General features: G+C 42.6%; 2 protein-coding genes and 1 pseudogene across 3 annotated transcripts in view; 2 read left to right on the forward strand and 1 right to left on the reverse strand.

Annotated features, from left to right (window-relative positions):
• The first annotated feature begins 5,144 nt into the window (after positions 1 to 5,144).
• On the forward strand, positions 5,145 to 45,425 carry pogzb (pogo transposable element derived with ZNF domain b). Of its 2 annotated transcripts, XM_060922367.1 has the most exons (20): positions 5,145 to 5,292; positions 8,883 to 8,989; positions 9,202 to 9,297; positions 9,394 to 9,563; positions 9,715 to 9,814; positions 10,032 to 10,286; positions 15,053 to 15,238; positions 19,270 to 19,355; positions 19,492 to 19,757; positions 22,171 to 22,316; positions 31,421 to 31,521; positions 31,632 to 31,778; positions 31,913 to 32,047; positions 32,225 to 32,430; positions 38,075 to 38,215; positions 38,422 to 38,475; positions 38,573 to 38,685; positions 40,095 to 41,528; positions 41,834 to 41,867; positions 43,159 to 45,425. In XM_060922367.1, exons 2-20 carry the CDS (start codon positions 8,887 to 8,889, stop codon positions 44,936 to 44,938), a joined length of 5,553 nt encoding a protein of 1,850 aa, XP_060778350.1. In that variant the 5' UTR covers positions 5,145 to 5,292; positions 8,883 to 8,886; the 3' UTR covers positions 44,939 to 45,425. The 2 variants fall into 2 exon arrangements, with proteins under 2 accessions (XP_060778350.1, XP_060778351.1); XM_060922368.1 differs by lacking the exon at positions 40,095 to 41,528.
• Positions 45,426 to 48,503: 3,078 nt separating this feature from the next.
• LOC132887264 (U2 spliceosomal RNA) lies at positions 48,504 to 48,675 on the reverse strand (annotated as a pseudogene).
• An 18,441-nt stretch (positions 48,676 to 67,116) lies between these two features.
• The window catches only part of selenbp1 (selenium binding protein 1), a 15,445-nt gene continuing 10,472 nt past the window's right edge, over positions 67,117 to 72,089 (forward strand). The window contains exon 1 of the mRNA XM_060922369.1: positions 67,117 to 67,451. Within this exon, the coding sequence (XP_060778352.1) occupies positions 67,448 to 67,451 (4 nt within the window). The 5' untranslated portion in view covers positions 67,117 to 67,447. The remainder of the gene's footprint in view (positions 67,452 to 72,089) is intronic.

Raw genomic sequence — 72,089 nt, forward strand, 5'->3', positions numbered from 1 at the left:
AGGCAAGGAACATGGAACATAGGGAACTAGCACTAACAGGCATAGAATAGGAAAAAGACTCCATGACAAGGGAACAAACAGAGGGGTATTTATACACACACTAATTAAGGAACAGGGCGGGGCAGGAAACAGGCAATGAAGACAAACACAAAAACACAGTGGCGGCCTCTAGAGGCCAAAACAAACATGACAAGATGGAAATAACAGCGGCCTCTAGAGGCCAAAACAGTCCCAGTCCTAACAAACATGACCTACACAGAACATTATTGCCAAATTTCATGTTCATATCATAATTTGCACTGTTTTTTTTTTTTAGCAAAACCACAAAACAGGGACACGTCTGGCGGCCATCTTGAAAAAATGGCCGCCATATTGAATTTTTTTCGTGGCTAGCACTTTTTTCTGAAAAAGTGACCTATCAGCAACAATCGTGCCAAGTTTCATGCTTATATCACAAAGTGCACAATTTGGAGCAAAATCTGCCTTAACCTGCTCCACTACTGTGCTTTTTCATTGGAATAACTACAGTATAATATCCCAACCCCACGACCTGGAATATGGGAAAGAACAGAGCGTCCACCCAACACCGACCCAACAGAGATGCAGACTGACCCTGATGATGATGACCCATGGCCGTTTCATGAACATGACTACTGGGCCAGTACTGAGCCTGCTGCGCTTGATCTCTCCCTCAATGAAAACGAAGAGCTACGCGAGGAGATATCAAGACTCCGAAAACAAATCGAGGAGTTAACCGTCAGCAGCAAGTTCGGTTTGGAGCGGTTTTCTGCCTCTGATGAGGACATACGATTCTATACCAGGTAAACAAAAATATCCACTGTGTATGAGTTAGAACCATAGAGCAGTAGGCCTATAACATTAAAAGCAGTAAAAATAACAATATTATCTGGGTGGTGTTTGTGTGTGGTCCAGGTACTAACCATAGTTCTTAAATGTCCCAGAGTTGTATTATAGAGATGACAATTAAGATTAATGGACTACATATTTGCAATTCGATGCTGAGTATTGCTGGCAATTATGTAAAGCTTGTTTTGGTTATCAGAGATGATCTGAGTAATGACTGGCAAGGGACAATCATTTCAACCAGGCAAGCTAGAAAAGGCTGAGGCAGCTCATGTCATTTGTCTGACATTGCAAGTGGTGTGCAGTACATACTCAGCCATAACACTGGCACTTCCGCATACCAACCAGAAATATCGTACCATCCTTACACCATACGAGGAAGTGATGCAGGCCATTCTCTCATGAATATTTGCTGTGGGGGCGTGGTCGCGAAAACAGCAAGCACGTATGGCTACCATGTCAATTAGCAAATGCGGTTGCAGTGCAGTGGCCGGCTGCTAGCTAGCAAGCTAGCAAACTGTCCTTGAGCAATTTAACGTTAGATTAGCTTGTAAAACGAATCAGTTAACAACAGTTCGTATTCAGTGTGTAAAAACAACAACATACAAATATGACTGTTTTCTAAGTTTGTGTGGCACGTAAATAACAATCGGACTTGATAGAACCATAGAGCAGTAGGCCTATAACATTAAAAGCAGTAAAAATAACAATATTATCTGGGTGGTATTTGTGTGTTGTCCAGGTACTAACCATAGTTCTTAAATGTCCCAGAGTTGTATTATAGAGATGACAATTAAGATCAATGGACTACATATTTGCAATTCAATGCTGAGTATTGTTGGCAATTATGTAAAGCTTGTTTTGGTTATCAGAGATGATCTGAGTGATGACTGGTAGCAACTGGTGTTCATTAAGGTCACAAAGACATTATTAAATCATATCAAATTGTGCTAATGTTGGCTAATATTGCTCCGAGTCTTGCTTGTGAAGTGCCTGCAAACTTTAGCAGCCCGCTAACCCTTAATCTGAAGCGCTTCAGTTAAGACCTGCAGAGCCCTGACCAAGTTCGTGTAACATGACACATGTAAACAACAACCCGATGGTGTTGAATGAGTTAATTGGTAGAATGAGTTAATCATCACATGCAAGATTTGCAGTTAATCAAATTAATTGCATATTATTATTATTATTATTATTATTAATGAATTACTACAGTTCTGGGCGGCACGGTGGTGTAGTGGTTAGTGCTGTCGCCTCACAGCAAGAAGGTCCGGGTTCGAGCCCCGTGGCCGGCGAGGGCCTTTCTGTGTGGAGTTTGCATGTTCTCCCTGTGTCTGTTTGGGTTTCCTCTGGGTGCTCCGGTTTCCCCCACAGTCCAAAGACATGCAGGTTAGGTTAACTGGTGACTCTAAATTGACCGTAGGTGTGAATGTGAGTGTGAATGGTTGTCTGTGTCTATGTGTCAGCCCTGTGATGACCTGGCGACTTGTCCAGGGTGTACCCCGCCTTTCGCCCGTAGTCAGCTGGGATAGGCTCCAGCTTGCCTGCAACCCTGTAGAACAGGATAAAACGGCTAGAGATAATGAGATGAGACGAGATTATTATTATTCATGAATTACTACAGTTCTGGAGTTTGGAGAGGTGATGGATCTCTTTTGGTGGAACACAATGGAGCAAAATATTGTGATCCTCTAATGCTGACCTGAAGTTGGCGCCACTGGGGGTTGGCATTGGGTTTATGTCCCCACCAATGTTAATACCAAACCTACACCCTTGGCCTGATCCCTTCTTGGCACCATCTTAAAACCACGACTCCTTTCAGTCCAACTCACGACAACCAATGGGCTCCAAGTTCGTGTAACATGACGCATATCAACAACAACCCAATGGTGTTGAATGAGTTAATCATCACACATAAGATTTGCAGTTAATCAAATTAATTGTGTATTATTATTATTATTATTATTATTATTATTATTCATGAATTACTATAGTTCTGGAGTTTGGAGAGGTGATGGATCTCTTTTGGTGGAACACAACGGAGCAAAATATTGTGACCCTCTAATGCTGACCTGAAGTTGGCGCCACTGGGGGTTGGCATTGGGTTTATGTCCCCACCAATGTTAATACCAAACCTACACCCTTGGCCTGATCCCTTCTTGGCGCCATCTTAAAACCACGACTCCTTTCAGTCCAACTCACGACAACCAATGGGCTCCAAGTTCGTGTAACATGACGCATATCAACAACAACCCAATGGTGTTGAATGAGTTAATCATCACACGTAAGATTTGCAGTTAATCAAATTAATTGCGTATTATTATTATTATTATTATTATTATTATTATTATTCATGAATTACTACAGTTCTGGAGTTTGGAGAGATGATGGATCTCTTTTGGTGGAACACAACGGAGCAAAATATTGTGACCCTCTAATGTTGACCTGAAGTTGGCGCCACTGGGGGTTGGCATTGGGTTTATGTCCCCACCAATGTTAATACCAAACCTACACCCTTGGCCTGATCCCTTCTTGGCGCCATCTTAAAACCACGACTCCTTTCAGTCCAACTCACGACAACCAATGGGCTCCAAGTTCGTGTAACATGACGCATATCAACAACAACCCAATGGTGTTGAATGAGTTAATCATCACACGTAAGATTTGCAGTTAATCAAATTAATTGCGTATTATTATTATTATTCATGAATTACTACAGTTCTGGAGTTTGGAGAGATGATGGATCTCTTTTCGTGGAACACAACGGAGCAAAATATTGTGACCCTCTAATGTTGACCTGAAGTTGGCGCCACTGGGGGTTGGCATTGGGTTTATGTCCCCACCAATGTTAATACCAAACCTACACCCTTGGCCTGATCCCTTCTTGGCGCCATCTTAAAACCACGACTCCTTTCAGTCCAACTCACGACAACCAATGGGCTCCAAGTTCGTGTAACATGACGCATATCAACAACAACCCAATGGTGTTGAATGAGTTAATCATCACACGTAAGATTTGCAGTTAATCAAATTAATTGCGTATTATTATTATTATTATTATTAATGAATTACTACAGTTCTGGAGTTTGGAGAGATGATGGATCTCTTTTGATGGAACACAACGGAGCAAAATATTGTGACCCTCTAATGTTGACCTGAAGTTGGCGCCACTGGGGGTTGGCATTGGGTTTATGTCCCCACCAATGTTAATACCAAACCTACGCCCTTGATCCCTTCTTGGCGCCATCTTAAAACCACGACTCCTTTCAGTCCAACTCACGACAACCAATGGGCTCCAAGTTCGTGTAACATGACGCATATCAACAACAACCCAATGGTGTTGAATGAGTTAATCATCACACGTAAGATTTGCAGTTAATCAAATTAATTGCGTATTATTATTATTATTATTCATGAATTACTACAGTTCTGGAGTTTGGAGAGATGATGGATCTCTTTTGATGGAACACAACGGAGCAAAATATTGTGACCCTCTAATGCTGACCTGAAGTTGGCGCCACTGGGGGTTGGCATTGGGTTTATGTCCCCACCAATGTTAATACCAAACCTACACCCTTGGCCTGATCCCTTCTTGGCGCCATCTTAAAACCACGACTCCTTTCAGTCCAACTCACGACAACCAATGGGCTCCAAGTTCGTGTAACATGACGCATATCAACAACAACCCAATGGTGTTGAATGAGTTAATCATCACATGTAAGATTTGCAGTTAATCAAATTAATTGAGTATTATTATTATTATTATTATTATTCATGAATTACTACAGTTCTGGAGTTTGGAGAGGTGATGGATCTCTTTTGGTGGAACACAACGGAGCAAAATATTGTGACCCTCTAATGCTGACCTGAAGTTGGCGCCACTGGGAGTTGGCATTGGGTTTATGTCCCCACCAATGTTAATACCAAACCTACGCCCTTGATCCCTTCTTGGCGCCATCTTAAAACCACGACGACCGATGGGCTCAGACTCCACATCCCACGGAAAGTCCTGCATTACTCAGTTGGGTCTTGAGCTCACTGGTTGGAGCATAAAATGGCACATTCTTTCATTCGGGAGGTGTGTTGGTCTAATTAGATCCGACTCAGTGCAGTCTACAGACCCCTGTGACCATAATGAGGAGAATTATACATACAACTCTGTCCTATCTGCATTACACGAAAACTAATGGGCGTCTATTTTTACACGTAAGCCTCCATTGTTCCAAAACTAATATATGCCTTTCTGAGAGCGCACAGCCAATCAGTGTGTAGCGTTGAAGCAGGATGTGACGTAGGCAGGCAGAGACGCCACCGTCGGTCGGTGCTCCTGAAAACGGAAAACCATCACGATGTCTCGTCTGTGACGTGCCGGCCATGCTTGTGTTTGTTCACGATAAAGAGGTCACTTGGTTAACTGCGCTTTTAAGGGTGAGTGTTGTTACTATTATTATTATTATTGTTATCTATGATGCACTGTTTGTAATGGAGGATGATGGCGCGCGCGTTCTGAACTCGCAGTTTAGCAGACTGCGCATTGAACAAAGTGCGGAAGGTTACAGCGGTGTGAGGCGGCCGCTGGCGCTGTTCCGCCGTGCGAATTAATTGAGACCAGGAAACAAAGCTGACAAAACTGTTCCGATACGCTTGCGGAAGCGGCTAAAGTCGCCATGTGTGTTCACATTGTGTTGTACACTTAAAAGTTACTCCGCTGCGTTCTTAAATCCTTTATAACTGCTTGCGATTTCCGTTTGTGATCCAGTACAGGGACTACTTTTTTCTCCGCCCCTTTTCAGTCTCTGTGCCGTTTCAGAATTTCCCGTGGATTTTAAATGGTGGCTGCGCAGAGAGCTGCACGAGCCTCTGTAGCTCATGAATGTCTTTGTTATTCAGTGCAGACTGCCAAGGTGTTCAAGAAAATAGTGAACTAAGTGTGCACATAGTCTGTGTTTTGCAGTTGTGAGTTAAACCCAGCTCACTGGAAGCCAGAAGTCTTACCTGTCAAAGTAGATTTGCATAAATGTTTCAGGTCTCCAGAGCTGAGTTTTTTTTTTTTTTTTTTTAATTCTAGTGAGATAATTAGGAACATGTTTTTAAGTGGCACAATGCACTAATAATTGTTGGTTTGGATATTCCCCGATAACATTTTTTAGGGCTGCTCGATTATGGAAAAAATAATAATCACGATTATTTCAGTCAATATTGAAATCACAATTATTCAAACGATTTTTTGAAACAATGCATTTATTCAGCATTTCTCTTTAAAACAAAAAAAAAACCCTCTTTGTTATTGATCATTTACGTTCACCTTTCTTTCAAACTGAAAATAAATATAGTCTAGAAAAACTTAAAGTGGCATTCCACCATTGGATGTGGTTTTTTTGGCGTAAAATACAATATATTTTATGACAACATGACTAGACAGAGAAATCTTTTAGCTTCAAAATGATATATCAAACATAATTTTTTGACAACGACAAGTATATTAATTAATTTTGCGACCAAAGTCACCTACCCTTTTAATTTCCGCGCGGTAGTGAAACGTGATGTCGCACAGATTATCAGCAATGGCGGATAGAACGCGATTGTCAGCTTCGGAAAAGAAGCGAAGGAAAATAGCAAGTGATGCCCAAAGGAGACGGTCGATGGTGAATATCAGCACAGCAATCGACAAGTGGAAATCGCGTTCTATCCACCATTACTGATAATCTGTGCCACGTCACACGTGACGTGGTACACAAGAAGGGGAACCTGCCGATGACATCACGTTTCACTACCGCGCGGAAATTAAAAGGGTAGGTGACTTTGGTCGCAAAATTAATATACTTGTCGTTGTCAAAAAATTATGTTTGATGTATCATTTTGAAGCTAAAAGATTTCTCTGTCTAGTCATGTTGTCATAAAATATATTGTATTTTATGCCAAAGAGTACATCCAATGGTGGAATGGCACTTTAAGTTTGTGATGTATAAAACAAAATAAAAATGTTCTTTTGACATAAGACAGAGAAAAACAAATGTACATTCTATCCAGTTGTCCACAATCTCTATATTTAAAAAAATAAATGTACTTATTAATATAAAGAATATCCAAAAATAAACTTTGGTACACTTTAGTGCAGACCTGGGCATTTTACGGCCCGCGGGCCGCATCCGGCCCTTTGGTTCATTCTGACCGGCCCGCGTAAGGTTAATTAGAAATTACAAAATAAACGTATTTTCTAATTTTACCTCATGCATGGACTGAATGTGCATTGCTTTTATTTTGAAGGTGTGTTCACCAAAAACGCAATGCTTCGATATGAAAATGACATGAAATCCCACGAAACCTAATCCCGCAATAACTACTTCCGTAATTTGTCCAGACCAACCACAAACTTGTACGTCATCCTTCAAACGGTCCAGCCAATCACATAGTGTGACGTCACCAGCAGGCGCCGGAGCCGATCTGTAGATCTGATACCTACACCGAATCGACTGATGATCATCTGTCAGCTGTGCTTCGCATCTCCACCTCAGACATTCAATCTGACTCTGATGCACTCGTTAAAAACCAACAGAGACTAGATTTCTCTCACTGAACAAATAAAAAACTGAAAAACACCAAATGAGGTGATTAGACTACAAATGTGGGCATCATTATTATAATATCTTGCTTGATATTTGGAGTAGAAAGACAATATTGTGATGTCTTTATTGTGTTTTGGGGTGAATGTGACTGAAAAAAAATGGTACAAACGTTCACATTTTGTTAACCATTGTTTTGGGAAATTTGATTGAATAAATGACATTGTTTGTAAGGCAACCTTGTTTTTTCCATACTCTTACCAGTCTTAGCAGCTTGTAAAAACAATGTTATTTATTGCTTTATATAAAGAAATACAATTAATATTATGCAGAATTTAGTTCAGCCTTTTGGTCCGGCCCTCCATAAAATTTTCTGTTTCTCATGTGGCCCCATGGAAAAAATAATTGCCCACTACAAAATTCCAAATCAAACATTTTTGTAAACAACACCCACTATTGCATGGGTGCAAAGCAACTGCCATCGGCTTTATCTTTTTTTTTGTTGTTTTTTATTGTTTCGTCGTGAATAACTTTATGGCTCAGTTTCAGGTGGTTGAAGAGGTTTGTAGTGTTGCCAAGAGGCGCAGATACTACCTTATTGCAAATCTTACACACAATGCGCTTCTGTTCCACGTCGGATTCTTCGAATCCAAAGTGATCCCATATTAGAGATGTTTTCCGTCCCTTTTTGTCGACCAACCGATTCTGCCCTCCTTCTGTCATCTTGCGAGCCTACCTTACGCCAAACAATTCACAATCTCTCCTCCTTTCAGCTGCGTGAGTGGAGAGCCATAGAGACACACACACTGCTTCCGCCACACGAGTGTTGTCGGCAAGTCTGCGCATGGGCCCGCGGGAAGGAAATGTATTGCGTGTGCGCGTCCCCGACAAATGGCAAAATAATCGTTTCAACTCGATTATATGAATTTTGAGATCGTTTGACACAAAAATCAAAATCGTGATCAAAATTTGATTAATTGCACAGCCCTAACATTTTTCATAATGCTGTACAGTACGTGTAGGGCGGCACGGTGGTGTAGTGGTTAGCGCTGTCGCCTCACAGCAAGAAGGTCCGGGTTCGAGCCCCGTGGCCGGCGAGGGCCTTTCTGTGCGGAGTTTGCATGTTCTACCCATGTCCGCGTGGGTTTCCTCCGGGTGCTCCGGTTTCCCCCACAGTCCAAAGACATGCAGGTTAGGTTAACTGGTGACTCTAAATTGACCGTAGGTGTGAGTGTGAATGGTTGTCTGTGTCTATGTGTCAGCCCTGTGATGACCTGGCGACTTGTCCAGGGTGAACCCCGCCTTTCACCCGTAGTCAGCTGGGATAGGCTCCAGCTTGCCTGCGACCCTGTAGAAGGATAAAGCGGCTAGAGATAATGAGATGAGATGAGTACGTGTCATAACCGATTGCAATCAATAATATTCATTACTGACCATTACTTTTATTCGTTGCAGTAAAATGGAGGAAGCAGATTTGTTCATGGAGTGTGAGGAGGAGGAGCTGGAGCCGTGGCAACAGATGAATCAGGATGAGTCGCGTGATTCACCTGACATTGCTGAAAGTAAGGCTTCTGTTTTCTTCTGCAGGGTTTTATGATTATTTATTCATTGTTGATTTGATTTTTAAATCACTTTTACTTCATTCTTTTGAAAGTCTTGTTTTTCTCGTACTCCATACAGAAAAGATCATGGACTCTAAAACATCTGAAAGTTTTTAATTGCGCGTGGATTTGCATTGAAGTGTTGTTTTGTTAACCTTTTTGTATGCCCTCAGGAGCTGTAACTCCATCAGTGTCCAAACCGCTTATGATTTCCAGTGTTGTACCAGCCAGCACTAATGTGAATACTGTCCCACTGCTCACGAAATCATGTAAGTCTCTCTTTTAGGCTCCTCTAGCCTGACTTACGATGTGACATAAGCTTGCAGTGTGCAAGATGGTTTCTAATTTTTTATTATTTTTTCCAGTGCCGACAGCTTTACCTCCAGGCATCTCTAAAAGTACACCAGGGCAGCAGTTGATCCTGACTCAAGGTGCAGGAGGATTGACACCTGTGGCTTTGTCCCAGGTGATTCTGCCTGGCAACTCCCATGGTGCTGGTGCTGGTGGCAGCCAACCCATCTACCTGACCACACAGGTGCAGACATGTGTATATACAGTAGAACTCACAATTAGGCACCCACTGATTTATCAGAAGAATATAGAAGCATTGACTTAAGTTAAATGGCCTGATAAACGTCTGATTTGTAATGTGGGATTTTTTTTTTTTTTTTTTTGTGGTTTGACAGAGTATCCCTGTGCAGAATATCCAGTCAGGCCAAAGCCCACTGAGCATTGTGTTAAACGTCCAGCAAGGCCAAACAGTCCGGCCCATTACTCTGGTCCAAGGTATGACAGTTCTGTAATAGTGCTTCTGTAACTATTTTTTTTACTCTCTACTGCTTTAGTGTGAACAGGGAACAATCTCATTATACTTGATTGAGTTTAATATTTTTTTAAACCATTGGTTGTGTTTATTATTATTATTATTATTATTATTATGAGTAGTATGTTGGGTTTGTTTTGTTTTTTAAATAATTTTTGGTTACTTTGTTCATTGTTGCAGCGCCTGGTACACCTGGAATTTTTAAGCCAGCAATGGGAGCAGCTCAGATAATTACCCCACAAGCTCAAATCAGGCCGACAGCTCCAGTAGTGAACCGGGTACAGGAACCAGGCTCCTTCGCTACCATGCAAATTCCTGCCACCCTCACCATCCGAAACACGACTCCGACCAGCCACCCCAGAGTAACATCTGTCCCAAGCACCCAGCATTCCACTCAACTAAAGCCACTACCCATTAACACAGAGACTAAAATTGGTGAGCAAACTTTAAGCTTGAGTACTTTTTAAGTATGGAATGTGCATGATCCTGGATTTTAGGTTATCAACGTTTGATAGTCAGTCGTGTTTTGAAGACACTAAGTATGTACATCTACACACACAGCTGTGCAATAAACCAAGGTTAGCTTTCGCTAAGATGCATCAATTTGAGAGAATGTAAATGGCTCATTCCATGTCGGTTAATCAAATTTAAAAAAAAAAAAAATCCCAACTGACCACCTCAGATTTGCCTAAAATATTCCAGGGGGAAGATAAAATTCCTAATAGGCAAAGTATAACATGTCAGGGTCTACTGTGATTTTTAGTGTTCTCCCAAAAAAAATTTTAAGGGACCGAGGTGGCAGTCTATCTTCTAGCATTGTGTATTGAGGGGCAGTTTTAATAATGCAATACGGAAAAAGCTACTCGAGCTAGACCCTTCACATTTGTTTTTAAGGTAAATATCTGGTACTGTGACTCGACTGTGACACTTTCAGGAGTGTAGCTTAGGCGACTCATTTTAGATTTTTCGAATCACGGATCCGCCGACGGCAGTTAAATACTACCGCTAGAAAAATAAAAATACGCACAGACTTTTTATTTTAACCGCCGAAACATACAAAAAGAAATGTAAAATTAAAAAAATAGTCACATATTTTTCTTGTAACAACACTGTATCCCTGGTACTAGGTCATATTTCTTTAAGTAAAAAGTATTAGAATCGCAAATACAAACGACAATGTGTGTTGTATATATCTACTTCAGCTGAGTCCAAAAACGAAACTATTTACGACATTGAGTATTCACTTGAATGTTTTTATTAGGGCCCGAGCCCTATGGGCGTTTCACGTAGGATAACCCGTTCAGAAGTTATACGTCAATCAATTTTCGATGCAAAATTTTACATGCTTAAAAATTCATAACACATCTTCTGATTGCTCAAAACTGCTCATTCTTCACACGCAAATCACTCATTGGGCTTCTGCCATGTTACCCAATTTCTGTGATATTTCGCCACTGGGGGCGCTATTTTTGGGCAAAAATTCCAATCTTTCCTCAAACTTGGTCAAACTTCACGGCCACCCTCTTCCTACCTCCCATGTCACGTATACCACGTTTTGGAAATTTTCGTCCATGGGGGGCGCTGTTTTTGGCCAACGCAATTGCTCCAAAACGGGTTTTTGGTAAATTACTCCATAATGCTTTTCCTTCACACCACTACCTTGTGATAGTACGTTGCTGTTGTAGACACTTGTTTTTCCAACTCATCATCGCTAATGTACAGCATAGCGCCACCTACTGACATGGGAAAAACCAAAAAATTTATTCTTCAAAAATCTATATCTCATCTTCTATTTACTCAATTGTCATCAAACTTCATACCCCAACTCTTCATAGCTCACCTGACATATACGCCAAATTTTGTGCACTTTCGCCACTGGGGGCGCTATTTTTGCGCAAGAAATCCAATCTTTCCTCAAATTTGGTCAACCTTCACGGCCACCCTCTTCCTACCTCCCATGTCATGTATACCACATTTTGGGAATTTTCGTCCATGGGGGGCGCTGTTTTTGGCCGACGCCATTGCTCCAAAACGGGTTTTTGGTAAATACTTCCATAATGCTTTTCCTTCACACCACTTCCTTGTGAAAGTACGTTGCTGTTGTAGACACTTATTTTTCCAACTCAAAATCGCTCATGTACAGCGTAGCGCCACCTACTGACATGGGAAAAACCAAAACATTTATTCTTCAAAAATCTATATCTCATCTTCTATTTACTCAATTGTCATCAAACTTCATACGCAAACTCTCCATAGCTCACCTGACATATACGCCAAATTTTGTGCACTTTCGCCCCTGGGGGTGCTGGTTATGGCAAAAATGATATTGCAGCTTCTGATTTGTCAAACTTGGCATGCAAACTCTTTACAAGACCCTTATTGGGGCGCTTGCCATGGTCGACTGCGCACGAAATTTGGCTCCTTTTTCTTAGACTGCCACCGCTACTGAGAACCAGAAGCCCAGATCCAGGCCGGCCTCAGGGCCTCTATAGCGCCCCCCGAGCACCGTTCAGTGCGAGACCCTATTGTTGCCATGTGTCCATTTCTGTGGTTTGTCGCCATTGTGGGAGTAATGTCTCTTGCCGAAGAAGCTGTGGAAGGTATTTCGCGGGGACGCATGCCCCCGCCCCCCTTGGCCGCTGGCGCGAGGGCCCGTCGAGGCCGCTTGCGGCTTTAATGGTATTTACGACCGCTTTACGACAGTGTCAAACTCGTGCTGACCATGGCTGACGTTGACAGCATGGATTCCAAGCTATCGCCTCAACTGTACGTAAGCATAAAGTGTGGTAAAGAAAAGTCTTTTCATTGTCTCACTAACCAAAACGTGGGCGATTTCATCTCTCAAGCGTTGAAAGTAAACAATAAAATGATCAAAACGATCTTTGGTTCTCAGAAAGAAGGTGGTGATGTAACGAGCGCAATGCCGAATATGCCTGCCATAACGTTAGTTCGCGATTTTGGCTGCAGGTGTCTGACTGTGGAATTAGAAGAGGATGGTGCTACAGAGAGTCCTATCGAATCAAGTAGCACGAACGTATCAGCCTTCAATGTGCATGCATATATATATATATATATAAATACACACACACATTAGGGTGCATCAGTTGCCCTCACTTTCATAAAATCTGATGCATTTTTGTTTGGGTGTTCCTTTTCACCAATAAAGACATCCTGTAAAATTTTTTGACCATATTCAAAAGTCTAATGGCGGCACCATGAGGTTCATTTTTTGCCCAAAAAACGCTTATTTTATATTTTTGCGTAAGGTTTGAATCACAATGTTGGACTCCATTTATTGATTTCTTGTGAGCCAGAGATCATGTTAAGAACCTTTGCAAGGGATTGAGAAGCATTAATGTGATTCATAATACATTTGTATTGTTTAAAAGTAGTTGAACAATGATTCAACGAACAGCTAAAACTCAAACTGTGCTTGATAATATATTTAGAATATGTACTAAAAATGTGTATCTAAGATATCTGGTATACTCTATAAGGTGCCATAATGTTTCATGAAAAGTGATTGAAATTTTGTCATAAAAGTCATAAAATAGCAGCTTTTTCCATAACTTTGAGCTCCTGGTGCCACCATTAAACTTTTGAATTTTGTCAAAATATTTCAGCCAGTGTGTTTTCTTACCAAAAGGAACATAAAAACAAAAATGCATCATGATCGGAGGAACTTTTCATTTTTAGGGGGCAACTGATGCACCCTTACATATATAGTGTGTGTATGTAAAGTGTGTCTCTTGAATTTAAATTATTTTATCATCTTAATCAGACATTGAAATTGTGCCATGCAAAAAAAAAAATTGGACGAGGACACTTTTTTTTTTTATTTTTATTTCGACCGACATAAAAAATATGTTGAAAAAAATCCGTGAACCTAAAGATAAAAAAATGGGTGGCCTTAGGTTTAATATATAATGCTAGGCACATGAATTTCATAGAAAAAGGCCCCCACCTCTGTACCCTAATTTGTTTATTTATTTATTTATTTATTTAAAGAAAATGGACGGGACACCCCCCCCCCCCCCCCCCCCCCCCACACACACACACACACACACACACACCATACACATGCCTCTGACCTGACCACTTCAGTTTTAGGTTTTTTTTTAGTGCTGTCAAGCGATTTAAAATATTTAATCGTGATTAATGTCGCGACTGTTATAGTTAACTCGCGATTAATCGCCATTTAATCGCACATTTTTGTCACATGAAAAACCATTGTAATTCTCTTATCAGCATAAAAAAGTGAATGGGCTTGCTTTGTACCAATGTGGGTTTTTTTTTTTTAATTGCAGAGCATAACACGTCTTGTCACAGCCACTGACATCCATAACTTCCATATTAGATGAGAAAACCAAGGGATGAAAAATAAAGTGGATATCACTGTGAAAATAAAAAAATGTTTTGTTTTTTACTCTTCATTAGTTTCTTTTGAAGAGAAGTATTTGCCATAAAAGAAGAAAAAAACAGATAAAAATAAAAACATTCATCATACGTTCAAAAACGTTCATCATAGTGTGGCACTGTATTATCTAATTCTCACTGCTTATAACTCTACACCTACCCGGTGGAGATGAGCTGGGAAACTGAAGACTGAAGGAACAGTAATGAAAAGTATTTTTCCAGTCTCACCTGTGAAAGGTAATCCCATGTGATCTCGTTTGGACGGTAAACCTGTTGGTACAGTTAAACGCAGCACATGAATGAGGCATCTTTATTCTCGGCTACTGTCTAGACGCTATACCAGAGACGGTTGAAGAATCTCCACTTTGCCACATCCAATATGGCGGCGAGGATGTTTATATGTCTATGCCTTTCTCCATCACTCACACGTACTCTTATTGAAGCAGCGCGCAACAAGCCTCAACAGGAACTGCGGGTGACTCGCAGGGCCAAATTAGAATTTGCGTTAACGGCACTATTTTTTTTTTTAATCGCGATAAATTGAGATTGCGTTATCGCGTTAACTTTGACAGCACTAGTTTGTTTGTTTGTTTTCTTTTAATTTGATTAATTGAAATGGAATGACCCAACCTGTAACCAACAATGGCAAAATGACTGTAAATACTCACAGTATTGAATCTGTATGAAATTTAATACTTGTTATATGCAGGCACATTGTGATGGCCGATATGTGAAATACTGGGTGTGGTGTTTTAAAAGATTCCTTTACCTCATGTCTTTGGCAGTGACTGTCAGTCAAAGAGGCAACGACTTGGATATGCAGAACCTGATGAACATCATGAACTCGGTCAGTATTCCTACTGGGAGTCAGCGTCAGACCATTGTTGTAATGAGGAATCAGAAGGCTAATGGCTCTGGCTCTGCTGCTGTCCAGAAACCTCTTCCTGTAGCTCAGAGCAACATTGTGCAAGGTATGCAGTGGATTACTTATGGATCTGTCATTTTATGTCTGCGCAACAGGACATGTCTGAGAAAACAAATGGTTTAAAATACTCAGTTACATTCATGGCATTTAGCGGACACTGTTATCCAGAGCGACATACAACATACCCGGAGCAGGTGAGGGTTAGGTGCTTTGCTCAAGGGCACTTCAGCCATTCCTGCTGGTCCAGGGAATCGACCTGGCAACCTCTTGGTCCCAAAGCTGCTTCTCTAACCATTAGGCCATGGCTTCCCCTTCTCAGTTGAATGTAGTTTTAGTTTTGGGTATTTGTTAATACGTCTGCAGCCACATCGACCTTCACGCATTTTGCAAAAGTGTTTCACATTTTAACATGCGAGTATGTTGATATGAATCATCATTCAAAAATATGCCATAAGTGCAATTTAGATATGCATCTGGAATGACCTGATAATGACAGTAACCCATAATTGTCATTGCTTGTTTACCACAATGCATTATGGGTGATACCCGGGGTCAGCTCTGTCATTTTTTTTTTTTTGCTTTTGTTAAAGGGGAACTGAAATCATTTTTAAACTTGCTTTATTTCTTAATTAACGTGTTATTCAATTACGTTTTCGGTTTTAGTAACCTTATATCGTGACTCGTATTGGCAACTAATTGCGATTAAATATTATACTTCTCGGCCTATTCGGTTTTTAGCCATGTTGAATTTAGTTCGTTTGGTCCACGGCAGGCGTCGCTTATCCACGTGATCTTCACAAGACTTGTGCAAGACTTCGAAACATGAAGTGTCAGCCAGGTGTCAGTGCTGCCATTTTGAAAACTTTTCCAAACGAAATATTGCACAAAAACAAGTTGAAATGACGATTACTGCCTACTTTTTTTTTTTCAAACTTTCCTGATTGTTATCAAAACAAACACAACTTCCGGCTTGATTACGTCAGCATTTGAAAGAAGGCATGCGCGTGTCTTTTGACAACATTGGCAGATGTCAGTCACTTTGATTTCCGCTGTACGTTTTACTTCCATCCTACGATGTCTCGCACAGGTCTCAACGAATCTCGTTTGCAGCCATTGCTTTGACATATGGACTGATATATTACAGAGCATATTTCAAACACTCATAACTTGCTATAGTAGTGACAAAATAGCGATCCAAAATACATATGTTGTTTACCAGCTGGGAGGTCCGTATGGTGAAATACCATGACCGAGGTCTTGAAAGTACTGAGCGAGGCCCTCTGGGCCGAGGTCATGGTATTTCACCATACGGACCGACCTTAAAGGAATACGCCACCCCCAAGTGAAATTGAGTCAGTCCCTGCAGTCCCTAGAGTTGGATGAGCGAGCCAAAGCGTTTTGTAGCCGACCCAGCCATTGTCCTGATCTGGAAACGTCCCGGTTAGCTTAGCTTAGCGTAGTCGCTGTAATCCGGCATGTCCAGATAGCATTGTCGTTGCAAAAGTGAATCAAATAACTCAAGATTTTTTATAATTATTTCTCATGACCTGTACATTCACATCGAGTACACATATCAGTGCAAATTAACACGAAGGGATTTACTAGACCAATTTATATCTGGAACTATTTTCGGCCACAGCACAGGCAAAGCACCGCTGCAGGCGCAAAGACACCACGCAGCACCACAACTTCCATCAATACACCAGTGTTACCAGGGAAACCAGGGTTTTCAGGTGCTGCGTGGTGTCTTTGCGCCTGCAGCGGTGCTTTGCCTGTGCTGTGGCCGAAAATAGTTCCAGATATAAATTGGTCTAGTAAATCCCTTCGTGTTAATTTGCATTGATGTGTACTCGATGTGAATGTACAGGTCATGAGAAATAATTATAGAAAATCTTGAGTTATTTGATTCACTTTTGCAACGACAATGCTATCTGGACATGCCGGATTACAGCGACTACGCTAAGCTAAGCTAACCGGGACATTTCCAGATCAGGACAATGGCTGGGTCGGCTACAAAACGCTTTGGCTCGCTCATCCAACTCTAGGGACTGCAGGGACTGACTCAATTTCACTTGGGGGTGGCGTATTCCTTTAAGCTAGTAAATATATATTTATTTTTTTTCTTTACCAAATTCTAACCGAAGACGAGAGCGCCCGAAAGGGAAAACCAAACCGAGGTAAGCCGCGCCACCATTTTGAATCTTCATTCACTGCTGTAATGCAAATTGCTTCCTCCTCGGTATACAAGTGCACTTCCATGGCAGGAAAAAAAACTACATTTTGCCGCCTGTCTAGTCCCCTATTTATACAAAATTGAGTCATTCAGGATTCAGCCATGTTTTTGCTCGGCGTTAGCAAGTTACAGGTTTTTAGCTTTCCCCCTCAATGTTTTCTTTTGTTTTGTCTTCCTCAAGGTAGTAAAACTCGCTTTCGCTGTGAACACTGTCGTTATCACTATCCATGCTGTAAAATTAATGCTATTCTCCTGAGAAATGTGAAAATAAATGTTGACAGAAATTGCTACTATGTTCGTTGTTGTGAACGAGCGAGTCGCCAGAGGTCCGTAACTGGGGTCTGTACCGTAGGATACGGACCCGCTCGCCAGCCAATTAGAGCGCAGGATTTGATGGAAACCGCACCGCGAAAAAATAAATTCCTATATTTAATAAAATGAGAGAAATAGAATTTTGATGATAAATTTGCTTTCAGTTCTCCTTTAAGCACTGCATTGTTCTGTCTAACCGGTTTTAACCATGTCTAAAGTGAATTGCTGTGTGCCTTACTGTGTCTCCACAACAAAGAGAACACCTAATTTGAGCTTTTATCAGCTGCCAGTCGAGAAAAAGAGAAGAAAGAAATGGATCAATTTAATCTGCAACGAAAAGCTTCGAACTGAATCGAAATGGACAAGTGTTTGTAGCTTACATTTCTCTAGTGGGAGAAAGACGTACCTAAACCGTGACCCAGCAATATTTCCATGGTCTGCAGAATGGCCTTCGGTTATAGAGGATTATAACAATCGACCCTGTTCACCGTCTGAAACTAGCGATGTTCCAAAGCCTGTAAAACAAAAGCATTCTTCAGCTTTTGCCTCTCAACGTACCGAAGCGATCAGCAGCCGAACGAGCCTGTCGGACCGATAAAACTCCCAAACCACGAAGGGTTCTCTTTCGGGTGTGTACACTGAACATTATACTTCACTAGCGGCATTTATTGAAGTAAATGCATTCATACTGAACATGACGTGACAGATCAGTGGGTTTTCAATTTTTTTTTTTTTTGGTAATGTTTCCTGATGTCAAGTTTTATTTAACTAATCACTCATTTATAAATGTTTTGATGCTGTTCATCTGGGCCCGGGATCACAAAGCAATCTTGGACTTAAGTCAAAAGGGTTTTTTTATTTATTTTTCTCCCCCCCCCTTCCCTCGATAATAGTTTCCCTTACTGCATCTGTAACTTTCATTGTGCTGGATCAAGATTAAGTACAAGGCTAAGATTTCATTAGAACAAAGCTTCTTAGAAAATGGTAAGGAATAACTGAAGATTAAAAGAAACAAATTTTAGACTTGAGTCTAAGATTGCTTCGTGATCCCGGGGCCTGTAGTCCAGGGGTGTGTCTTTAAAAAAAAAAAAAAAAACCTTCTCACCAAGCTTGATTTGAATTCTGATTTTCCTGCAGGAGACCCTCGACATGTTATCCACCTCTTTTAAATCACCAATTTTAATGTCTTCCACGACAGAGCACAGCACAATTACTCCTCTCACATAAAATTAATCTGACATTCATGATATCGCTCAACTACCGACCCTGGCTATCCCCCATAATGCATTGCAGTAAACAAGCGACGTAGTTTTGCTTGGGGGGCTATTGTGTAGGTGTTTTGAACTCTAGTAACTGATACCCCTGGAAGCTTCGCTCCTTTCCGTCATCATCTCCCGTCAGTAATGTTTTGGCCGGTGCTCGGTCTCACTGATGCACTGACGCATAGCCCTCATTTCTGTCGAGGTAAATGGAGAATTAAGTCCCTTATTGTGAACTAAACTATCTGAATGCATCACGATGACTTATTTTAGGTACTTCTATATCACCGTTATCCTACGCTTGTCCACGTTGTGGAGCCCGCTTCAAAATGGTGGAGGCACTCCGGGGACATATGTGTGTAAGTATCCAAATACATGACCACCCAACACAAACCCTGTCGAAAGCCAAAGAGGGAATGATTGACTGATAATGAGTGGTGTGTGTTTGTGTGGCGTTTTGGTTTTTGTCCCCCCCCCCCCCCCCCCCCCATATAGTTCTGCTGTCCTGACATGACTCATGCAAGTGTAAAGAGTGAGGTGTCTACTCAATTGGAACAAAATCAGAGCGGCCCCCCGATGAAAATAAAGACCGAACGCATCATGAGTCCAGGAGAAAATCAGTCCAGCATTGTCATGTTGGTGGACGACTTCTATTATGGAACCTACGAGGGGAATCGAGAATATGTGCCCACAGACAACTTAAAAGAGGCTTTATCATTCAGATGCTTCACCTGTGGGAAGAGGCAGAAGAACAATATCAGGTTTGAAATCTAATTTAATTTTAACATTAGCAGTGGGTTGATTTTCTGCATTTATTTATTTATTTGGCTGAAGATCATGAAACATAATGACGATGCTTTTTAGAACAGGAGGCTACAACCCCGATTCCAAAAAAGTTGGGACAAAGTACAAATTGTAAATAAAAACGGAATGCAATGATGTGGAAGTTTCAAAATTCCATATTTTTTTCAGAATAGAACATAGATGACATATCAAATGTTTTTAAACTGAGAAAATGCATCATTTAAAGAGAAAAATTAGGTGATTTTTTTTTTTTTTTTAATTTCATGACAACACATTTCAAAGTAGGGACAAGGGCATGTTTACCACTGTGAGACATCCCCTTTTCTCTTTACAACAGTCTGTAAACGTCTGGGGACTGAGGAGACAAGTTGCTCAAGTTTAGGGATAGGAATGTTAACCCATTCTTGTCTAATGTAGGATTCTAGCTGCTCAACTGTCTTAGGCAGCTGGGCCATAGAAGGTTCACGCTGCATGCTGCACGCTACACGTTCACGTGAAGAACCGGACCCTGGGCCATTAAACTTCATGCTTGGATGTTCACGTGTTGCGTCTGTTCTACTTTGACCGAGTAACCAACAATATGGACTCTTCGGATGACGACGATTGCCTCATTCTGCTTTTACTGAGACAGAGGAAGAGAAAAAGGAACAGAATTTGGAGCCGAGAACACTTCCTTCTGAGAGAAACCCGTGGTGAATTTCACCGAACATTCTATAATCTGCTTGACAATCCCGATGAAGAACTATTTTTCAATTATACCATTCAATTATATTTTTTCTGAAGTTTTCCCCTGAAAGCATAGAGTTATCTCCCTAGACCCGTTCTGATTGGCTGGCGCGGCGGTGACCGCATGCATTGACTGGAATTTCCATCTTCACGCCTAGAAAAAAGTGTGCATGTTCATTTCACGCTTCACGCGTGAAGTGTGCAGCGTGCAACGTGAACGCCGTTCTATGGCCCAGAGCAAGTCATGCTACGTTTGTCCACTTTTCTTTACACGCGTGTAGCGTGCAGCGTGAACCTTCTATGGCCCAGCTGCCTTAGGTCTTTTTTGTCGTATCTTCCGTTTTATGATGCGCCAAATGTTTTCTATGGGTGAAAGATCTGGACTGCAGGCTGGCCAGTTCAGTACCCGGACCCTTCTTCTACGCAGCCATGATGCTGTAATTGCTGCAGTATGTGGTTTGGCATTGTCATGTTGGAAAATGCAAGGTCTTCCCTGAAAGAGACGACGTCTGGATGGGAGCATATGTTGCTCTAGAACCTGGATATACCTTTCAGCATTGATGGTGTCTTTCCAGATGTGTAAGCTGCCCATGCCACACGTACTAATGCAACCCCATCCCATCAGAGATGCAGGCTTCTGAACTGAGCGCTGATAACAACTTGGGTCGTCCTTCTCCTCTTTAGTCCGAATGACACGGCGTCCCTGATTTCCATAAAGAACTTCAAATTTTGATTCGTCTGACCACAGAACAGTTTTCCACTTTGCCACAGTCCATTTTAAATGAGCCTTGGCCCAGAGAAGACGTCTGCGCTTCTGGATCATGTTTAGATACGGCTTCTTCTTTGAACTATAGAGTTTTAGCTGGCAACGGCGGATGGCACGGTGAATTGTGTTCACAGATAATGTTCTCTGGAAATATTCCTGAGCCCATTTTGTGATTTCCAATACAGAAGCATGCCTGTATGTGATGCAGTGCCGTCTAAGGGCCCGAAGATCACGGGCACCCAGTATGGTTTTCTGGCCTTGACCCTTACACACAGAGATTCTTCCAGATTCTCTGAATCTTTTGATGATATTATGCACTGTAGATGATGATATGTTCAAACTCTTTGCAATTTTACACTGTCGAACTCCTTTCTGATATTGCTCCACTATTTGTCAGTGCAGAATTAGGGGGATTGGTGATCCTCTTCCCATCTTTACTTCTGAGAGCCGCTGCAACTCCAAGATGCTCTTTTTATACCCAGTCATGTTAATGACCTATTGCCAATTGACCTAATGAGTTGCAATTTGGTCCTCCAGCTGTTCCTTTTTTGTACCTTTAACTTTTCCAGCCTCTTATTGCCCCTGTCCCAACTTTTTTAAGATGTGTTGCTGTCATGAAATTTCAAATGAGCCAATATTTGGCATGAAATTTCAAAATGTCTCACTTTCGACATTTGATATGTTGTCTATGTTCTATTGTGAATACAATATCAGTTTTTGAGGTTTGTAAATTATTGCATTCCGTTTTTATTTACAATTTGTACTTTGTCCCAACTTTTTTGGAATTGAGGTTGTACATCTAGCAGCCTGTTGCGTTGAGGTTTTTTGTTCACGGTCTGGTCAACTGCAGCAACGTCAAACCTCTTATCTCTTTGCAGACTCATGAACCACATGAAGTTGCATGTAGATGTAGAACAGCAGAGTGGAGAGCACGTATCCTGCCCGCACTGCTATCGCCAGTTTCCAACTCCATTTCGCCTTCAGTGTCATGTGGAGAGCGTCCATTGCGCTTTAGAGTCAACGAGTAAGGGGGATATCTTACTAACTATACACACACACACACTTACTAATTTTAAAACCTTTCGTCGGTGTAAGGTTTTTTGTTTGTTTTTTTCCCATTTACTTGGGACATTGACAAAGCCCCTTGCAACAAGATCTTACATTTTACAGTCCAAGAGCTGTTTTTTATATTATAATATAGAATATGGCTTGTTCTGTAAAATGCATTCAACATGCATTTTTCGAAGTAATAGGCTAAGCAGATAAATGCAATAAAATTGCAGATTATATGGCAGATTCTACCGTAACTGGATCCATTAACCACTTGCCCACAAAATAAGAAATTTTTCTTGTCCTTTTTTCAGTGAGGTAATATTTTCAAGATTGAAAAATATGGCATTTGGTCTTCTAAAACAGCACGTCATTTAAAAATACACTGAGTATATCAATAAAAGATTTTTAAAGAATAAAGTTCTATTTCTTTGACATATCTGACAGACATAACTCCCATTTTAAAAATCACTTTCATTATCCCTGTTGCTATCGTCAGTGAATTTCTGTCAGATGACCTGACGATAGACTCCGCCATTATGGATCTTTGGTAGTTATCGTGTGGAAGCAGGCTTTATAATTTTTGGGTGTCAACAGATAGAGTTGAAATAGATTAACAGCGAAAAAACTATTTCGTTCACGAGAGAAGCCCACAGTTATTTTTAAAAAATGCTATTGTCAGTCTGTCAGTCAAATGCACCTGACGATAGCAAAATTCAAGCCCTCACCATGCACATGTTGACTGACGCAAAGAGGAAATTCTACTGCGCATGATTTTTGTGACAGCAGACATTTACTTCCGGGCAAGACTTGGAGTTCTGACAGCTAGATTTCATCAAATAAATCAAGGTAAGATTTTCAGTCAGCTATCCTGACGATAGAAACATTGAGAATATATTTGTGCATTCATATTTAAATTTTTCTGGAGGAAAACTATCGTAAGTTGAGATAAATCAGAGCCACTTGTGACCCTTTCAGCCGACAGGCCATTTCAATGTGTTATTTCCCCGCGAAAGTGACACAGTCATGTCTATCGTCACTGTTCTGACAATTATTGTTGATATTTCAATTTTGAAAATAAATTTTATCTTTTTTATTTCAGTATTTTATTTTATTATTTGGTTCTAGTGATGAGAGATTTAATATTATTACTGAATTTGTCAGATTAATAATGTAAGAAACAGTTTTGTTGCTATTGTCATCTAGTGTCTGTCAGAATATGATGGTAGACGTTAGTTTGTCTGTCAGATTTTGATGATAGAAACCGATGTGTTTCTATTGTCATTTAGCATGTCTGTCATGTCAGGCTTTTATTAATTAGTTACCAGGACTACTGTCCTAAAATCTACTGTGAATGTCCAAGACCCCAAATGCTACTAGAAAAACTTAATAGAATGATCAAAATAATCATCTCATCTCATTATCTCTAGCCGCTTTATCCTGTTCTCCAGGGTCACAGGCAAGCTGGAGCCTATCCCAGCTGACTACGGGCGAGAGGCAGGGTACACCCTGGACAAGTCGCCAGGTCATCACAGGGCTGACACATAGACACAGACAACCATTCACACTCACATTCACACCTACGGTCAATTTAGAGTCACCAGTTAACCTAACCTGCATGTCTTTGGACTGTGGGGGAAACCGGACCACCCGGAGGAAACCCACGCGGACACGGGGAGAACATGCAAACTCCGCACAGAAAGGCCCTCGTCGGCCACGGGGCTCGAACCCGGACCTTCTTGCTGTGAGGCGACAGCGCTAACCACTACACCACCGTGCCGCCTCAAAATAATCAATTCAGCAATTTAAGGAGATGGGACTTAACTGGCCTCTGTTATGGTAGAATCTGCCTTATACTATATGAAGTGACACACCTTTTACAATCATGGGGAAATATACGGTATGTTCTATGCAGATTTGGAACTTGATATGCTCTTATATTTTATCACACAGTAGCATTTGCCTGTTAGATGTTCAGCAATAATTCAGATTTTTCAGAGAGGATTTCAGCTCCTCCTGTTCCTGTAAATAAAAAAAAACAAGCAGTGAAATTTTATTGCATTTATCTGCTTAGCCTATTACTTCGAAAAATGCATGTTGAATGCGTAACGTTTAATGCAAAGATTTTTAATGTAAGCTTTAAGTATGCAAATTGTCAAGGTTTATGGCTTGCATTAAACTTTTAAAAACTTCAAATACTTGAATTTAAAATTCCTCCAGACACAGTCTGTACCAGGCCTCAGCATTAACTTTTGACACCTTTTGCCCTAAAATTTTGCAGTATTCTGGCAAGTTTTCAAGTACACGGTTCAAGGCAATACCGATATGTTTTCGAGGGGTATAATTGAGTTATTTAGACAAAAGTACATGTTGTGGGTGGTTTATTTATTTATTTTAAAAAACCATTTATTTTTGTAACAAAAGAACAAGACAAGTCCTGAAAATATGAAACATAAATCAATATCATATATGTAAGACTTATGTACAGTATGAGTACATAATGCATCTTTTTATAGAGTTTAGGACACAACACACTTTTTCATTTGTTTTGTGCCCATCATAATGACTTGCAATATTGCAAAGATCGTCTCGTCTTCTTCCGCTTTATCCGGGGCTGGGTCGCGGAGGCAGCAGTCTGAGCATGGAAGCCCAAACTTCCCTTTCCCCAGACACCTCGGCCAGCTCCTCAGGAAGAACACCGAGGCGTTCCCAAGCCAGCCGAGAGACATAGTCCCTCCAGCGTGTCCTTGGTCTTCCCCGGGGCCTCCTCCCGGGGGGACATGCCTGGAACACCTCCCCAGGGAGGCGTCCAGGAGGCATCCAAAAAAGATGCCCGAGCCACCTCAGCTGATTCCTCTCGATGTGGAGGAGCAGCGGCTCTACTCCGAGCTCCTCCCGAGTGACTGTGCTTCTCACCCTATCTCTAAGGGAGCGCCCAGCCACCCTGTGAAGGAAACTCATTTTGGCCGCTTGTATCTGCGATCTTGTTCTTTCGGTCATTACCCAAAGCTCATGACCATAGGTGAGAGTCGGAACGTAGATCGACCGGTAAATTGAGGGCTTCGCCTTTTGGCTCAGCTCCTCCTTCACCACGACGGACCGGTAAAGCGACCGCATCACTGCGGAGGCTGCACCGACCCGCCTGTCAATCTCACGCTCCATCCTTCCCTCACTCGTGAACGAGATCCCAAGGACTGTGACGTCGCCCGGTATGGCGCAGCCGGGGCCCCACCCTGGAGCCAGGCCCGAGGTTGGGGCTCGTATGCGAGCGCTTGGTGGCCGGGCCTTTGCCCATGGGGCCCGGCCGGGCTCAGCCCGAAGAGGTGACGTGGGCCCGACCTCCTGTGGGTTCACCACCCACAGAGGTAGCTGTAGGGGGCCGGTGCAGTGTGGATTGGGCGGCAGTCGAAGGCAGGGGCCTCGACGACCTGATCCCCGGACACAGCGGCTAGCTGTTGGGACATGGAATGTCAATATTGCAAAGATGAATTATAAAACTTAAAAACATTATAAAGCGGGAGTCTGTACTGCAGTACTGTCTTATCATTCAGTTTGCCATTGCATTTAGGAGTAAATTAAACAACCTGTCCTTCTCATCTACATCAGCTTCTTGTTCACGCTGTCCCTCCATCCGCCATAGGTGGACTGCTCTCTCAGCATTATGTGCATCAAGGCAGGGGGTTCTCAACCTTTTCTGCTTTAAGGCCCACCTATTCATACTTGTACCGAGTCGGGGCCTGTTAAAATAGATCCCCAATTATTTTGGCTCATCTATTCTATTAGAATCTAATAATCTATTTTAAAGTGTATTAATGGGATGCAACTTCGATCCCTGTTACAGATGGGAATTTAAATAAATGCAATAAAAACATTTTTAGATTGTAGATATTGTATTTAAAACCGTATGGATGTGCCAGAAGGCAAACCCTGCATGCAGGGCATTCTCGGTCAAAAGGGATTAATGATCCAGAAGTGGTGTCTGATCCATTAGCACGAGAACTTTATTGCCATGTTTGTGTACAGCAAACAAGCAAGTTATTAAAACCAAGAAGTACACTCAAAAGAAGTGGATATAGAAACCACTCAATGGGATTAGATCCTTGCATGCTAACAAAGGGTTTTTTCCTATGAAAGAAAAATGTACCACCTAAATTTGACGACAGTAGAATAAACTTTGATCGTATTGTAGCCGTAACTAAATACAAAGACAATAGTTATGCATATGATTAATTAATTAACTTAATGTGAAGATAATTAACAGATAATCAACAGATTTTAAGTTTGTTTTTTTTGGGGGGGGGTTTCAAAAGATTTTGTATATATTTTGTCTTTTTTTTTTTTTTTTTTTTTTTTAATTTGTATCTGTATACGACTCCACCAGCGCTGCTGATCAACTTGTGTTTTTAAGTAAAGTTATTCATTCATTATGAGTTGGAAAATGATCCATCCGTTGAGTTCCCCGACATCTCAAACTGCCTGGTGCTGCAGACATTGTTCTACATGGACAAACAGATGAAAACCTGGAAGAGCATGGAGGGGTACAACTTTTTATATGTGGCTGGGTTAAAAATCTGGGGATCAGGACACAAGATAAATCCTGTATTGTTTTTGCCCAGGTAAATAAGAGTTTCTCAGCTTTTTGCACCTGGCTTTGTGATGGTTGCTAGGACGCTACAAGTTTTGGCATCGGGTGTAAACAAACGACTGCCGCTTGATTCCCAATCCTTCCTGCTCTTCTCTTCCAGCAGGCATCACAGAGCCATACAATTACCCATAAACGTGTGTGTATCTCTCTCTCTCTGTGCACATGCGATCTCCAGTCACTTTTGATTCTTTTGACTGCTGAGAATCCCCGGTCACAAATGCCACTTGATAGGGGGATGGTAAACACTATATGCGCCTGAAGCAAGCTAATAAGAATCGCGGTTACAAATTGGAAAGAGAAAAAACCAAAATGATCACGGGAGGCGAGGATGCTGGTTAATACATCTTGGGTGGGGTTTTTTTTTTTTTTTTTGTAATCTACTCTCTCAATTTTTGTGCTTAAAGAAGCCAACCATAGGCATGCCCGAACGGGCCTAACTAACTAAAATATTTCTGCCTGAACATTTTGGTTGGGCAATGCCTAGATATTTCATGTCTTATCACAACTGACATGTTTCATATTTTCATGGTATTGTTTTGCTTATTAACTCTTTACCCCTTAAAGCAGTTGCTACAGCCACCCTTGTATATGTATATACTGTTCACCCTTAGAACATATTTACAAGAAAAAAAAAGTCGTCAAATGTCGTCATTATGGTGCATACACGCCGGCGTCATATGTCGTCATTATGGGATATACACGGGGTCGTCATATGTTGTCATTAAGGGGTAAAGTGTTAAACTGTAGTTTCTTTTCTACTCATTTTGCATATAACTAAGCAGTAAGAATGATCCAGCCCCCATTTTCATTATGATACTGAGAATAGAGCATTGGCTGTAAACATACAAATTTTACTTTTCTGTTGAATGGCAGCAAAACCTGTTTACAACGTATAGCTGTGAAAGCACCCAGATTACAGCTCATGGCGTACTTTAATGTGTGGGAAAATGGTCTTAACTAAGCTACATGACAAAAGCTACATCTATCAAACATCCTCGCAGTACATGAGTATATTCTCTTTAAGTATCTGTTTTAAGTTGATGCAGAACATCATGTTTGATGGTGACATGTTAAGACAGTTGGTCTCAATCTTGGCCTTGAAGTAACACTACTTTGAAAACTTTGGTGTTTTCCTTCATCTGAGTTAGGCCTATTAATTAGCCGATGAGAGGAATTGGGTGAGTTGGGAGCAGGGAAAACAATAAAGCATGTGGGGTGGTGGGAATCCAGGAGCAGCATTGAGAAACACTGCTTGAAGATGGTGTGTCCACATGCATGATCAACATTCAGTTCGATTTTATTTGTACAGTGCTTTTAGCAATAGCATTGTTGCAACGCAACTTTACAGATATAGAATTGCAGATTTAAATTTGGATCCCTAATGAGCAACATCACTAGCCTGGCTAACGCGACTTCAAAGCTCTCCGAGCTATTGGTCTGGCCAAGATATTAAGCCCAACCGTTTCCCAGAGCCCGTGGTTGACCCGCCTCCCTGAAATGCCTCAGTTTGCTACTGGTCGAAGCCAGAAAAGGCTGTGACGAAGCTTAAACCAATCACATCACTCTTTCCTCTGACGTATGCAACGCGACGGGGCTAACTGGTAGATTAAACCATAGACATACTATTATTAAACTCTTACCGAAGCCAGTCGGAAGCAAGGCGAAAACGTCCTTCCTTTCAATAAATACCTCCAGGGCTGCTCTTTGCTCCGTTTTCAATAAGAACTTCCCGTTGAATGCTTTCAGTGCAGCATCTATGCGTAATAGATGCGGAAGCGTGAATGAAGCGCTTCCGGCATAGATTCTGTAAACAATCTATGGCTTCCGGTCGCAGTTCTACTACGTCAGTGCCTTGAACACGCCTCTACCCAGGGCCGTTGGAGATGCTCAAAGTTGATTGGTTCCCGATTTTTCGGGAGCTTGGAAGAGCTGTAGATAGCTTGCCTGGCCAGACTAATCTCGCAACAGGCCCTCGTGTTGCGTCACGCTTAGGATGGGCGGGCCCAGGCTACAACATCACACCCATTCGTGGCATATGTAAATCCTAAATCGCAGAACTTGTGACGTTCTGGTTCTGCATGTCCTGGATGTAGCTCGTACGAAAAATACGAGTGATATATTTCCCAGTAAAGCATTCATATCCATATATCATTATTATAAATACAGGACACTTTTTCGATAGAATAAAAATGCGTGTTCTATAAAAGGGTTTAACGGGGTTCATTCATTTGGTTTGACAGCATGCAATATTGTTAGCATATCGCTTATTCTACGTGCATTACGTCACTCTACCCAGTGGAGAATGAGCGGTGAATATGGTTTACGATATTACATGGTTGTCAAGACATGACGTCACACATCGGAGACGTAAAACTTCTGCGCTAGCGAGTGACTGACAATTTGTAAACAAACATGGCTGCCAGGTTTGCTTCGTTAAATACAGAAGATTGAGAGAATTTTGAAAGAGAAAGACGGGCTGAACACCCAAAAGGGATGTGTATGTACAATAATAATATCTTTTTTTCGTGGTACATCATATACTCCATTTAGCTAGCATGATACTGAACTCCTCTTCAACTCATTCAATATCATGTTAGCTGAATGGAATATACAGTATCTGATATACCACTCAACGCCAGCCAATATTATTTAACTAATAATAGAATAAAAATGCGTGTTCTATTCCCTTTTAACGGGAATTAAATTCTGCTAGCGCAGAAGTTTTACGTCTCTGACGTGTGACGTCATGTCTTGACAACCATGTAATATCGTAAACCATGTTCACCGCTCATTCTCCACTGGGTAGAGTGACGTAATGCACGTAGAATAAGCGATATGCTAACAATATTGCATGCTGTCAAACCAAATGAATGAACCCCGTTAAAAGGGAATAGAACACCATTTTTATTCTATCGAAAAAGTGTCCTGTATTTATAATAACGATATATGGATAGGAATGCTTTACTGGGAAATATATCGCTCGTATTTTTCGTACGAGCTACATCCGGGACATGCAGAACCAAAACTGTGACATAAATCTCCGTCGCTTGTGTGGAAATTGATTAATTAATTATTTACTTTTTGTTTGTGTCTATATAATAAAAAGAAAATTTACATGTTTGATTGAAGATATGAAGTTTATCTTCTCGTGTTGAAAAACTCGCATGTTTTATACAAAATACATCGTGGATGTGAGTGACACTTCCATTGGATATTTCATTCCAATGACATCACTTCCAGCATTTTCCGCTGACTGGATGTGCGTCGTCAAATTGGTGAACCGGTTCAAAATTAAAATTCTTTTGATTAACGTGTGTGTGTGTGTGTGTGTATAGAACATGCATGTTGAAAATATTTTCACTCCTTCAGGAGTGAACAAAGCAAAAGAGTGAAAATATTTTCACTCGTAGATAAACTTCAGATCTTCGCACCACTGTGTAATATCCTCTATATATTTTAATGCCAATAAAATACTGGCCAATAAAAGAAGAAAGCAATACTCCATATCAGATTGATGCACCTGTATGAAATGGTAAGGCCAAATAAAAAAAAGTGTGTTTCCGGTAACCCGACCGATCGAGAATTTCATCGTTGAAATTGCCGACCGTAAAGTTTTTATTACAAATTTCCCTCGATCTTTTAGTGTAAGCGGCATTAGTTTGTCATAATTTTTTGTTTCAACGCATTCAAGTTGTGAAATAAACGATAAAAAGTAAAATTTTTTGCCACTTCTATCCGCCCTCCTGCATAAACATGGAAGCGCACTTGTATACTGAAGGAGGAAGGAAAACTGAGCTGGACCGCCATTTTGAATCCTCATTCAAGGCTGTAATGCAAATTGCTTCCTGTTCAGTATACAAGTGCACTTCCATGGCAGGGAAAAACACTACATTTTGCCGCCTATGTAGTCCCCTATTTATACAAATAGGAGTCATTCAGCATTCAGCCATGTTTGTGCTCGGTGTTTTTGCTCGACCCATGTTCTACAGTAGGCTAGGCTAGGCTGTCTGCTTTTAATGGAAGTAGCCTAGCCTAGGACGTTATTTTCACGTTATTTCTTGATAAGGTGTTTTCACGTTATTACATGAAAATATCATGAAATATCGCTTCCGTAGATCATAACTCGAACTCTCGCGATTTTTTTTTTATTATTATTCGTTTAAAGATTTAAAACACTTTTATTTTATTATGATGTGTGGTATAAAGGATTCTGTGCCAAAATACTATTTTGTAAAATGTTTACTTGTGTTAATTTTTTCGAACAAAATAAAAAAAAAAAAAATAAGGGAAAAAAAAAAACTTTTTCCTACCTACCGACCTTATTTTAGTATTTCATGTTACCGGAAACACACTTTTTTTTTTTTTTTTTTTTTGGCCTAATCAGTTGTGTTCTGTGTCATGATTTGGTTTCTTTTTTTTTTTTTTTTTTGCAGCCAGGTGTAAAATCTGTGAGTGGGCCTTTGAGAGTGAGCCTGTTTTCCTGCAGCACATGAAAAACACTCACAAACCTGGAGAAATGCCATACGTCTGTCAGGTGAACAACATTTTCATGAAGCCACGTCCTTCTTTTTTTTCTTGTCATTTTGGCATGGTTTTATCTTGTTCAACACAGTTGTGTTCAGTTTGCAACTGTGCTCTTTTCAGCTGTGCCAGTATCGATCTTCATTCTACTCTGATGTGCACAATCACTTCTGCACATGGCATGAGGACACCCGATACCTGCTTTGCATTTACTGTCTGAAGGTCTTTAAGAACTCTGGTACATACCAGCAGCATTTTGCCCGCCATCAGGTAAATACGGGTGTACGTTGTTTCTCATTAAACTGTAGTTTCCAAACAAAGATATTACACACATTGTGTAATACAATTTTTTTTTTTTTTTAAAGGATAAATGCTTTGCCAATTCTTTTTGCCTTTGCTTGCAGAAATCATCAGTTTATCATTGTAACAAATGCAGACTTCAGTTTCTCTTCACAAAAGAGAAGGTTGACCATAAAGTCAATCACCACAAGACCTTCCGCAAGCCAGCTCTTCTGGAAGGACTCCAGGCTGGGACTAAAGTATGTGTTAATACTCACATTTATCTGAATTAAGGTTTCGGGAGCATGTTTTTATAGGAACGTTTTCCTCATGTTCTCATATATTTACAGTTTTGATGTTGTTATGGCTGGTGCAGTTTATGCAAGTTTTTCTGTGTAAACAGCTCTTTCAATCGTCCCTCTTGACCGTCTGTCCAGGTGACCATTAGAGCATACGCAGGGCACAAAAAAACCACGGGTCTAATGGGTCCTAAATCAAGTAAAGACGTTGAGAGGAATCTCAACACTGCTGAGCCTGGACAAGGTACTACTGAGCAGAAGCTGCTGGTACCACAAAGCAGTGGAACTGCTAAAAAGCAGATCACTAAAATGTATGGCTTCCTCACCAAGTTCCAGGAGTATAGGTGAGTTTGTGCGTTTCTGTATTTAATGACCAGCTCTCAGCTATACTGTTGAATTCTTGTCCACTAGAAGGAGCTGTTGTCTTAAAAAAAAAAGCACAATTCATTGCTTGAAGGATTCACATCTACAATCCCAACAGGCTATACTCAAGGTTCTCTTTTCAAGTGTATATAATGCCTTATTGCAATGCTTTAACTCTTTACCCCTTAAAGCAGTTGCTACAGCCACCCTTGTATATGTATATATTGTTCACCCTGAGAACATATTTACAAGAAAAAAAGTCTAAAGACAAGGTTTTAGATAAGGCATCATATGTCGTCATTATGGGATATACACGGGGTCGTCATATGTTGTCATTAAGGGGTAAAGAGTTAAAATGAATATATGTATCATTAGTAATGACCAAAATGAATTAATAAGGGGGGTATTAATGATTTTATTATTAAGCACAAAATTATCGATAAATCGCGGCTTCCGGATCCCAGAAAAAGGCAGCCTTGCCCCAGGGCTAATCTCGCATGACATCACACGTGGAACCCCAATTATCTGGGTCATTTCGGTTCATCTGACTTCGTGCTTGTTTACTCGCTGAAATTAGGTATTGTCGTTGGAATCTTACAAAAATAATGATGTGAAAGCGCTGTGTTGTGTTTGGATGTTGAAATCCGTATACAACAGGACATTCAGTTCACGAATTTCCAAGAAATGACACTAAAGCGACAGTGGGTGAGGTCTGTGCAAACGAAGACGGCAGATTTTGTCATTTACTACTAATAAATCTGATTCATAAAGTGTTCGCCATCATCAGAACGACCGCATGGGAATTATTGGAGCAAACAGAAACCCATTTATTTAATAAATGGCATTTGATCTGACATTTGGATAGTTCGTCGATTCCCGTTATATATATCTCTCTCTCTCTCTCTCACACACACACACACACACACACACATATATATATATATATATATATATATATATATATATATATATATATATATACACACACAGTGCACCAGGCGCAGGATTATGTGCAAAATTTACACGCTTGTGACATCTAATCTTATCATATCTGATGTACTTTAACAGGAAGAAAAATGTGTGCGCGCAGTCATTAATTATTAACTGAAACATGTTAAATGCTCTCAGAAATGCTTCTACACATGCCCAGCAGAAAACTTGGATATTTGCATCAGCTCTGACGTGTGACATGTCTTGATAACCATGCAATATCATAAACCAGATTCAGCGCTCATTCTCCACTGGGTAGAGTGACGTAATACACGTAGGATAAGCGATATGCTAACAGTATTGCATGCTATCAAACCAAATGAATGAAACCTGCTAGAAGGGAATAGAATATATATGTTATTTACCAGCTGGGAGGTCCGTATCGTGAAATACTGTGACTGAGGTCTTGAAAGTACTGAGCGAGGCCCTCTGGGCCGAGGTCAGTATTCAAGGCCGAGGTCACGGTATTTCACCATACAGACCGACCTTAAGCTGGTAAGTAACATATTTATTTTTTTCTTTACCAAATTCTAACAGAAAATGAGAGCGCATGAAAGGGAAAACCGAGCCGAGCCGCCATTTTGAATCCTCATTCACGGCTGTAATGCAAATTGCTTCCTCCTCGGTATACAAGTGCACTTCCATGGCAGGAAAAAAAACTACGTTTTGCCACCTATGTAGTCCCCATTTATACAAATAGGAGTCATTCAGGATTCAGCCATGTTTTTGCTTGCCGTTAGCAACAGTTACAGGTTTTTAGCTTTCTCCTGAAATGTTTTCTTTTATTTCTTCTTCCTCAGGGTAGTAAAACTCACTTTCGCTGTGAACACTGTCATTATCACTATCCATGCTGTAAAATTAATGCTATTCTCCTGAGAAATGCTGGCAAAAATTTAAGCTTTTTGATAATCTTAAATCTTCTAAAAAAGATAAATGTTGACAAAAATTGCTATGTTTGTTGTTGTGAACGAGCGAGTCGCCAGAGGTCCGTACCGTAGGATATGGACCCACTCACCAGCCAATTAGAGCGCAGGATTTGATGGAAACCGGACCGCGAAAAAAAATGTTTTTATTCCATCAGAAGTGTCCTGTATTTTTATAATAATAAATTATGTAGCAGTCACAGAAATTAACACTCAAATGATATGATATTTTTACATGATGGTTGGAACAGATATCAAACTGTAGAGTTGAATGTACACTACCGTTCAAAAGTTTGGGGTCACTTTGAAATGTCCTTATTTTTGAAAGAAAAGCACTGTTCTTTTCAATGAAGATCACTTTAAACTAATCAGAAATCCACTCTATACATTGCTAATGGGATAAATGACTATTCTAGCTGCAAATGTGTGGTTTTTGGTGCAATATCTCCATAGGTGTATAGAGGCCCATTTCCAGCAACTCTCACTCCAGTGTTCTAATGGTACAATGTGTTTGCTCATTGCCTCAGAAGGCTAATGGATGATTAGAAAACCCTTGTACAATCATGTTAGCACAGCTGAAAACAGTTGAGCTCTTTAGAGAAGCTATAAAACTGACCTTCCTTTGAGCAGATTGAGTTTCTGGAGCATCACATTTGTGGGCTCGATTAAATGCTCAAAACGGCCAGAAAAATGTCTTGACTATATTTTCTATTCATTTTACAACTTATGGTGGTAAATAAAAGTGTGACTTTTCATGGAAAACACAAAATTGTCTGGGTGACCCCAAACTTTTGAACGGTAGTGTATACAATGCAAAAAGAAAAGTCAGTTTACCTATAAAGTATTGTTCTGTATTAATTTAGTACTGTTGTCTTATTTAAAACCAATTTCAAAAGGCTTTCTTAAAGTGTCTGTAAATATTTTAACAGTCCTTGTCTTGTTTAAGGCAGGAAAAGTTAAACTGGCTGAAACACCGTTTGCTTTGAGCAATTAAGAGTCAGAGCTGGAGATGGTTATAGTCCATTATCAGTGTTTTGGGATGCAGCTGTCAACAGTCAAAACTAAAATTGAGAAAGGGAATGAGATCTCTCCAGCATTCAGAAATCTTATTTTGATTGCACATACACAATGTACCTTTTTTTTTTTTTTTTTTTTTTGGTGATATTGCTGAATTATCTAACGTATAAAATCAGGTTAACTGTTTAATCATTCCACAGTTGTGGAGGGACAGAATTGTTGGAGACAGTAAGGGTTAAGCTAGCCGCACACTACGCCGATTTTCAGCGTACTGGGCCAACTGAAGTCGCGAGTCAGGCGTAAAGACTGGTTTTCGATGGTACCGACTCATCTCGCAGCCGATTCCGAAAAACTAATCGGGAGCCAGACTGATCGGCGAGAGTCGCTAGCAATAGCCAATCATATCTTTCGCATATAACACGTGACATCATTAAACACAATTTCTAGCGCGAGAAATGCGTGTTGGTAGCACCTAATGCAGGTATTAGGGCTGTAACGATATGCAAATCGAAATCGCGATTCGCAGAGCCACAATCCGTATCGCGATACAAGAAGGCAGAATCACGGTACATCCTTTCAAACTTCTCCTCAGCCCAAAAACAGAGGCGCTTCCAAACTTCAATTTATGAATACTTTACTTTTTATTTAAATTACATTTTAAACATACTTAAATTACTTTTATTTTTTTATATCTATTAGTAAGTCGTTTTTTTGCCGACCTGCGACAATCTTCTGCAAGTCACGCAACGTCCACACTCGCCACTGGCAGAGCATTCATTTCTTTTAAGCGGTCGCCATTCTGGTTGCGACGCGGGGAGCGAATCTGTAAACAAGCAGCTCATTGGCTGGCTAGGTGTGCCACAAACCAATCACAATCACTTGACCGGAAAGGCATGCAGTGTTGCCAGATTGGGCAGGTTTAGGTGCTTTTTGGCTGGTTTTGAACATATTTTGGGGTGGAAAACGTTAGCAATATCTGGCAACATTGAAGGCATGTCTGCTTGGGCGGAAGCCTTCTGCGGCAGTTACATTTTGACACGCGAGCAATGTTTCACCATAAAAATTCCGTAATTTCCATCTGTTTTCCGCGATCACAGAAAATCATTGGCCCTATGAGAGTGAGACAGTGAGAGAGCCACCCCCCCCCAAAAAAAAAAAAATCTTAACGGATTTACACGATTTGGAAAAATGACTTTTTCAGAACCGAAAAAAACAGAGCTTCCGGCTCAACAGTATTATTTTGAGAAATAAAACAATCTTTGGATATACATTTGTTCATTTTTGCATACATATTACTCATTCTCTGCAGTGGTCTGAATTATTTGTTATTAAATAGTTAATGTAAGTAAGTAAATGTTAATCAGTCAAATTTACCACTTTAAAAAAACATTTTAAAAAAATCGTGGGCGTATCGAATCGTGGGTCAAAAATTGTGATACGAATCGAATCGTGAGTTGGGTGTATCGTTACAGCCCTAGCAGGTATATACTGTAATTCCATAGACTGAAGCTTTATCCATAGACACAGTGGGCTGGAAAGCCACTCTGCTCAAGTTGTGTGGCTGAATTCCAAATCGCTTTAACTCCCCTATATAAGTGCACTATTTAAGGTTGGAAATAATAGCTCATGCAGCCTAGATAGTGCGCTACATATTCCATGTTGTGTCATTTGTAATTCAGCCTGTAGCATCTTCAAGTGTTGGATTTAACAGTAACTATATCCAATAGCCAATCACAAAGCTATTAAGTTGTCACGTGATATTTAGCGGAATGTTTATGATGCTTAGTTCGCATAATCTCGTTTGGTGTCGCTTCAATCGCGACTGCACTCGTCAACAGTCGTGAGTTAGTCGGGGATATGTGCGTGCCCTGTCGGGAGTCGGCTCTGAAATGGGTCGGTTCGGTACCGCGTGGATCGGCGTAGTGTGCGGCTAGCTTTACACATGTTAGAGAATTTGCAGTGTGTGTTGTGTTTCTGACGGATCCTTTTTTGTTTTCATGAAACCCTGAAGTCGTGCCAATTTTAGAGCACCTCCTGTATTATTAACAATTTACGTAGAATTGGTTGGTGTTGGGATTTAGAAAAGGAAAAAAAAAGTTTGACATGATATTAGCTTCCTTCAGTAGTTCTACAGCACCACAAGAAGTTGAGACAATGAGGATATCCATACTGTTTCCAAACACTTAATGTTGAAACATCATTCTTCATAATCTGAGGTGCCTATACACACTCTTCGGGGGGAGATAAGCGGTACCATTGCTCATCACAGAGATAGTACCCTGGAGGGTACGTCTTTTGATCCTTTAGTATAATCTTATACTTTAAAGGTGCACTATGCTACACTTTTTTTTTAAAACTCGGTTTAAAAAAAGGAACATCCACCCTCAAACATCAGCGAAAAGTTTAAATCAAATGTCAACTCAGAATTTCATAAAATGCATTTCGAAGGCTACCAAAGATCACGTGTTAATTCGAAAGGTTAATATGGAAATTTAGGCTGGATTCTTCCTTTAAGGGTCACATTTGTACCTTTCGTAGGTTTCCCACACAAAAAATTACACCAGTGGTATAAAAGACTCTGGTGACCAGACATGGTATGGCTTAGTTTCTTTTTTCAGTGTAGAAGTTGTGCATGTATGAGAGGGCGAGTGGCAGGTACTCATTGATAACCTGATTTTTGTATTTCTTTCCTCAGGGCACTACTGGGGAGACAAAGGTGTGTGGAGTGCACCTTTGACATCCCTGATTTTGCCAATCACTATCCAACATACGTCCACTGTTCATTGTGCACGTACAGCACATGCTGCTCCCGTGCATATGCCAACCACATGATCAAGTGAGTCAGTGTCGCTGTCTTGTGTGTGATTTTAAGTATCAGGAAAGTACGAAATGGTAGATGTAGCACTACAACGTACAGTAAATAATCCGTTTGTGCCCGTTTCACTAGTTTACTGTAATGCCATGTTGTTCATAAATAACTAGAGGATCTTTTACCAAGGATATTCCTCTGGTAACCAGAGTTTTGTTTCAACTTTATTCCAGCAATCATGTTTCAAGCAGAATTCATAAAGCTCGTTCTAAAAAGGAGTCTCTGAGGTAATGCCTTAAATTCATCGGCCATCTCTTTTTAGTAGTTGCAAATGAATAAACTGCGCACTGAGGTGTTTTTACTAAAAGTTGGTTTATTTTCCAGCTGGTTAAAGCTCACGTGTGTTTGGTGTAACTACAAGACAACTCAGGGAGACCTCATGGCCAAACACTTGGCCCAATTCCCAAGTCACTCTCACTGTTTTTTCATTTTAAGAGGTGAGTATGATTTCAGACATTGCTGACATGTACAGTGCGTTCTCTAAGAAACTGAACATTGGTGCAGTTTTGGGGGAATCGGCTTCTGCAGGTTTTAAGTGAAAGAATCGCTGAGATAAGTGTCAGTATCACTTCAATGACATTTATGTATATTCAAACATGTATTCTGCCACCTATAGATCATTTTACATCCACTGTCCTTATTGGGTCAGTCTACTAAAGTATAACACAGATCTTTATTTAATCCGTTAACGGGGCTTTATTTTAGAAATCTGTACGGTGGTTTTTGTTTTCTTTTCCTTTTAAGTGCACTAACCCAACTTTCAGGGGTTTTTTTTTTTTTTTCGTTTTGTTTTGGGGGGTTTAAACCCGGTAATTTATCTACGGTAAATTCATCAGTGCATTAAGGCTTTAAAACAATGTGCCAGATTTTGCTAGGTTTCCGACTTTCTGTTTTTCATTTTATGATGGCCTGCTTTTCTGACATCAGTTCTCTGGAATGTTGTGACCTTTTTTTTTCCCCATTCTTTTAATAATGCAGTCAGTGTAGTAATAATAATGCAAAAAGATGCACTAAAAATAAAAAGCAGTAAAAATATTGCTTTTCTGTATGGTTTGCCATTTATCAATGTAAATGCAGTACTTTTTACTGTGCTTCCTTTCAAATCTTGGCGTATAGAACAATGGCATGGTCCATTTACAGACTGCATTGTTGGAATGACCATTTGGTTTTCTGGGGTACTCTGCATGCATCCTACAACTTTATGCAAATATTAGGTACTGCTTAATTGTAGTATTTCCAAATGACATTTTTCCACTATCTTGCTTTGTACATGCTGGGCTGTTCTGCACCGACTTGTATTTTTATTTCACATTTTAAACGGGACATCCCCATACTGACCACCAACAGTAATGTGCCATGCTGTAAGTGCGACTGATCTCAAGCAAGTACTGTTAATATCATAGTCGATGAATTGGCTCTGTTTTCATTCAGGCTTGTTCTGTGCCTGTCTTATGAAAGCGTGTTTGTTTATCCGTGCTATATCTTGGCATGACTAATTGTTCTTTGTTCGCATGCTAGTGGAAAAGTGTCATAATATAGTAATATAACCACGTAATGTAAAATATTGCTTACACAACTTTTGCTGTATACCATCAGAATGAAGACAGCTACAAGGGTTTCTAAAATACTTTAACAGGTACTAATTCCTTTTAAAAAGGACTGTACAACGAGGAACTATCAACTGCTTTTGAGCTCCTTACGCTTTCAAAAAAAAAACAAAACGCACATGGCACATGGGAACCACTTTAGCATTAAACGTAGTGTTATAAAGTGGAGTAGTAGTGGTCATAAGGCTCCACAAAGAAGACTAACTGTGTGTTCCTATGATCCCTCCCCTCCCCTACAGAGTGTCTGGAGACTGATATTGAGTTCTGCGAGGTGGAGGAGGAGGAGGAGGAAGTGGAAGGAGCTAATGATGTTGAGGCAAAGCCTGACTGGTTGTCCATGGAGAACTGGCGCATTCCAAGTGATGGAGGATCTGTGCCAGAGTTCACAGAGAGCAGTGGGCCACAGCATTCAATGGCTAAAAGCAGTGATGTCCTTGAGTACTTCCAGCTACTGTTCCCCGACAGCCTCATAGAGGAGATTGCTAAGGAGACCAATGCTTATGCTGAGTATCAGTGCTATGTAGGCAGAGGGGACCCTACTTGGCAACCTCTTAGCAGTGACGAGGTCAAAGGCTTCATAGGCTTGTCCATTCTGATGGGACTGCAAGCTCTTCCAGAGCCAGAGATGTATTGGTCCTGGGAGCATTATCACAGCTGTTCCACATTTTACAGGACCATGTCTGCAGCACGCTTCAAGCAGATCAGCCTGCATATTCGGATGAACAGCATGCTTGTAAAGGAGGACCACCACAATGTGGACAAGCTGTCTTTCTTCCAGCCCATGTTGAAAATCCTGGAGACTAGCATGCGCAAAGCTTACAAGCCAAACAAATGTTTGACTATTGATCGAACTTTACTGAGATCCCATGAGAATGCGGCAGATGGGGAGAAGTGTAGAAACTCTCAACCACGAATATGGCTCTTATGCGATTCAAAGTCGGGGTACTGTCATAAATTGTTAATCCTGACAAAACAGAAAAAGAACAAAGACTTGGGGAGTTTGGTTGTGCCATATCTTGTAAAGGGCCTTGAAGGTAAACAACATCAGATATTCATGTCAAGCCTCTTAACCAGTGTTTCCCTAATGGAGGAGTTACACAAAAAGAGCATATATTGTTCCAGTTCCATCTCTACCTGTGGCACAGTCCTCCCTAGAGACTTCTGGGATCAGCCTGCATTGAAGAACACTGGGGATTATGTTCAGTTTGAGCACCCCCCTGTGCTGGTTACCAGATGGAAGGATGCAAAAGAGATGGTCTGCATTTCTACAAATGCTGTGGCTGGCCAGCCTGACAAAGTGTGGAGGAGGTCCACCAGTAAGGCAGGGGAACTCTCCACCATTTCAAGACCACTGGCATTTAAGCTGCTGCAAGATAACATGCGTGGTGTGGACATCTGCAGTCAGCTCCTGGCCTGCAATCAGCTAGGAGGATTGGTCCTGGACACAAACTGGCGTTGTCTCTTCTGGTTCCTTGTCAACTTGAGTATCATTAACTCCTTTATTGTACTGCGAGAGACTCGGAAAGGCAACCCACCCGGATGGCTTCAGGGAGGCCACTTCTCTCAAGCTAACTTCCGAAAACGCTTAGGATACCAGCTGGCCAAGTGTGCTGAAAGACAAGCTCTTCGGAAGGAAATGAACAGTGACCAGTTGCATCAGCGGAGACGTGAGGGTAGGACAGAAGCTTTTAAGACTTCTGAGGAGGTCAGACATTGTTTAGCCAAAATGTTTTAGGCCAAGATGATGCAAGTATTGTGACCTAAAGCATCAGTGTATATGGCTGCACTGCATGCCAGGTGAGCCTTTTGTAAGCATACTTGATGCTTCTGGGACTACCATGGTTTCTCTGCAGATTTCAAAGGTTATAAGGCATAAAGCCTGAGCATGAATGTAAAAGGTGCAAAGGTTAAAAGTACTAACATTTTCTAAATGATATTGATTGGTATGATATATCTTACTTATTTTTTTTCTCCACAGGTAATCCTAAAATTGGGTTTGTGGAGCCAAAGAGGTATGTCTTTGTTGTTTGATATGGGAGTAATTACATAAACATGGTGTTAAATTGCTGGGTTGCATGTTGTCACATTCGCCACATTAGATATGCAAGACATGAAGTGGTGGTCAGCCAAGCTCACTGTTCACAAAGCGTTACTATCGCTGGGGCACCTTGCTAGTTGCTAAAGCGCTGTACGCTTGCGTTGTTTTGGGCTGTTTGACTCAAACTGGGAAAATGATAAGTTTCTTCCGGGTTCCCCATGAAGTGATAAGGGAAAAGGATTTTACCAAAAGACAATGAGAAAGGTGGCTCTTGAACCTTTCACTGCACTCAAAGGGAACATTCAAGTTTGCAGTCATTACTTTATGAAAGGTTTGTAAATTTCTCTGATTTATTTCGTTTGGATTTGCAAATTACTTTTTTTTTTTAATTGCCATTTTGTGATGTTTTGGTGTTTCTGTGGCTCTTTGTGAATGTTTTACCTGGAAGAGAAGAGCAGGGAGCCTTGAGACTCGAGCAGCTGTGGTTTGTTTACACCTGATACTAATTCTTGTAGCGTTTTAGCAACCGTTGAAAAGACGCATACAAAAAGCCCAAAAATGCTCCTTACCCGGGCTTAAACGATACAGGATTTATCTTGTAGTGTCTTGATACCCAGATCTTTAACCCAGCCACATATTTAAAAAAAAAAAAAAGGGTTCGCCTCCATGCTCTTCCAGGTTTTCATCTGTTTTTACGTGTCGAACGATGTCTGCAGCACCAGGTAGTTTGTGATGTCTGGGAACTTAATGGATGGATAATTTTCCAACTCGTAGGAAAAGTCCTTCTTTGTTAATGTGTAAGGATCTATCCCATTGCAAAGAGCAACCTTCTGAAAGTATCTTGGCCATGCATTGGCCTCTAAACTGCGAAAATAGTCAGACACGGTTTCACTAGCTCTTTGCATAACGGTGGCCAAATGGGTTTACCAGACCACCACTTCATTTACTGGAAGTAAACTTGCAAGCAAAGGTCATGTGACTGAATACAACCTATAGCCTTTCATTGCTTGGTGGCTACATTAATTTATTTAGTACACCTACCATATAGATGCGCTTTGTAGCTATACAATTACAGATTGTAACCCAACTGTTGCTATACACAGTTTGTTGGTCCTTGTGCATGAATGGAAAGGGACCATCACAGAAGCACTGCTGACCAGATGTTATTTGGATGGTGAACCATTGTAAACATACCAGTAACTTTAGTCCAGTGCTCTGTAGACCTTTAGTCCACAAAATGCACTAACGCTTGCATCTTCTTTCAGGCAACGTGCTCAGACTGACCAAGACACCAGTGCTCCTAAAAAATTTCCCCGTTGCTCAGCAATGGAAGATTCCTCTGGGATGCATGAAGACATTGATCAGGAACTGGCTCCTTTGGGGTCATCGGATTCAGAATTGGAGACGGATGACAGTAGTCAGGAAGAGCCTTTTGAGACCGGAGATGAACATAAAGGCAAGGAGTCTGCAGCAAAGCCTACTTCTCCCAAGCCTATCAAAGAAACTGAGGACATGCTGTCTGTGCGTCAGCTCCGAATTCTACTGTTTGCATTGTGCTCTGGAATCCAGAAAGCAGCCAAGGATATGGACACAGAACCTCGGCTCATTAGGACCTGGCTGCAAGACAAGGAGAAAAGACTAGACTGTGAGGGTCTAGGCAGTAGCAGCGGAGAGGCTGTGGAGCGTTTGGTGGAGTGGGTACTAGTCCAGCGGGAGCAGCAGCATCCTATCAGAGAGGAGAACCTGTTTCAGAAAGCTTCCGAGATCCACAGTCAAACTAATCAAAGTAGTTCCTTCCGTATTTCATATGAGTGGGCAGTGACCTTTATGCTGCAACACAAGCTGGGCTTCCACAACATTGGCACCCCTGGCCATCAGCTACCACACAGAATGGAGGAAAACTGCAGGGATTTCACAGGGTTTGTGCATAGACAGATTAAAACACACGATGTTCCACTGTCTGCTGTTGGTGCTATGGATGAGCTTTCCATTTTTGTTGACTTTGACCGACTTGTCGATAGTACAGGGATTTCCAAAGACTCAGCATTCCGGTTAGAGGGCACTGGGAAACCATGGATGAACATTTACCTGTCAGTGCTGGCAGATGGTACACTGTTGCCCACAATGCTGTTTATTAAAGGCACCCCTTTAGATAGTTTTAGCAAAAGGCTGTCAAACCTGGTTAAACTTGAAGCAAGAGTTGAAGGTTTTTCAGAAAAAGAACAACTAGAGATCTGGACTGCTAATGTATGGCAGCACTACTTAAAGTCTCAGAATGGGAATAAGGCCATGCTCGTTATTGATGGCCATCATAGCCACATGACAGAAGACTTCCTATCCACATTAAGTGGAACCCAGACCTTACCTCTGGTTATTCCATCTGGGTGCAGCAGCCAACGACAGCCTTTGGAAATGTTTGTGCACCCTGTGCTGAAAAAGTTCTTGCTGTGTCGTTGGTCTCATTTTGCAATGCAAAACGGAACAGCTGAGGTGAAGCCTGAAGACCTGGTTAGGCTTCTTATGTCCTGGTTAGAGGAGGCCTTGGCTTGTTGCTCTGGCAGGCCTCAAATGATTCAGCACTCATTCTGCTTCTCCAGCCTGATTACAGAACATGAATGTGAAAAGGATGCTGATGCTCAGTTGAAACTTCTGAATACATTGACCGAAGCCATGCTTGGGTCTGAAGCGGTATGTTCAGAGTCCCAGTCAAAGGAAGAGTCTATGGAGAAACATGATGGTGTCCTGGAGAAAAAAGAAAATGTAATCGGTGAAAATGAAAGCAGTGTTGAGCAGGCAGAGATGCAAGTACTTGAAGAAACAGAAGATGACAGCAGAACAGAGAGTGAGAGAATTGAGACTGAAAAACAAGCACAGGCGATGATGAGCGAGGGATCAGAGGTGTCGAGTGAGACTGCAGAGATGCATCCTTTCCTAAATAACTCCTCACAGTCACAAGCCGTACTCCATGCTCTTGAGAAAGAGGAGCCTGTAGAACCTTGTCAGGACCTTGATACAACACAGGCAGATGCTGGATCTGATTGTTAATTTGCTATAGAAATTTGAAAGAAATTGTGAATATAGGCAGTATATATTTATTGTCTAATAATGACTAATGATTCATTATCCTGAGGTGAAATTGTGTCTTAACCTCAAACCTAATTTTATTGTATAAGGCTAAAGTTGATGAGAGGTGGTGATCTTTTTTTAAACTATTTGTACTTTCTTGCAGATTGCAACTATTTTTCATGTATGCCTTGGGTTATGGACCTATTGTACATAATTTTTTTTTTTCATTCTCCAAGGTAAACATGCATGTCTTCACCCTTCTGTCTCATTGCTAATGAAATTACTGTAATGAGAGCCAGAAGTATCTTGACATGGTCTACTTTACAAATCTAAAGAGATTAAACTTTTATTTGCTGCTCTGGAGTTAAGCTACTTTACCCTAAACATTTACATTCTTTCTCCAAACTTGTTGCTTTCTGCTTGCTTTTTATTTGTTCAAAAAATAAATCCAGACTATTTAAAAGAACATGACATCCAAATATATTATCAGTGGTAAATATACATGGAGGTCCAGTTAGCGTCATGTAAATTATACCGTGCTCAAAAGTTCGAACTAGCTGATGGTTCTTTTCAGTGTGGGGTTTTTGGGTAAATGATGTAAAGAGGATCACCCTCTTTACAATGTGAAAAATATAGGCTATTTTGAGATTGGTAGGTTTATCTGTCTATTTTGTCTTTCTGTCTGTAATTGGTATAAATGTTTTGTTTGGCGTCTTTTTCTCTGGGTGTGTGGAGCCCAATATACAAATTCAGTAGAATGCAATTTCTTAATCATCATTTGAAAGAAAAAATGTGCCACAGCATATTACCAGTTCATTATATACCACACATCAGCATGACACCTGATGTCTAAAGCAAACTAGATAGAGGCTGGCATGGTAGTATTGCTGCCTCACATCTCTAAGGTTTGTGAGTTAATCCTGAGCTTGAGTTGGGTTATTTCTATCCATTTGGGGTTTCATCTCTCCTCAAAAACATGCCAGGAGGTGGATTGGTTACTCTGAATTTCCCCTTGTTCTTACACTTTATCCAAAAGATGTTCAGTGAGGTTGAGGTCAGGATTCTGTGCAGGCCACTGAAGTTCTTCCACACCAACCTTAGCAAACCATGTCTTTATGAACTTTCCTTTGTGCCCAGGGGTATTATAATGCTGGAAAAGATTTGGAGTTGGGCTTCTTCGTTCAGTGAAGGAAATGTGAATGCAACAGCATACAAAGACGTTCTAGACAATTTTGGGCGTCCAAATTTGTGGCAGCAGTTTGGTGAAGGTTCACATATAGCTGGGGTGGTCAGGTATCCACTTAGTTTTGGCCATATAGTGCAAGTTGTGTCGTCATTGAGGAGATGACTGCATTGTGGAAAGTCTCATGCTGTGATCATGTTTGCCACACTGCAGCAAGCAGAATGGGCTGTGAAGACCTTGATCATTTATGGTTTAAAAAAAAAAGTACAAGTTGCATCATCACCATAATGGACCATCAAGTTGTATTTCCAGTTTGTGATCAGTTCCCAGGATTGGCTTCAGATCCACCTGACCAGGATAAAGTGGTCAGTTCTGTTGGGAGAAGGCTAAACTTAGTTTGCATAAGGGAAAGAATACATACCTACAATTATTTCAGAGTATCAGTTAAATAATCTGACACTAACATTTTCAGCCCAGTCCTAATTTGGTATACAGTCGTGGTCAGAAGTTTACATACACTTATCATGGACATGAATGTCATGGCAGTATTAGGCATTCAGTGATGTCTTTGAACTGTTATTTTTCCAAGGAAGAACGATTGTACAACATCCATCTTTAATAGAAAAATAACAATTTGGTGCACACGTTTTTAATTTATTTTGGGTTTTCTGAAATAAAAACAGGGTCAAAAATATACATACGGTACCTCCGCTTTGATTATTAATTCAGTGGTGATTAAAGTTCCAAAATATCTTTTAACTTGGCCAGGGCAAGGCCTCATCACTTCCTGTTAGTGATTATGATTGACTACAGCTGGTAGCTTCTCTGTGCCAATACCAAAAGGGTTTGTTTGACAGCACTCATTGGCTTGACCAATACACAGTATCATATGAAAGTCCAAGGAGCTCAGTGCAGATCTGAGAAAGAGGATTGTACATTTACACAAGTTGAGTGTCTCTTGAAACCAATTCTCGAAACAATTGTATGTAAATACACGTTATTGAGAGAGATAGCAGTTTTGACAAGGTCTGGAAGAAGACCCAAACCGTCAGTCTCACCTGAGAGGAAACTGGTTTGGAAGGTCAGGAACTACCAAAATACAGGTCTGCTATGAACAGGTAGCTGCTGGAACTCTTGTCTACACTCAAGCAAGTTTTACATTACTGCCATCCAAGAAAGAAACCCCTGCTCCAAAATCAATTCCTTCAAGCTTAACTAAAGTTTGCAGCTGACCACATGGACAAAGAAAACACCTTCTGGAGGAAAGTTTGACCCCAATGACAAGAGGTATGTTTAGAGGAGTAAACGTCAGGCATTCAACCCCAAGAACACTGTACCAACAGTTAAGCATGGTTGTGGTAGCATCATGCTCTGGGGCTTTTTTGCTGCCAGTGGAACTGGTGCATTGCCCAGAATGATGGAATAATGAAAGACTACCTCAGAATTCTTCAGCATAACCTCAAACCATCAGAACCCTGGGCACAATTGGGTGTTCCAGCAGGACAATGACCCTAAATATACATAAATATTAAACATAAATATACTTATATATAAGTGCCCTTGGTCGTTGTGCACTTTTCCAACATGACTAAAAACACATCTAAGGCCACTGTTGGATTTCTGAAGAAGAACTGGGTGAAAGTGATTCAATGGCCAAGTATGTCTCCTGATCTGAACCCAATTGAACACCTATGGGGAATTCTGAAGAGACAAGTTGAGCATCACTCTCCATCCAGCATCCAGTCACTAAAAGAGGTCATTGTTGAAGAATGGAAAAAGATTGATGTTACAAAATGTCGCCAACTTGTTCATTCCATGCCTAGAAGACTTGGTGCTGTCATTAAAAATAATGGAGGCCATACAAAGTACTAGATGTAGTAGTTTTTGTTGTGGGGTGTACTCATTTTTGCACCACCCTAATTTGAGTAAAACTGAAAAAATGTTTAATCTAAGTTATATTATTAACCTTACTTTGACGTTATAAGTTAAACAGATGTTATATTAAACTTTGTCTTGTCAACATTTTGGAAATTGTTTGTCTTCATTGAGATATTGTTTAAAATGTTACTTTTCAAAGGGGGTGTACTCATTTATGCTGAGCACTGTATATCAAAGCTAATTGTGGATTGGCCTTCCCAAAGTCCTGAGCTGAACCCTATCGAAAGTATGTGGACTGTGCGTAAAAGTCAGGTCCATGCAAGGAAGTTGAAACTTGCTAAGAGAAGAAGCAGCCTTTATTTGGTCACGTGTACCCTCAAGCACAGCAAAATTCCTCCTCTGTATTTAACCCACCTGAAGCAATGGGCAGCTATGATACAGCACTCGGTGCAAGTGAGGGTTAGGGGCTTTGCTCAAGGGCATTTCAGCTATAGTACAGTAGGAGGGATAAGTCCACCTCACATTTTTCCTGCCAGTCCTAGGACTTGAACCAGCAACCCTTTGGGCCCAAAGCTGCGTCTCTAACCTTCAGGCCATGGCTGTCACAGAAGAACAGATACTACACTTGATCTTAGCCAAAAGGCTGAGAAGCAAAGGGACATTTAACCAGATGTTATGTGTGCTGTATGGATCTTTTTGGCACCACATGTACACTATATTGCCAAAAGTATTTGCTCACCTGCCTTGACTCACATATGAGCTTAAGTGACATCCCATTCCTAATCCATAGGGTTCAATATGACGTCGGTCCACCCTTTGCAGCTAGAACAGCTTCAACTCTTCTGAGAAGGCTGTCCACAAGGTTTAGGAGTGTGTTTATGGGAATTTTTGACCATTCTTCCAGAAGCGCATTTGTGAGGTCACACACTGATGTTGGACGAGAAGGCCTGGCTCTCAGTCTCCACTCTAATTCATCCCAAAGGTGTTCTATCGGGTTGAGGCCAGGACTCTGTGCAGGCCAGTCAAGTTCATCCACACCAGACTCTGTCATCCATGTCTTTATGGACCTTGCTTTGTGCACTGGTGCACAGTCATGTTGGAAGAGGAAGGGGCCAGTTCCAAACTGTAAAAACAGTCTGCATGCCTAGGTGCTTGATTTTACACACCTGTGGCCATGGAAGTGATTGGAACACCTGATTCCGATAATTTGGATGGGTGAGCAAATACTTTTGGCAATATAGTGTATAAACCATGTGTTGATTTCAGAGCCTAAAATATAATTAAAACTTGTGCGCCTAGTTCTTGGGTTTGTTAATAAAGATGTATGCTGTACAATCATTCCTCTCTAGAAACAGAACAGTTCAAAGAAATCACTGAAAGCTTCATTTTGCCATAATGACATTTGTTCATGATGTATGAATTTCTGAGTACAGATGTATGCAGTAAGGTTTATTCTGTAGTCTGCACATTTCTGAATATAATAATAATAGAATGCCTTTATTGTCACTATACACGTACAATGAGATTAAAGAATCTCCAATAACAGTGCAAAACAGCATGTAGAGAGAGAGAGGGGAAGAGGGGGGAGTGTGTAAGGGGGGTAAGGTGCACAGTCCTGAGGTGTGTGTTGTGTTACACATTATGGAGTGAGGTATTGCTCATTGCACATATAAATTATTGCACAGAGAGAGTCACATTATAAATTATTGCATGAGAGATTCACATTCTAAAATAAAATATTACACATTTATGAAGTATTGCAAGGTAAGGTAGGTGCACAGACTTGAGGTGTGTGTGCTGTGTGTAAGGTGCACAGTCCTGAGGTGCATGTGCTGTATGTAAGGTGCACAGTCCTAAGGTGAGGTGAATGTGTTGTGTTTCACATTATGGAGTGAGGTATTGCACATTATAAAAGTATTGCACAGAGAGAGTCCCTTATAAAGTATTGCACATTATAAATTATTGCACGAGGAGAGTCACATAGTAAAATAAATAGACTATAAAGTCAGAGCATATCCAAGTTCAGGGCGGTTATGGCTTTTGGAAAGAAACTGTTTTTGAATCGGTTTGTCTTTGTCCTGATGCACCTGTAGCGCCTCCCTGAGGGCAACAGGTCGAACAGATCAAAGCCAGGGTGGGAGCTGTCCTTGATAATGTTTTTAGCTCTGCTAAGGCAGCGGGAGGTGTAAACGTCTATCACGGAGGGGAGAGGGCAGCCAATGATCTTCTGTGCTGCCTTAACTACCCTCTGGAGCCTCTCCCTGTCTACAGCAGTGCAGCTGCCGTACCATACTGTAACACAGTACGTCAGCAGGCTCTCGATGGATGAGCGGTAGAAGGTCAGCAGCAGGTTGGAGTTTAGGTTGTACTTCCTGAGGACTCTCAGGAAGTGTAGCCGCTGCTGAGCCTTCTTAATGACTGCTGTGATGTTTACTGACCAGGAAGTGTCGGCGGAGATGAGGACGCCGAGAAACCGGAAGGTGTGGACCCTCTCCACATACACGTTGTTGATGTAGAGGGGGGCTAGGTCGGTGCTGTGCTTCCTGAAGTCAACAATGAGCTCTTTGGTTTTCTTGGTGTTCAGAGCGAGGTTATTTTCTGAACACCAGGCTGCCAACTTCAGGACCTCCTCTCTGTAGGCTGCCTCGTCTCCCTTTGAGATGAGTCCGACCACTGTGGTGTTGTCAGCAAACTTGACGACGAGGTTGTTGTTGTGGGTCGAACTACAGTCGTGGGTGTAGAGGCAGTACAGGAGGAGGCTCAGCACACAGCCCTGTGGAGAGCCGGTGCTCAACGTGTGGGTGGAGGAGAAGTGGGGGCCAAGTCTCACAGTCTGGGGCCGGTTAGTAAGAAAGTCCTTTGACTAGGCACATGTGAGAGGGGGGAGGCCGAGAGTGTCCAGTTTTCTAATAAGGATGTCCGGGATTATTGTATTAAAAGCTGAACTGTAATCCACAAAGAGTATGTGGACATAGCTCTGCTGCTGCTCCAGGTGATTTAGCGCAGAGTGGAGAGCTACGGCGATGGCATCCTCTGTGGATCTGTTTGTGCGATATGTGAACTGGTAGGGGTTGAAGTCTGGGAGGAGGTGGTCTTTGATGTGCTGAAGAACTAGTCTCTTGAAGCACTTCATGATTACCGGGGTGAGGGCCACAGGACGGTAATCATTCAGGCTGGTGACGGGAGACTTCTTCGGCACTGGGCTTATTGTTGCAGATTTTAGGCAGGGCGGGATGACTGCCTGAGCCAGGGAGAGGTTAAAGATCCTGGTGAAGGTAGGGGCGAGCTGGTGGGCACATGCTCTGAGCACCTTACCAGGTACACCATCTGGGCCGGCAGCTTTCTTGGGGTTCACTGCCAGGAGCACCCATCTGACATTGTGCTCCTGTACAGTGAAAGGAGTGGTGTAGGAACTGTGTGGTGGTGGGGGCAGGGCAGGAGCAGATGAGTGCTGCTGAGATGTTTCAAAGTGAGCAAAGAAGCGATTTAGCTCCTCTGCTAGCGGTGCACTCCAGTCTCCTGTTGGCGCATCACAGTCTCTGAAGTTTGTGATGTCCTGAATGCCCTGCCACACCTCCCGTGTGTTGTTGTTGGACAGGTGGGATTCTATGCGCAGCCTGTGGTCCGCCTTGGCTTTATTTATGCCTCTTTTCAGATCAGCTCGAGCAGCTCTGTACAGAGCTCTATCACCTGACCTGAAGGCAGCATCACGAGCCCTGAGGAGTGAGCGGACCTGGCTGGTCATCCAGGGTTTCTGGTTTGGGAAGACCCGGATGTTTTTATCCACCGTCACATTCCCGATGCAGAACTTGATATAGTCCAGCACCGCTTCTGTGAATATCTCCAGCTCCTGGTGTTCAAATAAGTCCCAATCTGTCTGTTTAAAGCAGTCCTGTAGTTTGGAGAGTGCATTGTCAGGCCAGGTTGTGATAGTAGTGGGCCTGGCTCTGCGTCTGAGGGGGGTGTAGGCTGGGGAGAGCAGGAGGGAAAGATGATCTGACTGGCCGAGGTGGGGGAGGGGTATGGCTCTGTACGTGTGCTTGATGTTGGAGTAAACATGATCCAGAGTGTTCTCCCCTCTAGTAGAACACTTAACATGTTGGTAAAACTTCAGCAGTACAGTCTTCAAGTTGGCCTTATTAAAGTCTCCTGCGATTATGTGAACACCATCAGGGTGGGCCCGCTGCTGTTTGTTAACGGTGTTCAGCAGGAGAGAGAGCGCTGTGTAATGTTTCCAAGCATAACTTTCAACTTGGGTGGCACAGTGGTGTAGTGGTTAGCGCTGTCGCCTCACAGTAAGAAGGTCTGGGTTCGAGCCCCGTGGCCGGCGAGGGCCTTTCTATGTGGAGTTTGCATGTTCTCCCCGTGTCTGTGTGGGTTTCCTCCGGGTGCTCCGGTTTCCCCCACAGTCCAAAGACATGCAGGTTAGGTTAACTGGTGACTCTAAATTGACCGTAGGTGTGAATGGTTGTCTGTGTCTATTAGACTGGTACCAAAATCCAGAATTGTGACACCCAAAGGCATTTTTGAGACAAAGTCGGCAAACAGTCTTATTTTGTCAATTTGGGTGTGCCGAATTCAAATCTGCAATATGCCGAGCTCTATCTGACCTCTGTTGACCTCTAGAGGTCATTGAACTTTGGGCCTGTAAACGTCTCAGCTGAACCCAGTTTCTCAGCTTTCTAAGGAATGAAATGTACTAAAATGATTAATGAAGTTAGCAAATGGCCTTGTTTGTTAAATGTTTGGGTGCTGAATTCATTTTTCATTTGTAAAACGACATATGACCTCTGATAACCTCAAGGTCATTAAACTTGGCCTATAGGCCTATGCATTTAACGGCATTTTTAAACTGACTTTACTCCCCCAAAAAGAATATGAACAGACAAAAAACAAATAGAAAGGAACAAATACAACATTAAATGCCAGTCCATGTACATGTGACTTACTTTTCACAATGAGAATGCCTCGGCGATCACCTTACATAACATTGCATTACATTTAGCGGTTATTGTTTATACAAAGCTACTGAAAAAAGGACAGATTCAGCAGCATACAAAATGTGGGGGCATACAGGGTATACAGGTTAATCAGGGTTAGTATATATGAGAGTTTTTTTCTTAAAAAAAAAAGTCAGTTTAAAAATGCCGTTAAATGCATAGGCCTATTGAGGTATTTCACCTGACGTCACAGGGTCACGTGACGCCCCGGTGTCCGCCATTTTGAAGGTCAAGCTAGCTAATGTCAACAACATAGTAGCTAGTATGTTACTGTAGCAATGTTTATGTTCAGTCATTTGGATGACTGTTAAAACCTTTCAGTCTCAAGTTTTTCCTTTACTGTATTTACTAGTTTACTGTAATTATGATCCGGCAGCTATTTACACCGGATCCAGTGTAAATAGCTGCCGGAGCGCGCTCCGGCTCGCTCCCCTTCAAATTAAGCAGCACGCTCCGGCTTGCTCCCGGAGTGCTCCGGCCGAGGTTCCGGAGCGCGCTCCGGCTTGCTCCCCCTCAAATTAAGCAGCGCGCTCCGGCTTGCTCCTGGAGTGCTCCGACCGAGGTTCCAGAGCGCGCTCCGGCTTGCTCCCGGAGTGCGCTGCTTAATTTGAGGGGGAGAGAGCCGGAGCGCGCTCCGGCAGCTATTTACACTGGATCCGGTGTAAATAGCTGCCGGATCATAATTACAGTAAACTAGTAAATACAATAAAGGAAAAACTTGAGACTGAAAGGTTTTAACAGTCATCCAAATGACTGAACGTAAACATTGCTACAGTAACATACTAGCTACTATGTTGTTGACATTAGCTAGTGCTAACAGCTAGCTGCTAGTACACTGTTACAACACAGACACCGACCCTAATAATAAAGTTCTTGGTCATTGCCTGGTAACAGCAAATTTATAACGGGCCATGTCTCAACAGACTAAGAAGTTATTTCAATGACATTTAATAACATTTTGTTTATCCTAAGGACCGAAAGTAAATGAAAATGTGAAAAAACATTAGCTGTAATAAGATGGCGACCACCGGCTCCAGGGACGACCTGCTGATGTAGGCATGTTACCCAGCCTGACACAAAATATTTGTAGGCATCCAAACTCTTATACGCTTTCAGATCAACACCTGTGTATGGCGATGGGTTTTTAATGACATAGGTATACAGATCATGTGGGCCGAAGTCAGGTAAAGACGAGGGCTTCGTGTACTTCCGTACGTCAGTGAACAATCCTGGTGGAAGCAGGTAAACGTCGTTCTCTAAGCCTGCTAACCTCAATTTTTGCAAATACCTCTCCCTCTGCTTGCCCTGTAAATGCCCTACGTCGCTGGATAGTGAAGGTGTTTTCTGCATCTCGCTCCTTTTTCTTTTATGTTTTTCGTTTGTCGCCTTCCTTGCATTCAAACTGATTCGAGCCGTGACGTCCAAAATGGCAGCCTAACGATGCATCACATGACTTGGTCACGTGGGTGAAAAACCTCAATAGGCCAAGTTTAATGACCTTGAGGTTATCAGAGGTCATATGTCGTTTTACAAATGAAAAATGAATTCAGCACCCAAACATTTAACAAACAAGGCCATTTGCTAACTTCATTAATCATTTTAGTACATTTCATTCCTTAGAAAGCTGAGAAACTGGGTTCAGCTGAGACGTTTACAGGCCCAAAGTTCAATGACCTCTAGAGGTCAACAGAGGTCAGATAGAGCTCGGCATATTGCAGATTTGAATTCGGCACACCCAAATTGACAAAATAAGACTGTTTGCCGACTTTGTCTCAAAAATGCCTTTAACTCCTTAAATAAGCACTTTTTTGAATTTTGGTACCAGTCTATATGTGTCAGCCCTGTGATGACCTGGCGACTTGTCCAGGGTGTACCCCACCTTTCGCCCGTAGTCAGCTGGGATAGGCTCCAGCTTGCCTGCAACCCTGTAGAACAGGATAAAGCGGCTACAGATAATGAGATGAGATGAGAATAATAATAATGTTGTGTGTTTTCTGATCGTCAGTGAATGTGTATAGTACGGGCAAGTACGTGGTTGGATGAGAAAGCGAGGGGTCGGGTGAGTGTGGAAGACAGGGGTCCTGTGTGAGAGTGAGTGAGGTGCTGAGATTTAGTGAGAGCTTGATTTGTGGATCAACTCTGTCATCCTTTTTAACACGTCCAGTCGGACGGATGAATGATCATTAATTCAAACAAACAATCAATCAAACAAACGACAATCATAACACTAGAGACGACAATTCCCCTGCGGGAAATCGTGAGAGTGATGGAGTGCGCGCAGCAGTCACAGTTGCAGGAGCTGAGCTGTACTGTGTGAATGTGTGACTTGCCATGAGGCTACAAGCCTGTGTCTCTCTGAGAGGGAGCAGCCCCTCCCTCCCGTGTGTGTGTGTGAGAGCGAGCAGCCCCTCCCCCACCCGCGCGCTGCAAGCAGAGACACACAGAAGCACACAAAAAGGGCAGTTTTTCCTCAGAGCGCTCCCTCCAAACAACGGGGATTTACACAAAAATGGAAGGAGATATTAACAAAATTCTTTCACATTGAGTGCCACAAGGGTCTCCTGAACACAGTGATGTAATTTTTTTGTCTGTAGTCTAAAAAATGAGGTCACTAGAGCGAGTTAAAAACAAGTGACTTTTATGATTTTGCAATCACAGCGCTGCCACTTTTATAAAAAAGTTTATAATGGGAGTCTATGGGGAAGCGCGCCTGTCCCCTCCTTACTCTCAGGCTTCTCATTCAAAAACTGTAAATTCTAGCGTGCAGGGAGACACATTGTGTGAATCAGGACAAGTGTGGCTACTACTTTTGAGAAAATTGTGTGTGTAGATTGAAAACTGTGGCTGAAAACACAGTTTAAATGAGAAAGTTTGAGCTTTTTTTTCAGGCTGCCTACACTCTAAATTCCTGAGCCCCACTGGTGTGTAACACAATAGACACCCATTATAAAGCCTGATTTTCTCCAGGTACCCACATGGTGTTTGAGCTGGGACTGATCCAAAAGTATAGAACCTAGCAAAAAAAGTTGAACGGCAGATCCACAGAGGAGAAGTTTTTCTACGTTTTGAAGTTTTAATCATGTCTCTAGGTGAAAGCATGCCAGAGCAGTGGATGTTTGAAAAAGTGCTATTTTTTCAATTAATTCCATAGAATATGAATGGGAAATTTTGGATGAACAAAGTAATAACATAGCGAGCAGGGGCGGTTTTAGGAAATCTGAGGCTCTGGGCAAAGGACAATTTGGAGGCCCCCCTCAACCCCAACCCATACATCTGTAATAATAATGAGATGATGAATCATACGTACTGACAAACAATATTTATTGTGAACACATGGAAATGATTGAAAAAACCCCAATAAAAATCACTGAATATCTGAATATAAGCTGTATGTGTGTGTGTGTGTGTGTCTGCCTGTCTGTCTATGTGCGCTGCTGTCGGTGTGCCCATCTATCAGTCTCATGGGTGGTGGTGGCTACAGTGGATGAGACCTGCACAGAAAGACAGGGAGAGAGAAAAACCAAACGTGGATTAATATACAGTGTAAGATTTAAATAAATGAAATTATTAGTTATTAATTATTATAATTTTACTTACTGTGTGCTTAAAACTTGATTTTTCTTGCTTTAGCATTGGCAAATGCAGTGATGACATCTTCCATGTCCAGTTTCCTTCTCACGGCTTGCTCAATGGATATTACCGCCAGATCTGACAGTCTCTCCTGACACATGGTGGACCTGAGATATGTCTTGATTAATTTCAAGGCAGAAAAACTCCTTTCCCCAGAAGCCACTGTGACAGGAAGTGTGAGGAGTACTCGAAGTGCAATACTTAGATTTGGGTAACAATCCAGCAGGTTTTCTCTGAATATATAGTTAAGCATGTCTGTTGGAGAGGAAATGCAATCAGGGAAGCCTTTAACTGCAGCCGTTATCTTGTGTGGAAGAAGATTGTTAATTTCGGTAGCTTTTCAACAAACTGTTCGCTATCCTTTTTCCTCTTCCTTTTCTCACTGCCACTTAGAAATCGTTTCATTCTGATTTTACTTTAACAAAACATTTTACGAGGGCTCTGCAGCTAGAGCTAGATGGTGCTGGTGCATGCATTCAGCCCGCTCGCGTCGTTGCCTAGGTTACTTCAGACACTACGGCTCTGAGAAAGAGCGAAGCCAGATAGCTGTGTGTGACATCACGCCACATACTGGTGGTTTGGCTTGTGAATCTAGCTGTAGGATTACACGTGAATCATGCTTTATTGCTTTTATTATTTTCGTAGCAATGTGGTTCATGTCGAGTGGAAAATATGTATAATCACAATTAATTACACATCACACATCACATTATCTCTAGCCGCTTTATCCTTCTACAGGGTCGCAGGCAAGCTGGAGCCTATCCCAGCTGACTACGGGCGAAAGGCGGGGTACACCCTGGACAAGTCGCCAGGTCATCACAGGGCTGACACATAGACACAGACAACCATTCACACTCACATTCACACCTACGGTCAATTTAGAGTCACCAGTTAACCTAACCTGCATGTCTTTGGACTGTGGGGGAAACCGGAGCACCCGGAGGAAACCCACGCGGACACGGGGAGAACATGCAAACTCCACACAGAAAGGCCCTCGCCGGCCCCGGGGCTCGAACCCAGGACCTTCTTGCTGTGAGGCGACAGCGCTAACCACTACACCACCGTGCCGCCCACAATTAATTATTACATAGTAAATGATGATGTATAGCATGCAGGAAAACAGGAATACCGTAACGCGACGATGAGGCCCCTGATTGGACGAGGCTCAGGGCAATTGCCTGACTTTGCCCAATGGAAAGACCGCCTATGATAGCGAGTCCGATCGAGCCGCACGTTTTGATATATTGTTTGTCTGTGTGCGATGTATGGTTATTGGGTTATTCGAAATCGAAATTTCTAGGTACTCCTTCTCTCCTTCTATAATAATAAGAAGAAACACACAGAACAATAGTTATGCGTGCCTAGGCACTGCATCACTAATAATGTCCCACATCGTATCACTCTCAGGAGATGATTGGGGTATAAAGAACTGTGACACTGACGCTTGTCTTCTGTATTCTTACATATCTGCAGTGTTGCTCTCCTGACGAATGCTGTCTAATGTCAGACAGCCCGCTGTCCGCCACTGAAAACACTCGCCGACAGGCTTACAGTTTGCTCTGTAGTCGTCTCCACTCACGCTGTCCAGCCAAGGATGTGCCTCTTCCCACTCACGTCTGTATTTTTGTAAGCGTTTACGCTTTTGAGGACGTGGTGGAGTCCCGGGTGCAGCAGATATTTTTAAAAGGCCCAGGGTTTTTGAGCAGCGCCTGTGTGTGTTGTCTGTCTCTAGGCAACCGTGACAGCGCCACACGCAGTGACGCAGGCAGCCAGGCAGAGACGCACAGAGCGGGACACAGAGTGGAGGGGTTTGTGTCCTGGGTAGATCCTGCAACAGAGTATTTCCTGTTTTATTTTGTTCATTATTGTTAGATTTAGTGTTGATATGTGCAGGGGCGCAGATACGTTTTTTGAACTGGGGGGGACAAAGCTGCCAGCAAACCAACCCCACCCCCAACATGTGTTGTCAACATGTGTTGACTTTCTAACTATGCCTGTGTGTTGCGTGAGCGGCAGTCAGTCAACAACTCTTCGCAAAGTTTCCTTATGAAACAATATGCTCGCTGAAATTATGGCAGGGAACGCCAGATTAAACATTAAAACTGCCTTCTGAGCACTGTATCTACAGGCTACCACCGAAAGAAGGAGGCTACCAGAAAGGCATCTCTACTCCGTACGATTTTACTTTCACTACGACATTACTTTGAACAGACTATCAAAAAATTGCAAGGTGATATGAGTAAGGCACAGTTTACTTACAGTCGTTGTTTTTTGAAAAAACGATGCAATCGTTTTCTGCCTTTTCGGTTTGGCACCCTTCATCATGCCGTGTTGGGGTCCTGAACTAGGAGCTGTCCCTGATATGCCTGTCAAACTTGTTGTGGGTAACCATAGCAACCAAGCTTGAGCTCGCAACCTGTGCAGTCTGCGCAGCTCAACCAACCGAATATCAGTCTTTGCTTTGTTTTATGTGAGTTGTTGCAACTATGTATACACTGCTGTGCACCTCAATAAACCGAATGGTAATTAGTCTTTTGATTTTTCCGTGAGGTTTGCCTTATGCAAAGAAAGACAGCATAGACGTTTTTTCCTCCCTATTAAGGTTTTTCACCCACGTGACCAAGTCATGTGATGCATCGTTAGGCTGCCATTTTGGACGTCACGGCTCGAATCAGTTTGAATGCGAGGAAGGCGACAAACGAAAAACATAAAAGAAAAAGGAGCGAGATGCAGAAAACACCTTCACTATCCAGCGACGTAGGGCATTTACAGGGCGAGCAGAGGGAGAGGTATTTGCAAAAATTGAGGTTAGCAGGCTTAGAGAACGACGTTTACCTGCTTCCACCAGGATTGTTCACTGACGTACGGAAGTACACCAAGCCCTCGTCTTTACCTGACTTCGGCCCACATGATCTGTATACCTATGTCGTTAAAAACCCATCGCCATACACAGGTATTGATCTGAAAGCGTATAAGAGTTTGGATGCCTACAAATATTTTGTGTCAGGCTGGGTAACATGCCTACATCAGTGGGTCGTCCCTGGAGCCGGTGGTCGCCATCTTATTACAGCTAAGGTTTGTTCACATTTTCATTTACTTTCGGTCCCCAGGATAAACAAAATGTTATTAAATGTCATTGAAATAACTTCTTAGTCTGTTGAGACATGGCCCGTTATAAATTTGCTGTTACCAGCCAATGACCAAGAACTGTATTATTAGGGTCGGTGTCTGTGTTGTAGCAGTGTACTAGCAGCTAGCTGTTAGCACTAGCTAATGTCAACAACATAGTAGCTAGTATGTTACTGTAGCAATGTTTACGTTCAGTCATTTGGATGACTGTTAAAACCTTTCAGTCTCAAGTTTTTCCTTTACTGTATTTACTAGTTTACTGTAATTATGATCCGGCAGCTATTTACACCGGATCCAGTGTAAATAGCTGCCAGATCATAATTACAGTAAACTAGTAAATACAGTAAAGGAAAAACTTGAGACTGAAAGGTTTTAACCAGGGGTCACCAAACTTTTTTCTCTGGGGGCCACATTGTCGTTCCTGACTGTGATGGGGGCCGAGGTCAGGTCAGCTATATCACATAGAATTGTATGACCCAGACAAGTATGACCACCAGCAGGCCTCATTGTGTAGTAGAGATTACTAGCCTGGCACGGCCATCCCCACTACTATATCCACACTACTATATCAACACTTGATTCCTGGCACATATTTGTTTATCTTTACTAGTGGTTTGCAAAAGTAGTAATGGAGTCTTCACACTTTGTTTTAATTTGAAATACCACTGATATTCCATTTATTTATTTTCTAATAAAAATAACATCAAAGCTGTCAAGGTAAGAAACATCTGCCTATTTGAGGTGATTGACACTGGCAAAGGTGAGTGGAAAATTATAAATTGTAGGTAGGCCTGTTGATATTATTAATAATATAAATAATAATTGTATGCAGCACTTAATAAAGGTCAAATAAATAAGCCTATAAAATAAATACATTTTAAAAAACAGTGAAATTATAATAATATGAGCAATAGATCAATAGATCACAGCAGTTGTGCTGTGACCTGCACGTCATTGCTCTCATCCATGGCCAAAGCAAAAAACTCGAATTCTGACGCTTTCTCATTCAGCTGGTCATACACGTTGTCCCCCAAATCTTCGGTTCGCCTGGTCATAGTAGGTGCGGAGAGACTCGCCGCGTTGAGCGCATCCTTCTTGTCGGGACACACCTCCTCGGCCACAGCAAGCATGCATACTTTAACAAAGTCCCCATCAGTAAACGGCTTTCCATGGGTAGCTAGTAGGTGAGCTACCTTATAGCTAGCTCGGACAGCAGCCTGGTTGATCTGGGTTTGGTGAAGGAATCCATTCTGTTGTGCAGCCAGTCCGCATTTCATCCTCCGAATCCTGTCTTCTCTTGTTTGCCCTCGCAAACTAACATACTCTTTGTGGCGGGTTTCGTAGTGACGACGCAGATTATATTCTTTGAAAACCGGCACACTTTCTTTACATACAAGACAAACTGCACGGTCCTTACACTGAACGAAAAAATAATCGGTGGTCCACTGTTCTTTAAAAACTCTGCACTCTCTGTCAGCTTTTCGCTGACCGCTAGCCATTTTGCTGTCCTGAACAGTGACAGTTGTTAGGGTTTTGCTGGGATTCGAACCTGGTTCGTTGGTGTGATAATCCAGCAAACCCCCACTAGGCCACCAGGGGGATGACTCAAATGCAGAGGCGTGAGGCGGAAGTAGAAAAAGAATCAAAAGGTTTAATTAAACTATATACACTATATACAGGGCAAAACAAAAGACAAAAAAAAACCAAAGAGTATAATCCAAAAGAAAAGCAAAGTGCAAAAATTCAAAAGCTAAGAAGATCAAAAAACACAGTACAAAGGAAACTGGAGATAAACATAACAGCACAAAGACTCCGTGACAAGAGGACTGAACTCAGGGGTATAAATAGACAAACTAATTAAGGACACAGGTGAAGATAATTAGGCAATTAACACAAACACAAAACACAGGAACAGTGGCGGCCTCTAGAGGCCAAAATAAACATGACATGAAAAGGAAACAACAGCGGCCTCTAGAGGCCAAAACAGTCCTAGTCCTAACAGGACCCCCCCCTCTAGGAGCGTCTCCTGACGTTCCCAGGGCGATCCGGATGGGCCGAATGGAAGTCCCGACATAGTTCTTTATCAAGGACATCCCGAGCAGGAACCCAGCAGCGCTCCTCAGGACCATAGCCCTCCCAGTCCACCAGATATTGCAACCCGCCGCGGACCCGGCGGGAGTCAAGCAGGCGATTAACAGTGAACACAGTCTGCCCCTGGAAGATGCGGGGGGGTGGGGGGTTCCTAGGGGCAGGGGCATACGTAGACGTCAGTACGGGCCGTAACAGGGAAACATGGAAAGTGGGGTTGATCCTCAGAGTCCGGGGCAACTGGAGCCGGTAGGAGACAGGGTTCACCCTGCGCACCACCTTGAAGGGGCCAATGTAGCGAGGAGCAAGCTTGCGGTTCTCCACCCGCAGTGGAAGGTCCTTAGTGGACAGCCAAACACGCTGCCCAGGGCGGAAAGCGTGTGCAGGTCTTCTATGGCGGTTGGCCTGAGTCTGGTTGGTTCTGGAGGTCTGTATGAGGGTCTTCCTGACCTTGCTCCAGGTCTTGCGACACCGTCTCACATATTGGTTGACCGAGGGCACCCCCGCGTCCTCCTCCTGGTCCGGGAACAGAGGTGGCTGGAACCCGAATTGGCACTGGAATGGCGACAGCTTGGTGGCCGATGACTGCAGGGTGTTGTGGGCGTACTCCGCCCATGGCAGCCAGGTGCTCCACGATGTCGGGTTATCCATAGCCAGGCCTCGCAGGGTGGTTTCCAGGTCCTGGTTGAGCCTCTCCGTCTGACCATTGGACTGTGGGTGAAACCCAGAGGAGAGGCTGGCAGTGGCTCCGATGACCTTGCAGAACCCGTGCCACACTCGGGAGGAGAACTGGGGCCCTCGGTCTGAGACGATGTCCTGTGGAAGACCAAAGACTCGGAAGACATGATTAAACAAAAGTTTCGCAGTTTCAAGAGCAGAGGGGAGTTTGCACAGTGGTATGAAGCGGCAGGCCTTGGAGAATCTGTCAACTAAGACCAAAATGACCGTGTTACCTTGTGACTCAGGGAGACCCGTGATAAAGTCGACTGCCACGTGGGACCAGGGACGCCGGGGAATGGTCAGAGGATGCAGGAGACCCTGGGGACGCTGTCGTGGGTTCTTGGTTCTGGTGCAAACCTCACAGGACAGGACAAATGACCTTACTTCCTTCTCCATGTTAGGCCACCAGAAGCGTCTTTTCAGGAAGTCCAGGGTCCTCCGAGCTCCCGGGTGGGCGGTGAGAGGGGAAGAGTGACCCCACTGGAGAACCTTGGCCCGGGCTTGATGTGGGACGTACAAGAGGCCTGGTGGCCCCGTCCCAGGACCGGGGTCCTGGCGTTGGGCTCGTCGGACAGCCTCCTCAATACCCCAGCGGACAGGGGCCACAATCCGGGACACAGGGATAATAGGCCCGACTTCATTCTCCCTGTTAGTGGCAGAGAACAGTCTGGACAGTGCGTCAGGTTTGGTGTTCTTGGAGCCGGGGCGGTATGAGAGGGTGAAGTCAAACCGACTGAAAAACAGGGCCCACCTAGCCTGTCGAGGGTTCAGTCTCTTGGCTTGCTGGAGGTACTCCAGGTTCTTGTGGTCAGTCCAAACCAGGAATGGATGTTGTGCTCCCTCCAGCCAGTGCCTCCACTCCTCAAGGGCCAGTTTGACCGCTAGCAGTTCTCGATCCCCCACATCGTACCGGGACTCAGCAGGACTCAGGCGGTGGGAGAAGTAAGCGCAGGGGTGCAGCTTTCCTTCCGAACGTTGAGAGAGCACCGCGCCGACACCACTGTCCGAGGCGTCCACCTCCACGATGAATGGTTGGGAGGTGTCCGGGAGAACCAGAATGGGTGCCGTGCAGAAGCGGTCCTTGAGGTCTTTGAACGCCTTTTCTGCCTGAGGAGACCAGCCATAAGATCCACCTGTCCCTTTGGTGAGGTCTGACATGGGTGCTGCCACAGAACTGAAGTTCCTGATGAACTTGCGGTAGAAGTTAGCGAATCCTAAGAACCGCTGAACCTCCTTAACGGACTTGGGAGTAGGCCAATCCCGGACGGCCAGGGTCTTGGCAGGGTCCATTTGGAGTTGGCCTGTCCGTACAATAAATCCCAGAAAGGAGACCTCGGGAACATGAAATTCGCATTTCTGGGCCTTGGCGAACAGATTGTTCTGTAGCAGCCTCTGGAGAACCTGGCGGACATGGTGGCGGTGCTCCTGCACGGTCTTGGAAAAGATAAGGATGTCGTCGAGGTAGACAAAAACGTATAGGTTAATCATGTCCCTTAAGACGTCGTTGATTAGGGCCTGAAAAACAGCTGGTGCGTTGGTGAGTCCGAAGGGCATCACCTGGTATTCGTAGTGCCCAGACGGGGTGTTAAAGGCAGTCTTCCACTCGTCTCCCTGTCGGATACGGATGAGGTGGTATGCGTTCCGTAGGTCCAACTTGGTGAAGACGGTGGCGCCTTGGAGCAGGTCGAAAGCTGTGGACATCAGCGGAAGGGGATATCGGTTGCGCACAGTGATCTTATTCAGGCCCCTGTAATCAATACATGGTCGGAGCCCCCCATCCTTCTTGCCGACAAAGAAGAAGCCGGCTCCAGCAGGTGAAGTGGAGGGTCGAATAAACCCAGAGACCAGGGCATCTTTGAGGTATTCCTCCATGGCCTTGCGTTCTGGCTGAGAGAGTGAAAACAGTCTGCCACGAGGAGGGGTAGTCCCAGGGAGCAAGTCGATGGCACAGTCGTAGGCCCGGTGCGGAGGAAGAACGGCGGCCCTGCTCTTGCTGAATACCTCCTTGAGATCCCAGTACTCTGTGGGAACTTGAGATAACTCGGTGAGATCAGGGGGCTCGGCAGGAGACACAGGAGAGCTAGAGAGCAGACAAGAGGCATGGCATGCAGGGCCCCATTCCACAACCTGGCTTGTTACCCAGTCTATGCGAGGGTTGTGGCGAATAAGCCAAGGAAGGCCTAGAATAACTGGGAACTCAGGTGAAGGAATCAGGTGCAGGGATATTTCTTCCTTGTGACCTTGAGACTGGAGGAAGACTGGAGAAGTAACTTGGGTGACTCTTCCATCACCTAACGCTTGGCCATCGAGGGCAGACACAGACAGTGGGACTTCAAGAGGTGCAGTCGGAATATTGATGCTTTGGGCGAAGTGAATATCCATAAAGTTCCCAGCCGCCCCTGAGTCTATCAAAGCTTGACAAGAGTGGACAGACTCACCCCAGGAGATGGAGACCGGGATGTAGATTCCTTGACCAGGGAGTCCGGGAGAGAGGGTAGGCCCCGTCACAACCCTCCCTCGGCTGGACGGGGCGGTCCTTTTCCCAAGAGTTCGGGACATGATGCTCGGAAGTGACCAGGCTTGCCACAGTAGATGCAGCACTTGTCCCTCCTTCTGCGCTCCCTCTCAGATGCGGAGAGGCGAGTACGACCCACTTGCATGGGTTCTGGACAGTCACTGAAGGAGGTAGACGGTCTCCAGGTAGAGGTAGGGAGGCTGGGGGGGCTCAAGGCTTGGTGGCGTTCTCTCATCCTGTTGTCCAGACGAATAGCATGTGAGATGAGGGTTTCGAGGTCACTTGGGCATCCAATAGAGGCCAGACCGTCCTTGATAGGGTCAGACAGACCATGGTGGAAGGCTGACACCAGGGCAGTCTCGTTCCATCCACTTACTGCTGCGAGTGTTCGGAACGAGATGGCGTAATCTGCGACGCTTCCTCCTTGCCGGATGGACATGAGCTTTCGGGCTGCGTCGGTACTGATGTCTGCCTGATCGAAGACCCGAAGCATCTCTTCAGAAAACAGCTGGAAATCAAAGCACTCAGGTCCCTGTCTTTGCCAGATAGCAGTAGCCCAGGCTCGCGCCTTACCAGCTAATAAGGTGATCACAAAGGCAATCTTGCGGCGATCCGTAGTGTAGGTGGTAGGCTGAAGCTCAAAGGTGAGTTGACACTGGGTAAGGAACTCTCGGCACTCACTGTGCTTGCCGTCATACCTCTGTGGTGCAGGAAGGCTGGGTTCGCGAGGTGAAGAAGGCAGCATTGCAGGAGGCACTGGAGCAGGAGTGGGAGCTGGATCAGGAGCAGGAACTGGATCAGGAGCAGGAGATGCAGGCAGAGATGTCAGCTGTGCCAGGGTTTTCCCAATTTGCTGAAGCAGTTCCTCGTGGCGAGCGAGGGCCTCACGTTGGCTGGTGAGCGTACGTCCATGAGCGTCCATGGTCGCTCCGAAGCGTGTCAAAGCTGCCATAATTCCCTGAAGGTTGGCCGGGTAGACAGTTGAAGCAGCCTCTGCTGAGTCGGTCATGACGGAGTCTTTCTGTTAGGGTTTTGCTGGGATTCGAACCTGGTTCGTTGGTGTGATAATCCAGCAAACCCCCACTAGGCCACCAGGGGGATGACTCAAATGCAGAGGCGTGAGGCGGAAGTAGAAAAAGAATCAAAAGGTTTAATTAAACTATATACACTATATACAGGGCAAAACAAAAGACAAAAAAAAACCAAAGAGTATAATCCAAAAGAAAAGCAAAGTGCAAAAATTCAAAAGCTAAGAAGATCAAAAAACACAGTACAAAGGAAACTGGAGATAAACATAACAGCACAAAGACTCCGTGACAAGAGGACTGAACTCAGGGGTATAAATAGACAAACTAATTAAGGACACAGGTGAAGATAATTAGGCAATTAACACAAACACAAAACACAGGAACAGTGGCGGCCTCTAGAGGCCAAAATAAACATGACATGAAAAGGAAACAACAGCGGCCTCTAGAGGCCAAAACAGTCCTAGTCCTAACAACAGTTCTCTGCGCATGCGCTGCCTGTCACTGCTTGATTGCGAGCATATGACGAAAATTCGGAAAATATGAATAGTTCATTTTATAACTAAATATCAATTTTAATTGATAAAATCAACAAAATACAAGATGCAGACATGTTGTTATTTGCCAAAAAGCAATTCAAAAAAATAGGCCATGACCACTTTTGGGGATTGCCTCATAGGGCCGGTTCAAGTGATGGGGGGCAGAGGGGCCGGTCAAAGGGGTGGCGGGCCGGATCTGGCCAGCGGGCCGTAGTTTGGTGACCCCTGGTTTTAACAGTCATCCAAATGACTGAACGTAAACATTGCTACAGTAACATACTAACTACTATGTTGTTGACATTAGCTAGCTTGACCTTCAAAATGGCGGACACCGGGGCGTCACGTGACCCTGTGACGTCAGGTGAAATATCTCAATAAGTGGGGGGGACCGAACGAGGTGAATTTAAATCTGGGTGGGACGAATCCCACCCGTCCCACCCTCTGTCTGCGCCCGTGGATATGTGTGAGACAGACATGTGTATTGGACATTTATGAAAATACGGAACAAATCGCGTCCCGTATCGGTTTAATACGGGACACAAGATTTAATTGCCAAATAAAGGACGATTCCGTATTTGACGGGGCGGGTGGCAACTCTAGGCTGATGAATGATTAACCACACTGCCAGTGTCCCTTTAGACCTGCTTGCATAACCGTCAGTTTCTCCTGCAGTCTCCAGGACGCGTTTCATTTGAAATAAGTTGTTTCACGACCTTCCACAAACTTTCTGCTGCATCCGGTCACTCCTTCCTGTGGGAAACTTTTCCAGAGTTTGAACACGATGGGTATGTAGACATCTTTTCTTCTTTTTTTCCCTTTTTCTTCATGCTGCGTATGTTCATGCACACGCGCGTGAACGTAGCAAGTTGTATAGATTCGGCTGTAGTGTGCGCTTCAGAAATGGAGTTTCGTCATGAATGAAATAATTTCCTTTTATTTATATATTTATTTAAATGTGTGAAATATTTTATTTATTTATTTATTTATTTATTTTTAACTCGTGCTTCCATTAATGGTGCCTGTTAAGTCTGCACCTCCGACGTGCTCAAAAACATGACTGTAAATTCCGAAAGTGAGTGCTTGTGGAGTAAATTGTGTTTGCGTTAAAAAACAGCAACCGAACTCGATTCTGGTTTGAGTCACGGTTCTGTCGTCAGGTGCAACACGCCTGATTTACCTGGCTGGGAGCCTGTGTGTTTGGGAGCAGTGCAAACAGTGTGTGTGTTCATGGGAAACACTCCAGCAGAACTGGAGGAAATGCTGAAATACTGTGTACATGCTTAACATCTTCTCACATTGATAAATTACTGTTAGAGCAAAAAGAGTTTGCAAGTCTGTCAAATGGGATAAACAAAACAGGCATGGTTGATGTACAGTAATTGTCTGAACCTGATTTTGGTTTTTAATTGGTCTTTTTTTTTTTTCCTATTGTGTTGATTGAAAACATAGCCACTCCCAAGCAAAGAAATGTCACTTGAGGGGAAAATTGGATAAAATTCTCTTTGGCTGGATACATCAATGCACCTACTGTCAGAGATGCACATTCTCATCTCATCTACAGTCTACTAAAATGTTTAAAAAAATTTTTTAAATTATATAAAATAAAGTAGGGGCAGCACGGTGGTGTAGTGGTTAGCGCTGTCGCCTCACAGCAAGAAGGTCCAGGTTCGAGCCCCGTGGCCTGCGAGGGCCTTTCTGTGCGGAGTTTGCATGTTCTCCCCGTGGGTTTCCTCCGGTTTCCCCCACAGTCCAAAGACATGCAGGTTAGGTTAACTGGTGACTCTAAATTGAGCGTAGGTGTGAATGTGAGTGTGAATGGTTGTCTGTGTCTATGTGTCAGCCCTGTGATGACCTGGCGACTTGTCCAGGGTGTACCCCGCCTTTCGCCTGTAGTCAGCTGGGATAGGCTCCAGCTTGCCTGCAACCCTGTAGAACAGGATAAAGTGGCTAGAGATGATGAGATGAAATAAAGTAAAAGTACAAGAAGGGGGCGTCGTGGCTCGGGTGGATGGGGCGCCGTGCCATGGATCCGGGGACCCGGGTTCGATTCCAGCTTGGGGTCGTTTCCCAGTCCCTCTCCGTCTCTCTCTCCTGCTCATTTCCTGTGTCTACACTGTCCTATCCAATAAAAGGTGAAAAAAGCCCCAAAAAAATCTTAAAAAGTACAAGAAAGAATCACGAAAGAGAAATGAGTCTTCTGTTAAATCACACACCTCTGACTAGTCCACCAAGAAAGCAATGAAATCCAGCTGACAAGTTAGAAAGAAAAGCACAACTTTATTTATCACACACTTGTGAAATTCCTCTCTGCATTTAACCCATCTGAAGCAGTGAACACACACACATACCCAGAGCAGTGAGCAGCCATGCTAACAGCGCCCGGGGAGCAGTTGGGAGTTAGGTGCATCGCTCAAGGGCACCTCAGCCCAAGGCCATCCCATATTAACTTAAGCGCATGCCTTTGGACTGTGGAGGAAACCCACAGAGACACTGGGAGCACATGCAAACTCCACACAGAAAGGCCCTCGCCGGCCGCTGGGCTTGGGCTGGGCTCGAACCCAGAACCTTCTTGCTGTGAGGCGACCGTGCTGCCCGCAACACTGGTTATAATACTAATAGTTGGTTGTTGTGATAAGCTAAATACATAATGGAATGTAACTGAAAGTCCAGTTTATGTTGAGATATCGGGGAGTTTACCTCCTTTGTTTGCTTGTTTTGAAAAGCAAAATGGAACTTTTGAGAGTTAAGGGCACGTTATTTTGTTTGCTCATCTTTTAACGTAAGATATTGTGCTTGCAACTATGTGTGCAAACCATCACACACAAAAAATACAATTTACATGCATTAAGATCATTCACTCATCTGGACTTGGTGCCTGAAGTATGACGAAGGCAAAAAAAAAGTCACAAAAAAGATGACAATTGTCTTATTAGAAAAGACAAGGATTTTTAAATGTAGTGAGTAAATGTTTAAAAAAAGACAAAAGGGGGGGAGCTCCTCTGATTAAGGTGCTTTCCTTGTTTAAACTTTGCAACATGAAAATGTTGCATGGATCTGTGCACACTACATGTGTCCACTAATGATATGGCAATTATTGGCAACAATTGTGAACAGATGGTTACAAGTATAAGGGGTTGGGTTTTTTATTTTTTTCTAAATGGCCGTTATTTTGGCTGCTCAGCATGCTGGTGTAGTGGTTAGCACTATTGCCTCACAGCAAGAAGGTTCTGAGTTTGAGCCCAGTGGTTGGTAGGGGTCTTTCTGTGTAGAGTTTGCATGTTCTTCCCGTGTCTGCATGGGTTTCCTCTGGGTTCTCTGGTTTTTCCCACAGTCCAAAAACATGCAATTAGGTTAACTGGCTATTCCAAGTTGCCCGTGTGTGTGTCTGTAAGTTTTTGTTGCTCTGGGGAAGCTGCAACAGACTTGGCAAGCTGGTAGTAGATGAATTTGCTCACAATATACGCAGACGGCCTCGTAAGAGTCTGGCAACTGACAGGCCAATTGGCCTACAGGATGTTGACAATAGATAGATAGACTCTGGTCACTAGGCTTTAACCAGTGTTTGAGTGTATTTCAATGATGAATAGTTCCTGAATGTTCTAACACAGTTGACAAAAATATTTGTACAGTGGTGCTTGAAAGTTTGTGAACCCTTTAGAATTTTCTATATTTCTGCATAAATATGACCTAAAACATCATCAGATTTTCACACAAGTCCTAAAAGTAGATAAAGAGAACCCAGTTAAACAAATGAGACAAAAATATTATACTTGGTCATTTATTTATTGAGGAAAATGATCCAATATTACATAGTTGTGAGTGGCAAAAGTATGTGAACCTCTAGGATTAGCAGTTAATTTGAAGGTGAAATTAGTCAGGTGTTTTCAATCAATGGGATGACAATCAGGTGTGAGTGGGCACCCTGTTTTATTTAAAGAACAGGGATCTATCAAAGTCTGATCTTCACAACACGTTTGTGGAAGTGTATCATGGCATGACCAAAGGAGATTTCTGAGGACCTCAGAAAAAGCGTTGTTGATGCTCATCAGGCTGGAAAAGGTTACAAAACCATCTCTAAAGAGTTTGGACTCCACCAATCCACAGTCAGACAGATTGTGTATAAATGGAGGAAATTCAAGACCGTTGTTACCCTCCCCAGGAGTGGTTGACCAACAAAGATCAAATATACTTTATTGGTCCACAGATGTGGAAATTTATCTTTGGCTCCACAGGTAGTTGTTTTTAAAAAAAAAAAAAGTCACTCCAAGAGCAAGGTGTGTAATAGTCGGCGAGGTCACAAAGGACCCCAGGGTAACTTCTAAGCAACTGAAGGCCTCTCTCACACTGGCTAATGAGTCCACCATCAGGAGAACACTAAACAATGGTGTGCATGGCAGGGTTGCAAGGAGAAAGCCACTGCTCTCCAAAAAGAACATTTGCTGCTCGTCTGCAGTTTGCTAAAGATCACATGGACAAGCCAGAAGGCCATTGGAAAAATGTTTTGTGGACGGATGAGACCAAAATAGAACTTTTTGGTTTAAACGAGGAGCGTTATGTTTGCTGCACAAGGGGGTCACACCAGATACTGAAAGCAAAGGTTCACATACTTTTGCCACACATGTACTATTGGATCATTTTCCTCAATAAATAAATGACCAAGTATAATATTTTGTCTCATTTGTTTAACTGGGTTCTCTTTATCTACTTTTAGGACTTGTGTGAAAATCTGATGATGTTTTGGGTCATATTCATGCAGAAATATAGAAAATTCTAGAGGGTTCACAAGGTTTCAAGCACCACTGTATATTGTTTTGTTCAGCGACGACAATTCCAGTGCTTGGTACTGAAGGAGAGAGTTTCATGCCATATCTGTAACATGACCTTTTACTGGAAATTAGTGATGTGTTCTAACTTGAAACTCTTATCTTTTTGTCTCCAAGATGTTTCATATAAAATCTCAGCTTTCGCTGAGGCACATAAAAATCCGAAAAGCTGTAATTTTATGATGGTGAGCATATACTCCTAGCACCATAGTTTAAACATCCTCTGCGGAAATGAGTAGAAACATACAAAATCATGAAAAATCACTGAAGAAACTTCTTTTTAAAAGAGAGAATGCAATGAAATAAACGGTCAAAGGTTTTGTCTTCCGTAAAGACTAACATGAAATAATTGTGAAAGACTCAGAGAATAGCTCTTGGAGGGTTTTTTTTTTTCTGTTTATTAGAGGAAGGATGTTGTATAACTTTTGGCAGGGCTTGCTGTCTCTTACACTGAGAAATGTTCCATCTGTTGCTTCTCATATAAAACCAGTGTACCCTTTAGCTGACCTTTTCAACAGTTGAATAATTGTGGAAATGTGCATTAGCTGATTTATATTTAATAAAACACATTATGGATTGGGGCGGCATGGTGGTGTAGTG

Source organism: Neoarius graeffei, chromosome 5 (assembly GCF_027579695.1).
Source record: "Neoarius graeffei isolate fNeoGra1 chromosome 5, fNeoGra1.pri, whole genome shotgun sequence".
Taxonomy (NCBI): domain Eukaryota; kingdom Metazoa; phylum Chordata; class Actinopteri; order Siluriformes; family Ariidae; genus Neoarius; species Neoarius graeffei.

Excerpts from the sequence above, each read along its gene's own strand:
- pogzb (XM_060922367.1), top strand. The coding sequence starts at position 8,887 with ATGGAGGAAGCAGATTTGTTCATGGAGTGTGAGGAGGAGGAGCTGGAG. Across the intron at positions 32,048-32,224 it reads GACTCCAGGCTGGGACTAAA|GTGACCATTAGAGCATACGC; the intron begins GTATGTGTTAAT and ends CCGTCTGTCCAG. Across the intron at positions 32,431-38,074 it reads ACCAAGTTCCAGGAGTATAG|GGCACTACTGGGGAGACAAA; the intron begins GTGAGTTTGTGC and ends TTCTTTCCTCAG.